The 72089-nt window shown below is 33.4% G+C and overlaps 6 protein-coding genes and 2 long non-coding RNA genes across 8 annotated transcripts in view; 5 read left to right on the top strand and 3 right to left on the bottom strand.

Moving 5' to 3' along the window:
* The first annotated feature begins 9689 nt into the window (after positions 1-9689).
* On the top strand, positions 9690-10616 carry LOC108472369 (uncharacterized). The gene has a single exon (XM_017773851.2). The coding sequence runs from the start codon at positions 9774-9776 to the stop codon at positions 10455-10457; it is 684 nt and encodes a 227-aa protein (XP_017629340.1). The 5' UTR covers positions 9690-9773; the 3' UTR covers positions 10458-10616.
* Positions 10617-14461: 3845 nt separating this feature from the next.
* On the bottom strand, positions 14462-16734 carry LOC108473824 (beta-carotene isomerase D27, chloroplastic). The gene is made up of 8 exons (XM_017775604.2): positions 16308-16734; positions 16144-16230; positions 15935-16039; positions 15755-15854; positions 15553-15644; positions 15389-15469; positions 15222-15290; positions 14462-14857 (listed from the first exon to the last, which is right to left on the bottom strand). The coding sequence occupies exons 1-8, from the start codon at positions 16449-16451 to the stop codon at positions 14720-14722; spliced, it is 816 nt and encodes a 271-aa protein (XP_017631093.1). The 5' UTR covers positions 16452-16734; the 3' UTR covers positions 14462-14719.
* A 160-nt stretch (positions 16735-16894) lies between these two features.
* Positions 16895-21474, bottom strand: LOC108473825 (peptidyl-prolyl cis-trans isomerase CYP21-4-like). Its single transcript, XM_017775605.2, has 8 exons — positions 21181-21474; positions 20435-20618; positions 20187-20226; positions 19857-19907; positions 19048-19133; positions 18225-18362; positions 17945-18095; positions 16895-17754 (listed from the first exon to the last, which is right to left on the bottom strand). The coding sequence occupies exons 2-8, from the start codon at positions 20584-20586 to the stop codon at positions 17668-17670; spliced, it is 705 nt and encodes a 234-aa protein (XP_017631094.1). The 5' UTR covers positions 20587-20618; positions 21181-21474; the 3' UTR covers positions 16895-17667.
* Positions 21475-22723: 1249 nt separating this feature from the next.
* LOC108470921 (ribonucleases P/MRP protein subunit POP1) lies at positions 22724-27514 on the bottom strand. Its single transcript, XM_017772448.2, has 10 exons — positions 26801-27514; positions 26609-26705; positions 26386-26493; positions 26070-26300; positions 25771-25889; positions 25166-25687; positions 24516-24624; positions 23847-24433; positions 23330-23497; positions 22724-23205 (listed from the first exon to the last, which is right to left on the bottom strand). Exons 1-10 carry the CDS (start codon positions 27256-27258, stop codon positions 23004-23006), a joined length of 2601 nt encoding a protein of 866 aa, XP_017627937.1. The 5' UTR covers positions 27259-27514; the 3' UTR covers positions 22724-23003.
* An 18154-nt stretch (positions 27515-45668) lies between these two features.
* On the top strand, positions 45669-46600 carry LOC128283774 (uncharacterized). Its single transcript, XR_008274186.1, has 2 exons — positions 45669-45728; positions 46351-46600. It is a non-coding gene; the product is annotated as an uncharacterized LOC128283774 (long non-coding RNA).
* A 6448-nt stretch (positions 46601-53048) lies between these two features.
* LOC108472413 (pentatricopeptide repeat-containing protein GUN1, chloroplastic-like) lies at positions 53049-56961 on the top strand. Its single transcript, XM_017773925.2, has 4 exons — positions 53049-55355; positions 55919-56135; positions 56266-56450; positions 56526-56961. Exons 1-4 carry the CDS (start codon positions 53434-53436, stop codon positions 56788-56790), a joined length of 2589 nt encoding a protein of 862 aa, XP_017629414.1. The 5' UTR covers positions 53049-53433; the 3' UTR covers positions 56791-56961.
* Positions 56962-57817: 856 nt separating this feature from the next.
* LOC128284052 (uncharacterized) lies at positions 57818-59507 on the top strand. Its single transcript, XR_008274354.1, has 2 exons — positions 57818-58675; positions 58871-59507. It is a non-coding gene; the product is annotated as an uncharacterized LOC128284052 (long non-coding RNA).
* Positions 59508-71480: 11973 nt separating this feature from the next.
* The window catches only part of LOC108472416 (WRKY transcription factor 23-like), a 1910-nt gene continuing 1301 nt past the window's right edge, over positions 71481-72089 (top strand). Inside the window, exon 1 of the mRNA XM_017773929.2 lies at positions 71481-72089. This exon is cut by the window's right edge and continues 168 nt beyond it. Coding sequence (XP_017629418.1) covers positions 71869-72089 — 221 coding nt within the window. The 5' untranslated portion in view covers positions 71481-71868.

Raw genomic sequence — 72089 nt, 5'->3', positions numbered from 1 at the left:
TGTTGTTAATGTTGGTTGGATAATGATATTGAAATTTTAGTTTGTTGGATTTTGAAATTATTATGTCTTGGATTTGTTAGATATTGATTATGTTTTAAGCTTGTTAGATATTGAATTTATTATGTTTTAAGCTTGTTGGATATTGAATTTATTATATTTTAAACTTGTTGGATATTGAAATGATTGACAATAACAATTATTAATGTAGAATGGGTAAGGGCAACAAAAAAGGGACCTCCAAGCAATTCAGGTGGACAAAACTGATGCAACGTCTTTTTCTTGAAATTCTAGCAGAGGAGACCCAGAGAGGAAATAAGCTTTCTAATACTTTCAAAGCAGTTTTTATTAATCGAGTTGCCGAAGCTATTTCTGAAAGATTTCAAGTCCAATGCGATGCAAAGCATGTGGAAAATCATTTGAGGACTGTAAAAAACTAGTGGCAGATTATATGCACAATTCGGAGTGAAAGTGGTTTTGGATAGGATGATAACATGAAAATGATCGCATGTGATAGAGCGACATATGATGCAGCAGTAATGGTAACATATGTATATATATGTATGTTAAGTATATTTCAATTATTTTTTACTTGTTATTCTAATTGTGTATAATATCCAATAGGCACACAAGAAGTATGAACCATTTTTGAATAAAAGCATTGATCATTATGATGAAATAGCTTTGGTTGTTGGCAAAGATATGGCAATAGGGAGTTTTGCCAGAACATTTGCTGACATAGATTTGGATTATGGTAACCAAGATTCAGTGTCTATAGACTGCGACAATGAAAAGACTGAAGAGATAAGAACAAAAGTATATTCATCTGGCACAGCCAAACTCTTCGTTGTTATTATCTGCTATTTTTGCTGTCATATTGTTGTTGCTGCTGTTTTGTGCTCGTTTCTGCCCATTTATTTTAAGAATATCCTGCCGCTTTTCATGCCCAAGATTTTACCAGGAATTGCCTACTGTTTGACCTACAAGCATGATTCTTACCTTCTAAGGAAGTTATGATTTTTCCCATAATTGATGCCATCTCCATTGTTTTATTTTTATTAGGCTAAAAATAATTGTGATTAATAGGGTTAATTCTATCTTGCTTTTCGTAAAATTGATCAAGTTTAATATAAAGTGAACACTTAAAATGATTGCATGCTTAATTAATGTTCATGGCTATTAGGTGATTATTGAAACTTATTTTGACACTTAAATTTTTTTCTTTCCGAGTTCTCAAGAATTTTAAATATCGTTTAATTTTTAATAAATGTTTTCCATGGTTATGAGTCTGACTTAGATCGTGGTTGATCGAGTAACCGGTAGGGTGCTTGGGTTGTCATTCTACTTGGCGTCAAAAGGTTGTGTGACGTGACAAGTAAAACTCCGCTAGTCGAGGTTATGAGTATGGCTCAAATCGTGACTGACTGAGTAACCGGGGTAGGGTGCTTGGGTTGTCATTCTACTTCGCGTCAAAAGGTTGTGTGACGTGTTGGGTAAAACTCCGCTAACCGAAAATAAATAATTTTAGGAGTATGTTGGGCTGAGTAACCGAGATGGGGTGCTTGGGTTGTCATCTCTCTTCGCGTCAAAAGGTTTAATATATTCCTAAGTAAATAAATAATAATAAATTTAAAAAAAAAAAAGAAAAAAAAAAGAAAAAAAATAAGTACTAATAAAGTTGCACTTCGGGGACTAAAGAAGGAAATAATTAAGGTGTCTTAGTAGGTTTGGTAATTTACCTAAATGGCATAACTCAAGTCGATCTTAATTTTTGTGTGAAATAATTGGAATACTTTTTCTGTTTTACTTAAAGCAAGCTTAGGGGTCTCTTTATTTTTCATATGCTTTTTAACTAATTTTATGAAACTTTGGAGTGGTATTTCTTTTATGGCGAATCTAGCTTTCACGATCGATAGGAACCATACTTGAGGGCAAGCATGGGCTAAGTAGGGGAATTTGATAATACTCTAAAATGACGTATTTTATATATTAATCATATGTTTATTTTGAGCTTGAGCCTACTAATTTGAGCTATTTATGTCTTTTTATCTTTTAGGGACTAAATTGGAAGCGAAAAGTAAATTCAAGGGAAAAAGCATCAATTCGGAGATTAAATGGGCCAATATGCAACGTGGGACAAATATGGTGCCAAAAGTGCGAACATGGAAGGCACAAGGACTTAAAAGTAAATAGAAGAGATTTTATTTTGGAAGACTCTATTTTATTTTATTCTATTAGGATAATTAATATTAAGATAATTATTAGGATTATTCAAATTTAGGATTTTATTTTAATTATCTTTGTTTATCTTTAATAAAATGTATTTATCTTTTTAGAATTTAAGTTCAATTAGACTATCTCTCTAGCACTATAAATACGGGGTGAAGTGACTCTATTTGGGAGGATCCTTTTCTGTAAACACTCTCCTCCAAAAGTCTTTTGTTCTTTCATATTTCTTTTCAATAAAATTTCTTTTTCCATATTTTTATTTATTTGCTTTCCCTCTATTATCATGAGGCACTAAAAGACCCTTCTAGCCAAAAGTTGTCAATATTTCCCCAAAAAGGGTTCTTGAGGGTTAGAATCCGCACTTAGCCTTCTCGTCAAGTATTCATCGTTTCTCACTTTTCTGGTGGCGCTTAGTCCATGGCCCTTAAGTAAGTTTTTCAGCATATGCAAAGGCGGCCGCTTTGTATGTTTTGGAAGGATCGCATAGTCGGTTCGTTAACTTCTCACGTCGAGGTTGGCGAGCCAAAGAGACAAAATGGCATGGGATTCGCCATTGAGAAGCGTTGATCTAGCATAGATTCTTGGCTAGATTCAGGTTCCCTAAAAATCGTAAATCTAATCTTTGGAGCTGGTGGTCGTGGCGTCCTCTTCCACTATAAGCTGGCTTACTTGAGTCGAGAAGGATCATCCAAAAGCCAAGGATTGAGCCCAAGCGAATGAGACAAGCTGGAGGCTGGAACTTTCCCATAAGAATTTCTTTTCTCTTAAAACTCTCTTTATTATTTTATTATTTTCGTAATCATAATTTCATAAACTTTAAATTCTGTTTTATTTTATTTTCGCTTCCAAAATCAATTCTTAAATTACATTTTTATTTTTTTTTCGAGAACGCAGTTTTCTTGGGCACGATTCGCCTGAGATTTGAGACAAGCATTCGTATAATCCGGTCCACGAGGATTTGACCCTACTTCCCTTTACTATTTCTTTTCATTATTTTATAGGAATAGGATATTTTGGTGCTCTCAACGACCGCATCAAATTTTGAAAGGAAAGCGCAATTTAATTTGATCCTCGATTACCCCTTGAGGTTTCATACTCAAACAAACCATATGGAATTCTTTTAAATGCTTGTGGGGTTTTCATTTTGTAACCCACGGAAAGTTGGCGATGTTGAATCAAGCGACTTTAATTCAAAATCAAGATCCATAGTAGGATACGCAATGCATAGTGGCGGTTGTTCATCGGCGCTTGACCGATTGCGAATTGTCGAGCCATAAGTTGAGGTGTTAAATTAGGGTTTTCGTCAACCCTAGTGTTCAGACTTCTTCGTGGAATCGACTTTTTCTTCTTTACTTTCTAACGTTTGAGTAGGGTTTTCGTTAACCCTAGATTCTACTTAAATCGTCGATTCTAATTTCGGCGGTGGATTGCTTTGAGTTCCAACCACCACCGACGCTTTTCCTTAGTTTTGTTTCCTTTCGATTAGCTTTCGCAGATCTTTTCAATTTCTGAGTCGAACGCAAGAGTACCTGGAGCAGATCTGGTCATAGAAAACAAAGAAAAACAAGATTAGTATGTTGCCGATCCCCGACAACGGCGCCAAAATTTGATGCGGTCGTTGAGAGCACCAAAAATATCCTATTCCCTGTAAAATAATGAAAAAGAAATAGTAAAGGGGAAGTAGGGTCGAATCCTCAGGGACCGGATTATACGAATGCTTGTCTCTCAAATCTCAGGCGAATCGTGCCCAAGAAAACCTGCGTTCTGGAAAAAAATAAAAACAAAATTTAAGAATTGATTTTGGAAGTGAAAATAAAATAAAACAAATTTAAAGTTTATCAAATTATGATTACGAAAATAATAAAAATAATAAAGAGAGTTTTAAGAGAAAAGAAATTCTTATGGGAAAGTTCCACCTCCGGTTGTCTCATTCCGCCTTGGGCTCAATCCTTGGCTTTTGGATGATCCTTCTCGACTCAAGTAAGCCGCTTATAGTGGAAGAGGACGCCTACGACCACCAGCTCCAAAGATTAGATTTACGATTTTTAGGGAACCTGGCTCTAGCCAGTAATCTATGCTAGATCAACGCTTCTCAATGGCGAATCCCACGCCATTTTGTCTCTTTGGCTCGCCAACCTCTGACGCAGTAAGTTAACGAACCGACTATGCAGTCCTTCCAAAACATACAAAGCGGCCGCCTTTGCATATGCTGAAAAATTTACTTCTTAAGGGCCATGGACGGAAGCGTCAGCCCGTAGTGCAGAGAAACGATGAATACTTGACGAGAAGGCTAAGTGCGGATTCTAAGCCTCAAGAACCCTTTTTGGGGAAATATTGACAACTTTTGACTAGAAGGGTCTTTTAGTGCCTCATGATAATAGAGGGAAAGCAAATAAATAAAAATATGGAAAAAGAAATTTTATTGAAAAGAAATATGAAAGAACAAAAGACTTTTGGAGGAGAGTGTTTACGAAAAGGATCCTCCCAAATAGAGTCACTTCACCCCTATTTATAGTGCTAGGGAGATAGTCTAATTGAACTTAAATTCTAAAAGATAAATACATTTTATTAAAGATAAACAAAGATAATTAAAATAAAATCCTAAATTTGAATAATCCTAATAATTATCTTAATATTAATTATCCTAATAGAATAAAATAAAATAGAGTCTTCCAAAATAAAATCTCTTCTATTTACTTTTAAGTCCTTGTGCCTTCCATGTTCGCACTTTTGGCACCATATTTGTCCCACGTTGCATATTGGCCCATTTAATCTCCGAATTGATGCTTTTTCCCTTGAATTTACTTTTCGCTTCCAATTTAGTCCCTAAAAGATAAAAAGACATAAATAGCTCAAATTAGTAGGCTCAAGCTCAAAATAAACACATGATTAATATATAAAAACACGTCATTTTAGAGTATTATCACAAACGTAAAAAAAAATATTCAAGAAAGTGTCGTTGATGAACAAATTAAATTTGTGGGTGAACAACTTGGCGAAATTGCTAATGCTTTGGAACAATTTACTGCGGATAAGACACCACATCTTTACGAAGAAGTGATGTCGGTGGAGGAAAAAGGATTTGATGATGACTTCCTGTGTTCTGTGTTTGATTATCTAGTGAGTCATGAATCCGAGGCCAAAGCTTTTTTAGTTAAAAGTAAGAAGCATAGAAAAATTTGGCTTCAAAAATTTTCTCAAGGTTGAAGATATTGACACTTTTAATGTGGTGTAATATTAGTTATGCACTTGGACAATGTCTAATATTAGTTATGCACTTGGACAATGTTGTTGTTATTGTGTGATGTACTACTAATTATGTATTTGGATAATATTATTAATTTCTAGTATTAATTGTGGTTTGGAAGCTAATTTATAATTATCCAATCCTTGTTCTTTATTTTTTATAACACAATTACACAATTTATTTCACTTTGGTTGTTTTCAATTTATGATGGTTAATATTCTAGCTTAATAATTGAGTATTATTATATATTTTATTTATTTTATTTATAAATAAATCATTGCAATATATATAAAAACAGTTTAAAATATAAATTTATTTATATATGTAAAAGCAGTTTTTCGAAAATTATTTTCAAGAAATCTGCCAAATAATAGAAAATATTTTACACAGATTCATCCAAACAGCAGAAAAGTAAATCATTTCCAGAAAAGTAAATCATTTTCAGAAAAGTAAATCATTTTGCAAAAATTATTTTCAGGAAAATATTTTACTGGCAAACAAATAGAGCCTTAGTCATTTTCTTTATTTAATTTTCCATTGATGAATCATCATACTTATCTACTAACTCTTCTTAATGGTCTATCTGCCATATAAGGGCCTCCAATTTTAAATTCCATAGCTATTTGATACCTATAACTACTAGAACTCAAATTTTGCATTTCATGCAATTTGGTCCTTTTATCAATTAAACATGTAATCGGTAAAATTTTCTTAACGAAATTTCTATATGATATTCCTATCATAATGCAGATCATGAAATAATATTAAAATATTTTTTCTTCAGGATAAGAATTTGTAATCCTGAAACCACTGTTCTAATTTCACTAAAAACGGGTTATTACAGTTGTTTATTGGAACAGTGCAATTACATTGCTATTTTTTAAGCTGCGAGAGTTTAAAGTTTTTTTTTGAGAAAAAGTTAGAAAATGTAAAAATAAAGTTTGAAAAGCGAAAAGTAGCCGCAAAAGCTTTGGAGCATTAAGAATTGATCGAATTCAATATGAATATTTGATTTCTATTTCTCTTTTTTCATTGTTTTTATTTTCATTTTTCTTCTAAACTTTTAATTAATTAAGTTTCTTTCCTAAAATTGCAGTCTATTCGATGTTTAGTTAATTAAAATTTTCTATTTCCAATCCTTTTTATTAGTAATAGAGATTTGATTATTTATTGGCATAATAATAGAATTTGCCTTAACATTTACATCTTTGTCAATTTGATTTTTATTTAGTTAAATTTGATTCTCAACATTTTAAAAACAGTTAAATTTAATCATCAATATTTAAAAAAGTAAAATTACTATTTTTATTGGAAATAAAGACTAAAACGCTAAATTTTTAAACATATCAATCTGCATCACAATCCACATCTACTTCATGCTAATTGTTTTTTTTTTTTTGACTTTTATATATTTTTTGAATTTCAATTTTTTAGTATCATGTCAGTATGAAGTACACGTGAATTGTCATGTAGGTTTCCACACCAAAATCGTTAAAAAATAATATTTTAGTTAGCATTTTCTTTTAAAAAACGATTTGACTCTTTTTGAAAAGTTAATAATCAGATTTAGTTCAAAAAATTTTGTTAAATTGATAAAAAAATAGATGTTGAAAGTTAAATTTATCATCATACCTTATAAATACCTAAAAGTATATCTCAAAACAACACCTCTATATCTCACATTCATCCTATAATATCTCTAAAAATTTGGGGTAAAACAATTCATTAACAAAATGAGCTGATCATTTGATTATTTTTTATCAAGTATTTAAAAATATATTTTAATAATCAAAGTATTTTCATTAATTCTATCGAACTAATCTAGGGCCGAATTTAGGGGGCTAGCAGGAGCCTTGGTCCCCTAAAATGGAAAAATTTTAATTTTGGTCCTTTAAAATTTAAAAATTTTAAATTAGTAAAGATAAAATTATATTTTAGTCCCCTAAAAATGATAAAATTTTAATTTAATCATTTAATAATTATATTTTTACTAAGCATGATTTTCTAAGCACAGCGTATTTGTTTTAAAACCTCATCTACAATACGTTTTATCTCTAAGCAATTAAAAGAAAGAGTTCTAAAATTGATAATAGCGATAGGGGCTAATGAACTGGTATGATTTTCAACCCCATTTCATGTGACACTACCGGATTCGGTCATAACGTGTAGGCCGGGTTTGGAGTGTTACAAGAAAGATGTTCATCTTCCTCTCTTTTTATGTATTATAATATTAATTAATAAAATATTATTACTTATTAAAATATTATTATTTAATAAAATATAATTTAAAAATCATCACACTATTGATTTTTTAAGTAATGGTAAAATTGACATAAGTCCTTTCCATCAAAATAAAAATGAAATACTTGCATTTTAATTTCTATACTTTCTCAATTTATTCAATTTAATCCCTAAACTTGAAACTAAATTTTAACTTAACCACATACTCCTACTAATAATTCTCTATGTTTTCATAACTGACAATTTTCTCTATAATTTCTTATATTACCATTGATTTATAAATTACTTATTCAAAAATTTTACCATAAATATATATATTTTTAAAGTGGGGATGTTACCTGTTAAGTTTACACATAGAAATATATATTATATTTTGTACTTATGATAATTTTTAATTATTTTTAATATCCAATCAGATTAACTTTGATTCACAAATTGACGTTTTGTAAGATTGTATTTCTTAAACATGATAAGTTTTTTTTTTTGTTCTGGCATGTGTTAGCATATCATTTTGATGATAATTACCTATACATTTAAAAAAATTTCAAAAATAACCTTGTGGTCAAACTGCTAATTACCTATAGCATGTCCCTTATTATGGAGTAGCTATGGGAAAGGGCACAGCAAAAAGAAAAAGAAAGTATGGGACCAAAATAGAGTTACAAATATAATTTTACCTATAGATTTTTTATTTTTGGAGGGTTAGAGTTGAATTTTAAAATTTTAAGGGTGAAAAGTGCATTTTTTTCCTTTATATTGATTAAAAAAAATTAATTTTAAAGAGTCTAAAACCAAATTTTCCATTTGAGGGGATTTGTTTCATTCTAGTGTTGTTCCTACCTGTAGGTGTTTGTACCTGGTTCTTAGGCTGCTTGACTATTTACTGTTGGTTTGCCTCATTGCCAGTAGCTAACTCTCGGCTCAATGAGCTTGACTATTAAGGGCTAGTTTGGTAATACTTTTAAAAAGTATTTTTGAGAAGTGTTTTAAAAAAGTGTTTTTGAAAAGTTTAGTTTAAAATTTGAGTGTTTAGCATTGCTGTTAAAAGGTACTTTTGAGAAATAAAATGTCAATTTTAGATATGTTATTATAAAGTAACAAATATGCATTTAAATAATATTTAAATTAGTTAATGTTATTATATTTTAGTAAGAATATAAAAAATTATTATAACTTCTTGTTAATATTTTAATATATAAAATATAAATTTTAACTATTTTAAGCAATAAATATTAATTATTTATAAAATTTAATTAGAATATATAAACTATATTTTAAATATTTAAATATAACTATTAAATATTTGTAATTAGTATTTTAAAAATATTTTTTATTTTTAATTAATGATTTTAACACATTTGTAATTAAGTACCAAGAAAAAAAAAGAAAAAGTACTATGTTATTGGAGGGGTGAAAAAGTAATTAAGCATGAAAAGTGATTTTGGGAAGGATTTCTGAAAAGCTAAAAATTTCAACTAAAAGCGAAACATTACTGCTCATGACTTTTCTTCCAAAAGTGCTTTTGGAGTTAGAAGTGCTTTTGAAAAGCAATGCAGAACTGGCCCTAAGTATACCGTGTCAAATTATTAAAAACAATATTTATCATATTATTTTGATATAATAATTGTCAATCATATAAGCCATAACTTGCATTGAACAAACACAACAAAGCGATGCAAATTTAGGTAATTACTTTGGAATTTTTATTTTATTTATTTTATTTACTAATTTCAACATTTCTATATTTAAAGATAGTCTCATTTTCTTAAAGATATAGGCTTACATATTTACCATTAATTTATATTTTTCTTTTTTTAAAATTTTCGATTTCTCCTCTAATTTATGTCAAGGAAAATTGAGGGAATGAACTTCAACCATTATAATAGGTGTAGAACTAACTATATGCTAAAATTAAATTGTATGGACAATTACCATGCACAATACATGCCTAGAAAACACTATTAAATTTGCACTAATTCCAATTCCCTAACACACAAACCCCTTACCTTCTGTCACTTATTGTATCACTTTCGTCCAAGAGCAGAGAAGAGGAGAGACTATGGGAATCAACCATTTCATCCTTACGCTTATCTCCCTCACTTGTCTCTTCTCCTTCTCAACCTCTACCGATGCACCTCCACCCCTTTCTGATGCTTCTGGCTCCGCTTCTTTGAAACTTTATGATATGATTGAGATCATGTCAGAATCACCATCTCCATTTGCATTCGATGGTACAATATTGGAAAGTATTGAGGATGTGTTAAGCATACTACCTGGAGGTGTTGACCCTGCCCTTCAGGAAATTTGTGGGAACACTGACCACCCCATCGAATGTATAAAAGCAACTATGCCATTCCTAGATGAGAAAGCTCCTATTAAGCCTCTTTCTGTCCTTAAAGCTGGGGTTGAAGCAATGGATAACCAGACCAAAAATGCATTGGCTGAGGTTACAAAGCTCTCAATGAACCCTACTACCCTTAAAAATGTTGTTCCCATCCTTCAAACATGCATCGATGTCTACAATAATATTCTTAACAATGACCAAAAATCCCTTGAAGCCATCACTAATCATAACCTTGTCAAGTTGAGCACAGAGTTAGGCGCTAATGTGGAAAACGTACTCGGTTGTGAAAATGCATTCAAACAAGCTAAGCTTGAATCACCGATGAAAGAGATGGATGCAAAGCTTGCAAAGATCATTAGCAACACCTTGACCATTGGTGTCGACATGGTCCACTTTTAAAAGAGCAACTTATTAATAGTTTGGTATTAGGCCAATAAACAAAAATGCTATGTCAACATTCTTCTAATGATTTAACGGAAGAACGATAAAAGAAATCAAATGTTGAAAATATTAATGATGAAATTGAAAATTTGTCTTTACTTGGTGATCAAAATAAAATATTCCAATAATTAAATTACAGTTTTATAATTTACCTTATATAAATATTGATACTAAAATTATAACAGTTGTTATAATATATATGTAATCAAATTTAACCCATTATTGACAAAAAACCATAATTAAGTTTAAAACATAATTGGTTAACTTTATTAAATTTTGAGAAACTCTCTAATTTTATTTTAAGAAGATACTATAGTAAATTAAAACAAATGAAATAAATCTAACTGCCTAAAAATAGTTGAAAGAATTAATTTAAAATTACTAATAATATTAAAAATGTAAATATTATAATTGTTGATTTTTTTTCAATCAATCAACTTTGTCATCATTTCCAATCAACAAGGATGTATGTTTGTCAAGTTGTTTAACTTGTAATGCAACAATAAATTAACTTTTTTTATCATATCAAATTGTTATTTTATGATTTTTATATATAATTAATTATTTCAAAATAAATGAAGTTGAACATAACACGTTTAAAGAACAATATCAAAAGAAAACCGATTAAAATTTTGACTAAGATAAATCTACCTATCAATTAATAGTATAACTATGGCGATTACAGATATTGTTCCCACGAAGATTAAAATTACTAGTAATTATCGTCTTTCTACTATTTAGCTAATAAATTCAAATGATCGATTAAAAATTAAAATTAACTTAATTAATTAATTAATGAACACAACAAAGAACAAAACAGGAAAATAATTGATTAACAATCAAAAATCAAAACAATACCCAGTAAAGAATTCATCTAGACTTCATCTGTCAATATCAATCTAAATTACGCAATATTTTTACTTTGTATCTTGATCCGTAAAAATCTCTAATAATTATGCTAATATCTCTTTTGAGAGTAAGAGCAATTGGTTCTAGGTTAATTAATTGAAATTTCTTTCTAATCAAAATCTCTATTATCGCATTAACTCAACCTATGGATTCCCCTATTAGATTTGACTCTAACTGGTAGATTTATGTCGTCTTATTTCTAGGATTGCATGTAACACCACTCAATTATGTTAGATCTACTCTTAAACATTGTTTATTCCTCCTCTGGTTTAAACACATCAAACATGGATCAAGATCTAAGTATGTATTGCGTAAAATAAAAATCAAAAAACAAAATTCATCATAGGGTTCATCTCCCGTAGGTATTTAGAAAAGTGTTAAATATAAGATTGGTATCCGAACTTATCCTCTTCTCCTAGATTGGTACTCATGGTTTTTTTTGTCCAAGAGTGGCACCTGAACTTTTTTTTCCATCCACTATATTATTACCTGAGACTAACAACGTTAATTTTTTGCTAATGTAGCAGCGATGGCCAATCACATGCCTAAAAAAATGGAAAATTTGGTTTTAGTTTCTTTAAAAATGAAATTTTTTTTAATCAATTCAACGGTAAAAAAGCACTTTTCACCCTTCAAATTTTATAATTCAATTCTATCACTCCAAAAATAGAAAATTTATAATTTAATCCTTTTATAAATTGAAAAAAAAAAGATAAATTAATATAATGATAAAATTATATTTATAATTCAATTTTGGTCCCATAAAAATTTTTTAACTTTGTCCTTGCGCATAGGTACTCCAGAAAAAGGGGCATCTCTTTCATCTCTAACTCCTTGTTCTTATATTTTCCTATCCCTTATTCATTATAATAATTTAAGCAACAAAAAGCATTTACGTGTAGCAGAGACTTCGATGCCCCCTAGCACTTCATCGTATTGCAAGAGGCCTAGAATATTTAAGTCCATCCTACCTTCATCAAAGATCATTCTCCTACATGATCTTTAAAAAAAATTGCACCAACACTTAGCATTGTTCATTGGGAATGAGCAAAAACCCATGGCTCAACTCTTGATGTGTCTTAGTTTAACCGAAATGAGGTATACTCCACACCATGCAACATATAATGACATCTACCCAAACATTAGATATCCCCTTCCAGAGTATTAACCAATTGATTCCCTATTTTTCACGAGAAAAGAATGGTTAAGCTTACCCATCCTTCTGAGATCCAGGTTTGATTATTTATGGATCATAAAAATTCACTTTTCGAAGATCTCTTCCCTCTCTTTGAGATCGAACATCAATTACAACTATTTGATGAAATGCTCATTAGGATAGATATAGTTAAATAATACTCTCTGGAAACGTATAAGAAATTTTCTCCTCGCACGACTCGAGAAAAAAAATTGATTAATTAAAAGTAATGTCTATGTATAGAATTATAATGTACAGAATTAAAATGTTAAAAGATCCATAAACCAACAAATCAATTAGATATTTAACTCCATCTTCTTCTTTTTCGAAAAACAAAAAGAAGAATAAAACATTCTTACTCCCATAATTCAAGTCAAATAATTCTCAAGATGCTCAAAAACCTTCTGAAGTTGGTTTGCAGACAATACATCCTTCCACTTAACCAAATCAATAGCGCTCTGAGTATTCGAGTATCCCCAAATGAAGCTTCTAATAATCTTTTCCAGCAGACAGCTGCGGGTATAACTGCTGTTGGCATAGTATAAGTGGGGATCGAAGCCAATACAGACATGATTAAAATGAAGGCCATGAAAACGATGAGAGCAACTTAATTGATGCTTGACGAAGCTAGTCGAATGTTTGACCTTCAGCAAATAAGGTCCTATTGATGATATTACCCAGGTTGTTCATGTAATTCCGAGAAGTTACCCTGGCTTGTAGAGAAGCTACCCGGTACTATTGATGAGGGTGATGTTTTGCTTCCATTCCAAGAAAGCTTGTGTTGTTGAGATTGAATCACGGCTCTCTCACAAGGGTTTTTAGGTTGCCGCCTTTATCAGGCTTCACTAATGGAAATTCTACAAAAGTTTAAATATGGCATCTTCCATGTTCTTGTAGCGACTGATGTTGCTGCCCGTCATATTGACATCAACTCAATTGTGAACTTTGATATTGCAAAAGAGACCCATTGGTGGGACAGGTCGTGCTGGTGATAAAGATGGCACTGCATATACTCTGATAACTCAAAAGGAGGCGCGGTTAACAGTTTGATTGCCGCTGGTCAGAAGTCCCAATGGATGGATCTTGCTATGAAGCTAATTCAATTACTTCATTTAATATTTGTTTTGTAGTCAATGGCATTCATTAAAGTTGTTGAAAAACAAAATGAGATACGCTTTTTGCTCTTCATTTCTAGATTGCTTGCCAACAACAATACCTGTGATTGATGGAACTCTCTTAATTAATTCCCTAGCTTTCCTTTCTTGAAATTGTGGCCACTGGATATGATTTACATGCACTTTAAAGTTGTCGCGTTTGCCGTGTCCATAAATAGGATAGGATGCAAGAAAAGGAGGTATGATTCTATTATGACATGCCAATGCAACTGTATACATATGCTTGTTTATATGCAGCTACAGTTCTGTTGAAGCTTTTGTGAAATGAAATGTAAAGCAACTAAGAAAAAGTTTCGATAACCAGTTTGTTTTATATGTTTTCCCTAAAAAACTTATGGCTGATGCTATTTACATGAACAAGAAATTTTCTGTTCAAATCTTGAATTAGCCTTGTCTGTATAATTATCAAGCTTAGTTAGTCCCCTTGTTGCTTTCTGTTTAATCATAAATTCAGTTAAATTTCATATTTATGGTCTTGAATTTTCACTTTCTGCATTTTTATTTGCTCTCTATCTTTCCTTGGTCGTGTGTTCCTATTTGAGGAGAATCTTTAGTTTGCTGATAGAGGCAACAAATAATTTTTAAGAGCAGCAAAATGTTTTAGGGAAAAAGGTCAAATGGTGCGTCATTCACTGCGGTAAACTACGAGAACCATTCCATTACACATAGCAAACAAGAAGCAATGGCTGGGAAATGCTCAATTCATCTTTGCTTCAATTGTAAAGGTACAGCACACTGGTCAGGCTCGTTATCGGCTGTCAAATAAGCCGGCAAATATTGATAAGTACATGGTAACTTGTACTAGCAATAAGATTTTGATTTTATCCCATAAACGATAAGGGAGAGATAGTTCCAGGGGAGTTCAGCTATAGAGAAATCTTTATATATCAACAATTCGTACACATCCACATTTGGGTAGGTTGGAAGCCTAAATCAAGATGTTATGCCTTTGGACATTTCATCACATCCACGTTTCTTTGAATTTCATGTCGTTTATTAGCAATTGGGCATACATCCAGGCAGGGCTCTTTTAGGGTGTCATCATCCTCCGGCAATGGTGGGCTAACCCCAAATTTGAACTGCCATAGCAAAGTTAAAACAACTTAAAACAGGCAATTGGTGACCCTTGAAATCAGCAGTTGCAGAGATAACAAGAATATAATAGTGCATCATTAGAGGTACTTTCGCTTTGCAAATGAAAACCTAGCCACTTTTTTGAGGTAAAAATCTAGTTAATAGATTTTTACTTCTTCTGCAGAAAAGGAGGCTTGCCGATGATAAACAAGTGAAAGTGAACGGGTGAAATTACATGTCACCGGCTCAATCTGATTTTGCTGACAATGTTACTCCCCATAACCAAAATGTGTTTCAGAAGATTGAAACGCACTTCAATGTACCAAAATTTTATGAAGAAAGAGATGGGGCTCGAGTCCTTGGAGTTACCTGACAGCTATAATCGCTGAAGTTAGGCTCCATCAGCAGAGGGACCCCCATGTAGTCCTTGAAGAAACTCTGCAAAACCAGTAATGCAACAACTCTCAAGGTAAAAGTCCACTTAGATTGCAGGTACGCTGAACAATTTCATGCATATAAATATAACAATTACTAACCTGTGTTGGAAGCTTACAAGTATTGATACAAATCCCCACGCACTTACTTTCCTCTAAGTACTTGCATCTCTCTACAAAAACCTGCAAGAAATTGAAGTGCTCCGATCATGAAAATGAACCTCATTTTGTTCATATTATCATGTGAATCTTAAATCAAAGTTTACCCCGCTATTGCAAGAGGTTCCATCAGGAAGATCCACAGAATTAACCTTGCAAGTGCCCATAAGCCACTGACAGGTAAACACAGTCACCCTTGCTTAACAACACACACAAAGAGAAGAAAATTGAAGTCATAGCCATTTAATTTAACATCAAGTACGATCTGAGAGAAAACTGTCCTATGTTATGAATGAAGATTCAACTCACCAACCATCATTGCAGCGACCTTCCCTCCATCTATAGGAGCTATAAGGATTTTGTAAAGCTCTAACAATAATGGCGGAAACAGTGACTTCAATATTCGAACCTGTCATGTCCAAAGCAACCACCACCAATAAGATATATAATGAGCAAAACAGGGAGAAGAAAGAGTTCAGATTGGAACACCGCAGCATCTTTGGTGTGATAATTGCTTCTGCTGTTCATCATGAGGGCTTTCGCCAATTCAATAAGTCCATCATATCCAGGCTTCTCCGAATCCCATCCAACTTCCTGTAACAGCCCTTAAAACAAAAAACACTGAATAAATGTTTCTTATTTGACTTGTCATACACCAAATTGAGTAGCTGGATTGAAACAATTTCCCCCAAACTTACCTTTACCAATTTGTCACGAAAGGAATTCAGGAAAAAATGGTCCAAGTTTCCTGGCTTGTACTCAGCCTTTGAAGCTTCACTGTGTATCTGAAAAACAAATAGGAGAAGTAGTAAATAAAAGAATTCAAATTACAGAGTAGAGTAGGAGATGAATGGAAACCCACCGTTTCGGGAGAGACAGAGGAGCAAAAGGCGCGGAAAGATGTTCGATTATGCAGTGAAGATGTTGGAAGAAGGTAAATAGGAGATGAAGATACCATCACAGTTTGCGGAGCATGAAGAGTCAGGGCCAGAGGCATCATTTTCATTTCACTTGCCAAACTAATTATCACTCTTTTCCCCTTTATTTTGGGGTTTTAAACTTGAGATAGATAGAGACGAGTGTGAAGGCAAATAAAAGATTGCCGGTACAGTGAGTCATTAGAGCTCTCGTTTCTGCATCACCAACTATAAATTTTACATTTCCTCCTAATTGGATAAAATAAGACATCACTGATCAATATAGGTAGTTCCTCATTCTGGGTTATGGCTATGGAATTCAACTCAATCAATTTTTTTCTTAAGAATATTTTTGTATATACAAGAATTCTTGGCGGTGCCTTCATTATTTAATCATGTAGAATATTTTGTATTTTGTTATGGCTATCATCTTATTCTTATTATTATAATTATTCCACTCTCATAGTTTAATAACATTTTTTACCCTCATTTGTGATCAATAGCAATTAATAAAGTACACTTTTAAATAATCTTTACCTGCAAAATATCACTTAATTATTAAGTTGTATAAAATAAAATCCAACATCAAATGTTATAAAAAATTGTTTGATCATTCTTCGGATCTCGCCAAATGTTTCCAAATCCCCACAACCGACTAACACGTGCATGTTTTGGAGTGTCCATTTCTTAATTCTTACCGTAGTTTTGTTTTACCCGAAAATACAAAAGCTACAGCATTTAAGTATTTCTGCTGTAATGCTTTAGCTGCTTCACTAATGTTCCAACTTCCAAATAGCTCTCTATGAATGGATCAACTTTGGGATACGATTGTGAAAGAGGCAACGAAAGTTCTGCACACACACTCACGGACCTAAAACTTGCATATCAAAATCAAGTCTAAAAGGAACACTAATGATATCACTCTCCGAAATTACAGACACCTTTCTCAATTTATCTATTCGGAGTTGGACTTGTAAAGTACATCTCATCCAATTTTATTAAACTACAAATACAGTGTCCATATCGAAACAGACTTGCAAACCCCACCACCGCAAAAAAAAAAAAAAAAAAAACAAAGAAAATGCTAGAAGGTTAGTAAAACAAAAAAGGATAACCCAAAAAAGAGCCAGAACAATACCAAGGACACTGACCTATAGACATTGACTTTGAGTAAATACCACTACCAGCCCCCATGAAGTATGAAGTTCAAAAAAGGATGCACCATTGATTCTTATGATGGTGCTGAAACTTTGTTTGGAATAACAGAACATACATTTAGAATACTTATTTGCTTATGTTTTGATTTTAGATGCTTTGTTTCAGATTCACACTGCGGATCCCTATAGAAGATTTAGGTCGATAATGCTCATCTGTGTCCACCTCTTCAATTTCCTGGGCAAAATATTGTACCAACACATTAGATATAACTTTAACCGCAGCTTCTAGGTTTATGAAGCATATGGTATCTGAAAATGATAACCATATGAAAGAAATCTGGAAACATTTTAAATGCCTCCAACCAATTTTGAAAAAAGTAATGCACAAACAATTCAATGGAAATAAACAATAGCTTGCTTGTTACCTGAACAATGTCTTCTCCCTTAATGACCTTCCCAAAGACAATAAGCTTCTCATTTAGATCTGGGATTGGTGCAGTTGTGATGAAAAGCTCAAATTCTTTCTTATCATGCTTTACCTTAGAAGTTCCAAGCATGAATGCTTCATGCTTCAAACTGGTTGAACATCAGAGGATGTAAGTTACAACAAGAAGTATGCACGTCTAGCCTTAGTCAGGATGGTCGATCAACGAAGAAGTAAAGAGGACAGTATGAGTGATTGAGTTCAATCATCAATGTACTAACCTTGTATCAAGTTGGCTGTATTGCTTTCCTTTCAAAGTCCAGTCCTCTACAGCTCCCAGCTTATCACTATCGGCAGCCTGAATCACATAGTGCTTTATCACATGGCGAAAAAGCATTCCATTGAAGTGTCCTCTCTGACTGCATATCAATCGCATGATTTGTGAGGATGACTTTGGAAGACACAGGTCTTCCTTTGAACCGGCTAATGAAATTCAGTAGCGCACCATGTTCAACAGGAAAAAAGGGAAAATAATATATTTTTAAACATAAAAAGAAAGAAATTCTTGCACTGCACTTCCTAGAAGTGTTTGGCTGCCTGCCTATCCCATGATTCAACAAACCATGCATTTGCACATCCCACCTAGACCAACTACTTGAAAGTACAAAAGAAATGGGTCTGTTTTTTTTCCAAAAGATGCTAGATTAGAAGATAAAAATATGGCTAAACATGATTTAGCACTAAACCTAAATTAGATGGAACTTACATCAATTCCATTAAACAAATTTGCCAGTTTAAACCAAACTCTGAGAATGAATCTTAAGAATTAAAACTATAGTGATGAATTCCATGCATTCATGATAGATAGACATATGCATAACGCTCAACCAACAAAAACAACACCATGATGCCCAAATAGACGGCAATGCTACAAGATTAGAGCCTAACAACTTAAAAAATAAAACTGAAATTTGATCTAGAAAAATAATTTAAAACTATTACCGACTGTTCCACAAGCAAGTATGAACTGCTCAGCTCTACCAACATCATTTTTTTTTCAATTCAAATATTGATCACATAGACTTTACTGATTCCAGTACTTACCATAAATCAAGGAATTGATCAACAACTTCAGGAGAAATGTCCTTGAAGAGCTCCACTGTAATAGAGCCTTTCGCAGTATCTAAAATCTAGTCATAAGAAGGGGTAAAACAGAGTTAATTCAGTGGATAAAACTCATTCTGAATAAGATTTCGATATAAAAGCCTAAAAGTAAAACAAAGTAATAAATGAACAACTCAGCTAAATTTCATTCATCACAAAAAGCCAACCTGTCAAGATTGTAGGATACAATTGAAAAACCTCGAAGGAATACCAAAAAAAGATGCTTTATTGAGAGACATGCTAATGAAATGTTTTCTTAATAGGTGATGCTACCGAGAACATGATAAAAGAATTTCTTTTGTAATGTCTTTAGATGAATTCATGTACACACAAGACACGTGCCTGCAAGATGAAGGAAAAATTTACTTGCAGAAAGCTGGTTAAATAGATAAAAGAAATGCCTTATTGAGAGACGTACTAAGGAAATATATGTTTCCTTAATAGGTGACGCAACCAAGAACATGATAAAAGAATTTCTTCTGTAATGTCTTTTGATGAATTCAAGTGCTCACAAGACACATGTGCAAACTGAAAAAAATATTAGTAGCACAAAGCTGGTTAAATAGATAAATCTATATAGATATATATGCATTGGATAAAAAAACACATTGTAAGTTAATCACCTAGGTCAATATTGTTTCTCAGAACTAGGCACAGCAAGTTGCAGACCAGTATTACAAGAAAATAGACATTATTCACACAGGCACCAAATATTAATTAGGAAAGAGCTTAGCAAGTAAGGAACCTACAGCATATCCTGGAAGATCAGATTTCTTTGAATCCATGAAAGAGTTGTCACCCTACCAAATGCAAGCCACAATCATTAGAGAGGATATAAAGTTAGACACAATAATAACAAACGGGCAAAATGCCTCATCATAGAAAGCCTCATAAACTAGGATACATTCACAAAAGAACAGAGAAAAATTGCCTTCAAAAATCCTGAAAAGATGATACGTTGATACAGGGCACTGAGTAAAGAGTTCTACTGTAATTGATGAAACAAAGACTAAAACAAATATGAGACCATGAGGATCAAGAAAACCATTTAGAATAAGTAAGGTTCTTAAAGAGTGTACCTCAATAACTGATTCCCTGTTTTCAATATGAATTCTTGACCTAAAGACAAGAAAATTGAGTCAAATTCCACTGACTACTAAATAAAAACCATAATTTATTCTCCAAAAGCAGTTTTACTTTTAAATGCACTGCTCTGCAATTTGCAAGTCATACAGTAAATTACATGAATAAACAAAGCATGCACACAATCAAGTTTAAAAGCATTGCCGCACTAAATCTCATGGCCAACAGCCGAATTGCAACGAACCTTTGAGTCCAGTGTCTGTAGGTGGCATACACAAAAAACAGAATCAAAACGACAATCAAAGTCAACATTATAATTGTTGTAAGACTTATTCGAGCTGGGCCTTTCTTCCTTTTGCTCTGTTGTAGCAAAGCTTGTGGTTTGATCCTCGCCATCACCTTAAAACTTCAGTTCCAACAATAAAATCCTGAATTTAGAAACAAAAATTCGTGTCAAATCCTGGAGGTTATAAATGCATTACTAGCTATGAAGCAGTAAATAAACCACGAACTCTTTTAGTTCAAAAATGTACCGGAAAAAAGATTTATTGAGCGTAGGAAAAATAAACTCATAATTGGCCAGTGTGCCATATACTTCGGATATAAGTGCAGGTCATGATCTTCCAAATATATAAAAAGGCTTAGGAAAATTATAGTATTCTCGCGAAACTCATCCTCCGGTCCTCATAACATAGATTAAAACTAATTTTTTTAAAGCTACAATAATTTTTCAAAGTTTACAGTATCAAGAATCAAGGGTGAAGTTGAACATCCTAAGATCTAAGAGTTGAAAATTGAAATATATGGAAACTTAGGAAAGGAAAATATATAAAATAATAACTCCTGACTTGAATTTTTGATCCAGTTGGAAATAAAAACCCTAGAAAAGAGAATCTTCTGGGACGAAAAAGCAGAAATTGGAGGAAAACAATTATAAGACATCAAAGTTCAAATCGGTTAACTTCAAATCAATGGAGAGAGAGAAAGTACCTGTAATTTAGAGTTAGTCCCGTCGAAATGAAAAGGGAAAAAGTGAGAGTATTTGTTACTTTTTTCTGGTGTCTGGAGTTGTTGATCCCTTCGTATGGGCACCGCGACGAGAAGATCCAGCCAAAGCGTTTTACGATTCTTCCAGTTTTCTACCAGTTAATCCTCATTATTCACAAAAATAGATAACGGGAATTTTAGAGTTGGGTCCGTAACCTTTTCTGTTAATGGACCTTTTATCCTTTTTTTTCTTTTCTTAACTTCACAATATATTCTCTCTCTTTTTAACTTTACGCTTTTAAGTCACCATTTACCCTCTAATTATTTTGATACTTAATTTTTTAGGGTGACCTTTTTGGCCGAAAAATTATTCTTTTAATTTTTCATTTAAGTTTTTTAGTTTTTTACTTCTTTAACTTACATTTTCTATTAAATCACCCAAAATTAATAGAAATTTTAATCTTTGTTAACTTTCCTAACTTAGTATACCCACAAATTGTTATGTAGACGGACACCTTATTATTTAATTAATTTTTGATCTTTTAAAATATTTAAAAATATTTTTATGATTTTAAAATTTTAAATAATTTTAATGACTTCTAATTTTTAAAAATAGTTTTTATATTTTTAAATTTTAAATTTTAAAATTAATTAAATGATGACATGATATCCATGTAATAATTCACATGCATGTAATATCAACAAAATTTAAAAAAATTAACTTTTACATTTATTTTAAGTGATTTGACAAAAAACGTAAATTTAAAGGCTAAAAAATAAAAATTAAATAAAAGGTTAAAATCAACCTTTTGTTTTTGTAAAATTAGAGGCAAAATAAATTATCATACTTAAAGTTTTTTTTTATTTCACTTTAATAACCTAACTATCATTTTTGTTCTATTTTACAAAAAAAAAATACTGATAAGAACATAACACGTGGCACACCATTGGTATATTGGGGGGAGGGGTTAAAATAAGGTATAAACATATTTTTTCAAAGTTTTGGCTAAAATAAGAAAAAATTTGGTCATTTGTAGTACAAGAAAGAAGAAAACAAAACATAATTTGTAAAAATAACGATGGACCACCATCCAAAATGGTTCAACTCTCAGTGCACCAAGAGCATACTGGTAAATCAACAATGCCAAGGAATAAGGATTGAAGTGGATGAGGAAAATCAATGGTGAGTAAAGAAGAGTTGAACTAGCTAAGGATTGAAGTAAAGCTGAAAGATGTAAGAATAAGCAGGTACAGTCCCTTAGACAAATATGAGGGAGGCACAAGGTTTCAAAAACTTTGCAGCAATAGTAGAAGCCAAAACCATGTCCTCCCCAACCCGAAGTTGAGTAAGGATCGTCCTACTCTTTGGTCATGTTATGGGTGATGTAAAGCACACTGTACCCCCCATGGATTTCTTCAATGCCAACTTGGCTTTCATTAAGTAGTTCTCTCCACAAAACGGTTAAAATTAGTAACACCTTTAAAAAGATATCTCCAATCTAGCATTGTCTTTGCAGCTTTACCTCTCCGTAACTTCACTGAAATCTTTGTAGAAAATTAATTTTCGAGAACCATTAAGACTAAAAATAATTAATAAACAAACCATTCACCCAACGAAGCTTCTTCTTATCATTATTTCAACAAAAATGATTTTCATACTAAATAATTTACCGAGAAAAATGAAAAATGATTCCTCATCGCCAGGTTGAGTAGGAAGCAAGACGTATATATGTCTTCATATAATCTCCCAATGGCTTTTCCCACCATTTAGAAAGGAAAAACATGTTTTCTGAAATAATGCATTGGTCAAGCAAAGAGAAACAATGTCATAAGAATCTGACATCTTCTTCTTCTTCTTCTTCCAGGATAATGGTGGCAAGAGCAAGTCTATATGCTGAAGACCTAAGGTTCCTAACAAGGACATATATCTCCTTCCTCCTACGATTCACTGTCATCTCCTTCCACTGCTCTTCTCTCAGACTAGCAAGCAAGACAGCCTCACAGAAAGCCTCTGCCGTTGGCTTTTTGCTGCGTATATAAAAAGGATAATCACTATATGCAAAGCCACATAGGTTTTAATAAAAGTAATATACTGGATACTGAATAGAATCCAAGTTTTGTGGTGCTGATATTGGAAAAAGCCGGTACTAACCTCCCTCGAACAAATCCAGTTGTGACAAAACCAACTGGCCACCGATGATATTCTCTAGAAGCAGGGTCATCTGGTACATTGAGTTCCCACTTACCAGAAGGTTGTTCCTTGAAGTATGACCCCACAGCAGAATTAGGCATTTCGAGTCTACCTTCAATGCTGCCTGTGCTGCAATATATCCAAATTCAACACATTAATCTCACAAATAAAAAAAATTTATCAACCATACGCAAAGAAGTGTCAAGGACAAAGCAAAAAGTAAATCTTATTAGATTAAAAATGGGTGATACTTTCACCCAGAAAAAGGGATCAGAGCATGAACTTATATTTTCCTTGCAATGGCGCTCTAGATGTACCAAGCATGTTGGAGTGAATACATTTCAGGTAGATAACTCCATTAGCAAAGCCCCAATAATTAGAAGACATACATGCAGGTTTACCCATTCACAACCAAGCAAGATAGCAGATTTCAAATTAAGTATCACTTGGAATATATACAGTGTAATCGAATCACTACCTGCAAGTCCACATTGATATATCAGTGAGAGATGGAGCACATATAACAGCTCCGTCTTCAAAAACACCCTCCTTGTATGCATGAAGATGAACCCTTACAAAACATAACTTATGGTTATAGCTAATTTGAGTAATCCCATTTTGGCCTTTTTCCATCATGTTTTTGTCCTTCATAACCTTAACAAGACTTGATTTTCTATTTTGCAATTGAGGAAATAGAAGTAAATGTTCACCCTGAATGCCATTCAAGAATTCAGTCAGCAAACTAGATGTCCTTGCAACAATGCCACCAAATGAATCACGATATCTCAATGATGTAACATCACTTCTTTCACAACTTGAATTACCCATCGAGTATTTCCGAACTATATTTTCTCCACTTGAAACTTGAGCTTCTTTAACCCTCCTGGACAGCTTGTCAAAAGCAGTATGGACAACATTCCAAGGTGATGGAATAGGAATTCTAAAAGGTCTTACAGCAGGAGGATGCTGCTCTGCATTTTTCCTAGAGGCAGTGGCTTCAATTTCATTTAAGGTCAAGTATGAATTGCAATCGGGGAAATCAGAAGGAAAATAAGGCAATCCAATCTGCAATAAAGAAAAAAAAATTAACATGCAGCGCTGGATAAGTGGGTATTCCAAGAGAGGATTCTTAGGACCAAACACTTACTTCACAAGCAATCCAGTGTTTTTCTCTCAGCCCAATCACATGGGCCCCTTTGGAGACAAGAAAATTCCAGAAGACCCTAGCCCAACTTATAGGTACTACAATAGACCATCTGCAACAAAGAATGAGGGAAAAAATTATTCATGAGTTGACATTTCTGAATCAAGATTTTTCAAAGAAAATTGCCTCCATAGTGGCAGGCAAAACGAGATAATGTTCCTGCTGGATCTATCCTAAAGCAGCATAGAAAACTGTTGCGTTAAACATCCAAGCTCCAATTCTCATGCCTAAACTTAAAACAAAATAAGGCACAAGTGAGCTGAGCTTAGAGCTCTTGTCCTTGTGTGCACTAGACCTTTTGTCTCCATTGTGCTTGTGTCTAAAGGCCTCCCCTCTCTCTCTTTTGTGGCACTGCTGCCTTTGGCACGAGATAATTTTTTTTGTGAAATAGAAGACATAGCACAACACTACATCAAAATGTTATGTAATGTAAGAATGAACTCAAACACTTTTATCCTTATTCAAATTGGTATGATATATGGTTCTTAAATGCAAGAATAATGCTGAAACAAATTCTTGTGCATCAAAATTCTCGTGATCAACTTATTTCTAGAGATAATTAATATTTGGGGGGAAAGGAACAAAGTAGTTACCCCATAGGAGAGCCCTTCTTGTTATTATTTTTTAGAAGCAAAATAGGGCAAGAACACGAGCACTGCACCTTGTTCGAAGTCTTTGGAGGCCCTGGTTTTGGTTCATCAAGGCAAAAGAAACCCATCCGCTGCTGATGCTTTTCCATGCAAAGTTCGTTTTCTTCCTCTGGAGGATCTATTCTACTGCTAGAATCCCACAAATTCCTCCCACCAGATAAATTTTCAATTCCTTCAGGTTTTGGACATGAGGGTGAGGCTACCTTTTTGTTCTTATCTAAATTTCCAGTTAAAGTAATATGGTCACTGGCTCCAACTTCTTGCATATCAATGATAGAATCTGGCTCATGAAAATCTTTGGTCTCTTTTGTGGGCAATAGACGAGGATCCTTGACGGTAAAAGATAAAATAGCACAAGAAGGACTACATTCCTCATCTTCAAGTGTAAAAGAGTTTTTATTTTGAAAGTCATCCCTATCCCTCTGAAATGAACACTTTTGTAGTCGCCAAGAATTCTCCACGATGCTGCAAGGGCAATAAAGTCAGTCAGCTCATTTTAAAGTCTTATCTTAGTACAAAATGACCAGAATCTATACTAAATAACTAACCAAGAGACAGGATGAACAGTCTTCTGAAGAAGTTGAAATGCCTTGGACCCAATTAATTCCAATCTTGCAAGTTGACCCTCATGTGAAAAACAATTAATGGTGATGCCTCTCTCAATCATCTGGAAAATAATTAGATGCAGAACTGAGCATCTAACCCAATAACGGCTTGTGATATATACAACTCTTTCTGTTTAATGTCTATGTAAGACCAAATGAAAGAGCTTGCTCACATTCATGAGTTCCATGAAATTGTACTATAATTTAAACATTCTCATAAAGTTCAAAGATGGATGATTTACCAGTTTCTGACAAGCACATTTTAGAGCATCATATCCCTCATTAAAAGCTGAGGCATGGATCCAAACCCAAAGTTGGCGAAAGCAAGAACCATAGTTGGTTCTACATTGCTCCTTAGTTCCAACCACATCAAGGCAATTATTGTTGTCATCTTTTTTACTCCCCTGATGAGGACGCCACATATAAGTCACAGGTGCAATTGGCTGTGAAAGAGGTGCTCCAACATGATGAAGCTGAAAAAAAAAAAAATCAAATAGCAAGTAAACGATTTAGTATTATTATTTCTTAATAATAAGAAAGGGTGCAAGAATGACCTACCATAGCAGTCCCATAAGTAGCACCGGAAAGAACAGAGTCAGAAACACCTTCAGATTTAACAGATGTAAAAGGAACTAAAACCATCTCTAATGTTGCCACTAAATAATCCTGGAAGCAAACAAAAATATTAAAGTAAAATGTGTGATCCAATTATTACTAAAATCTACTAAAAGAAACACAAAGAGGAGTAAATTAGACTCAAAAAGAAAAGGGAAGCGCCTGCCTCTGGACCTTCCAGTTGAACAGCAATGTTATAGCTCGCATCATGGAGAAGCACTCCCTGTTTGAACCACCTCAAAACCGCCCTCGACCCCCCTCCTCTATATCATATAAACACGGGAATTTCGAATAAGGAATTCTAAAGATTCGGGCTTTTTCTAGACTATCAAAACGCTTAAACGATAAATTTAAGTACCTGCCATGCAATCCTAAGGGAAGGTAAAACCCCCACCGTTTAGCCATTGTAAACCGCTTCGCGTGCCAAACGTGCGTTCTCAATCGCTTGGTACCATCCCCTGAAGTAACGAAACCGCTTTGGGGATTGTTTTTAAGCTCCAATCTCCGACGAAGGCGACGTGGAAGGGGAGATTCATTCTTCTTCTGCTCCGTCTCTAAACCTGAAACATTGCTTTTAGCAACCTTAATTAATCTCTGCCTCTTTCTGTTTCTCTTCTTGGAAGCTTCATTGTCGAATGCTGTGGTCCTCCTCCTCTTGTTTCTACGAGACCTAAAATCGTTATTGAGTCGAGCGGACACAGTTGAGTGAAGCGACTCGAGCTCGGCAGCTCTGGATTCAGCGAATTTTTGTAAGTTGATTTTGCGCGGGGGTTGAGACGCTGAAGCTTGAGGTTTTTTACTTCCTTCAACAGCCATTGTAGGAAAGTTTTAAAAGATATAAATCATTGCGCAAGGATCTAGCCAAGAAATCAACACTGTCTTTTACTCTTTGGGGAACAGCCAGTAAATAAAGCAGAGCAGCTTTCGAGAAAGAAAAAAAAAACCCCAAGGGGTTTAGGGTTTTTGCTTTTGGAGCGAATGTTTAGAGCGACTCCTTTCTATAGCAACGGCAGTGCCAAACTAAGACACTTTTTTGTTTTTGTTTTTTTTAAATTACATTTTGTTTTAGTCCTTCTTTCATTAGTTCTCCTTGGACGAGTGATAGAAAACTAACTTGAGATTTTTTTATTGATTTAATAATACATTTAGTTTTATAATTTTACATATTTTATTAATTTGACTTTAAATGTAAAAATTTAATAAATTTAGCTCTTAATATTTACAAAATTTGTTATTTTAGTTTAAGTTCTAAAAATTAATAAATTTAACACTCAACATTTATAAAATTTGTCAATTTAATTATAATTTTAAAATTTTCAAAAATAAATAAATATATTTTAAAAAAATATTTTTAGTCCTTTAGTTCACCTTTTGATTTAGCTCACTAGCAATGAAGATTTTCTTTTTCTCCTAATTCAAACATAAACATGTCCCAACTAGTTTGGGAATGATAATTCGAAAGTGTGTCTCAATTTTCGTATCAAAATCAATGCAATTTTCAAGCTCGCTTGTCACTCGGTCAATTGCATGTAAGTGTTATTAAGCCTGTTTTTAACGATTTTTATATTTTTGTGATCAGTTTATCATGAATGAATTGGAAGTATTTGTGAATTTAATTGATAGATTATTAAGTTTGGTAATTAAATATAAGTATTTTGTTAAGTGATTTTTATGATTTTAGTGTTTAGGGATTTATTTGTGAAAATAGTAAAATTTCATGAAAATAGTGTGAAATGATGAGAAAATGGACTATAATGGACCCTAGGAAAAATCGGCTAGCTTGGTTTTTCATTGATTGTGGTTAATTTGTGAGTTTCGGGTTTAGGGACTATATTGCATAAAAGGTAAAACATTGGGAGTAATTTTGAAATTTTCTTATTGATAAGGGTTATAAGTTGAATTGATTATATTAAGTTATTTGAATGGTTTAATTGAATGAAAATTATTATTTAGATCAAGAAACGAACCAAACGGATCTAAACCGATGAAAAGCTAAAGTGTCGGATTAGTCGTCAGCTTCATTTTTACAACAGTTTTTGTTGAGGTAAGTTTGTATAATGGTAAAATGGTTAATTTCTATTTTGGATAAACAACTAATTAAGGTTATACTTTGTTTAACTTTTATTGAATATAAATTGTTAACTAGTAATTTAGAGTAAATCGTAATGTTTATTCAATTGATGCATATTTATGAAGAATGTGGAAATTTACGAATGTGTGTATTAGAAATATTATAATTGAAAGAAGTTAAAAGTTGGATATGGAAAATGTCTCGTTTGAACCTTATGAATACTTATAATACAAATGACATGTCATTAGGAATTATACGGTTTCGGGGGTTGGTCCTAGATGTCCTACAGATGGTTGAGGTCCTACATTTGTTGCAGATTCTCCACAACTCCTATGAGTAGCATAGTGTAGCTAACATCTCGACCCATAGCTTGTGTAAGCAAGCCCATTTCATAGCTCGTGTGAGCATTATAGATGATGCTTACGGTTACATGTAATGACACACTTTATGTAAGTATTTCCCGAGTATCCAATGTTATTCTATTTGGTTCAACGGACAATTAAGGTTTAAAATGAAAAGGTATGCATATAAATGAGCTATGTATTGAGAATAGAAAATGGAAAATGTAATGTAAGTATTTGGATTGAAAATGTAACAATTGAATTATATGAATGAATAATTTATATAGTGAAATTCTTTCCATGATATGTGTCATGTTTCATTGGTTGGTATGTTCTCAAATGTATCTACTAATATTATGGTGTTGTGATCAGGAAAGGAAAGTATGCTTAAGTATATAAGAAATACTTTAATGATTTAATCATTTATGTTCAGTAAGTTAAGTTCATTTATACGAGCTTATTAAGCATTAGTTGCTTATTTAGTTGTTTTCTTTGTTTTGTAAATCATCAAAAGCTTGATCGATTGGAATCTTGTAGAAGCTTTATCACACTATCCGTCGACCATTTTGGTAGTTCTTGATTATTTTGGCTTATGGTTATAAATGGCATGTATAAAGCTTGAATGTAATCTTGATTCCATTAATGTTTTGAGTTTGTGATAAGCTTATTATGAAAAAGTGTTTAGTTGGTGTTGTGTTGTAAATGATGATGTAAATAGGTGAAGTTGTTCTTATGCATGTTCTATCTTATATTAGGCAAGTCATGATTGAATGGTATGCTTTTGAACTGTTGTTGGTATGTTTGATCTAAGTTTATTGGATGAACTTGTAATATTGAATGGGATTATGTTTGGTTTGTGATTGTGGTACCTGTTGTTGGTACATTGGTTAGTCTTATAGATTGATGGAACTAGTATGTTTTAAGTGTATTTAAAATGTGTTTTGGTCATGTGAATATGGTGTGCAAGAACTTGATTTGAAATGACTTGTTTTGGGGATAATTTATGAAGCACAAGAGCTGTCACACGACTGTGTGTCACACATGGCCATGTGTCATTATTGTTTTAGGTGCAGGTTTCACACGTTCTGAGACATGACCTATGATACGGCTGTGTGACACAACATTGAATGCACAACAGTTTGGCATACGACCTATGACACGATCGTGTGGCCTTATTCCAAATACCCACACTGACAAACACACAGGCTCGGACATGGCCATGTGTCCATACTTCGAATGTCCACACGGTCTGGGCTATGTCACATGGCCTAGCCACATAGCAGTGTGACCCTTGTCTCCAAAATTTCAAGTTTTTCTAAAATTTTCTGTTTTGTTTCAAATTGATCCCTGAATATTCTCAAACTATTTTTAGGGCCTCGTAGACTCAATTTAAGGCCCATACGTGTATTTACTATAATTGAATTGAGATAGTAAATGATAATATTTAAATTGCGTAATTGTTTCTATTTTGAAGTTGAATGTTTAGTTTTGTACAATAATACTCCGTAACCCTAATGTGGCGACGGAGACGGGTTAGGGGTATTACAAGTTTCACAGACATGTCAAATGAAAATGCCTTCTATATGGAGAGTTTTCCCTCTAGTTATTTCTACCTCTCATGTAACACCCCAAACCCGGCCCAGACGTTATGGCCGAATTCGACGTGCCACTTTGAAGTTAAAAATCCACGTTTCGTTTTAGTATTTTAAATAATCGACTTTTGTTGAGCTAACAAAGTGAATGGAAGCTGTGCACCAGGTAGGTATTCGAAACAGAGGAGGTGAGCCATAAAGGCTGCTTAAGTACCAAGCTCTTCGATTGGATCCAATCCTAGACATGCCCACAACCATTGCCACACTTGGTTATAACGAGTTGAAATTTATTTGAGCGGATATCTTTGATAAACTGAATAATCGTGACGTTGTGTTATTTTGAAAACAAGTATCATTTTGAAAACGCGCCCTAAGTCTAGCCCCTTTGAATTGTTATCAGAAAGTTTAAAGTTATTAAAAATAAAATAATCTCAGAAAAGAAAAAAAAATAAAGTTAAAATGGCCTTATTACAACCCAAAAATAAATAGTAAATAAGGTAAACTAAAGGAAACCAGTTACTTATTTTAAAGTCCAAAAAGTGATCACCGTGGTCACTCCGAATCCCCTTCGGCTCCAAGTCCCCACATCAAGGTTCACCTGCATGGTTAAGGAAGGGGGTGAGTTGGAAAATCAGTGTGCAACAAGCCCCTTTCAGAGCCCAAAACAATATCAGCATACTGGGCCTAAGCCCAAAACCAGTCTCAACATATACTGGGCCGAAGCCTTTCATTAAACGATTACTGGGCCGAAGCCTTTTCATAATTCATATCACTTGGCCGAAGCCTTTACTGTAAACGGTATGGCTCATAGGCCCATTTCATTATCATATGTAACATCAAAGAATGCATGCAAGCCCATTTGGGGAGACTACTCAACCCACCATCCACTACTCTCCACCCGTACGAACCATGTGACAGCTCTAATTTGACCCTAGTCGGAAAGTGGTTTCGGGACCACAAAATCGAGTCGCAAAAATAATTAACCGTCATATTCGATGCTTATTATATGTGAACATGCATGTGTGAAAGATTCAATCTTTGATTTGGTTATTTGCATGTGAATTTATTTAATAGGACTTATGTGAGACACTTTTGAAATGTGATAGGTTAATTTTAAAAAGGGCTATTAATGCATATGTTGAAAAGGATGGTTTTGCATGTTAAATTACCCATTTTAGATAGTGGCCGGCCATGTTACTAGTTAAAATATAATATATGAATTTTATATTAACATTATTTTAGTTAAATGGCTTAATATCATGGAATTATAATAATTAAAAGTAGAAAGTGGGTGAAAAAAAAAAGGTGTTCATCTTGTTCTTTCTAGCCGAATGTAAAGAAGAGTTAAGGAGAAGAACCATTCGGCCACCTTAGGTTTTCATTAAGCTCAAGAGCAAGGGGAAACAAAGTTGGATAGGGGAAAAGAGAAAGCAATAGAGTAGTCAATCCATAACCGTTCCAATATACCGAGGTAAGTTCGGATAGTCACATTTAGTACATCTTGATAATGTCTTGACATGTGAATAATAATTGTACCATGCTTAATTGAATTCTTTGTAAATAAATATATAATGTGCTCAGTAAAAGAAGAAATCCGGACTTAAAGTCCGCAAGCTATATGCTGGAATAAATCCGGACTTAAAGTCCGCAGCTATATCTTTGGAATAAATCCGGACTTAAAGTCCGCAGCTAAGTCTTTGGAAAAATATCCGGTTAAGGACCCGCAAGCTCATGCTAGTAATGTATTTGAGCCTTAAGATTTGATGAATCGATGCCAAGAATGTAAGTAAGATTGTAAGCTCGAACGTCCGTGGTAAAACTCGTTGCATAGGTACAATGTATTTTATATGTTAATGTTCAGAGTTGAATTGATTTCTATGTGAATTATTAGTATCAAAGTACGGTATACATATATATGTGAGTGAATGAAATTCGGTATTTAAGGATAAGACAATGATATAATTGGTGAATGTAAGTTATCATATGAAAGAATGTGGTTAAAGGTAATAGTATAAGCCTTATAAATAATGGAATATGTACTAGAAGTTTTTCCTATGTGTATATATATACATACATATTCGGCCAAGTGATAATTAATTAGAATATTAAATGTGAATTTATGTACTCGATTTTAATAACAAGTTGTAAATTGTTTGCATTACTTAAAACTTATTAAGCATCAATATGCTTACTCTGTTGTCTTAGTTATTTGTTTTATAGATCCTTCTCGTTAGCTATCGGATTCGGGAGTTTTCAAAGTCAAAGTCGTCCACACTATCTAAGCCCTTTCGGTACTTTTGTAGCTGAACTTTGTTAATAGCATGTATAGGATTGACTTTTGATGTTAATTAAGTATCTTTTTATAATGTATATATGTATTGCCATGCGAAAATGGCTTGTTAAATTATTATATGTATTCCATATAGTTAATGTGTATGTGTGGTTGATATTCGATTAATGTTTTAAATGTTTTGATGTGAATTAAACTTAGGAATTATTGGTATAGTGTTAAATGAAATTTCGTGCTTATTTTGTAACACTCATTAATCCCTCCGGCAACGGGTACGGGTTAGGGGTGTTACATTTTATTGGTATCAGAGCTACGGTTTAGTCGATTCTAGGACTAACGTAGAGTGTTTGAGTCTAGCTATACATGCCATTATGTGTTAATATGATAGTGTGGTGATTTCTGACGGTTAAAAACGTGTTTTCGTATAGTAATGGATCCCGATCCCAATCGAGCGGTAGCTGATGATGTTGAGAGTGTAGCGCCTACTCCCGCGCATGGAACAGTGCTGGTGGATTCTCAACCTATTGCAAGTAATCAGAATGATGAGGCTAGACAGGCTTTCTATAGTGTAATGAATGATTGGTTCAATCAATACATTCGAACCAATACGGCTGTTCCACAACCCCCACTCCCGAATAATACACCTCCTGCACCTATGATACCTCCGGTAACTGATCAGACGAGGTTAAATAAGCCCCCGGTTGATAGAATCCGAAAGCACGGGGCTACTGAATTTAAGGCTACAGATAGCGATGATGCTGAACAAGCTGAATTTTGGTTGGATAACACTATCCGAGTGTTTGATGAACTGTCCTGCACACCCGATGAATGTTTAAAATGTGCTATATCTTTGCTATGTGATTCTGCCTATTATTGGTGGAATACGTTGATTTCTGTTGTGCCTAGAGAGTGAGTGACTTGGGAGTTCTTTCAAATCGAGTTTCAAAAAAAGTATATCAGCCAGATATTCATTGATCAGAAACGGAAAGAATTTCTTGAACTTAAACAAGGTTCCATGTCCGTTACAGATTATGAACGAAAATTTGTGAGGCTTAGCCGGTATGCCCGAGAATGTGTTTCTTCAGAATCTATAATGTGTAAACTTTTCGAAGATGGATTGAACGAAGATATAAAATTGTATGTTAGAATTCTCGAAATCAGAGAATTTGTAATACTTGTCAAGCAAGCTTGCAAGGACGAAGAGCTTAGTAAAGAGAAAAGAAAAGCTGAGTTGGGAGCAAGAGAGTTCCGTAAAAGATCTTCGGAAAAGCCCTTTCAGCAGTCATCAAAGAAATTTAAAGAGGATTCAGGTCGATCTAAAGACACTTCGGGCTTTTCCAGATAAGACCATAATCGACCCCCAGTGAGTACGTGAGCCACTTCGGTTGCCAGTGTTGGAAACGATTGTCGGGACAGAACAGAGTGCAAGTATTATGGAAAATGGCATTTGGGGAGTTGTAGATTTCATGACCGCTCCTGTTATAAATGCGGGGCAGCCGACCACTTTATCAAAGATTGCCCGACGTTATCCGAACAAAATATGAATCAGAGTGGGAAACCGAGTAATACTGCAGCACGAAGTAGACCACCCAAGAATACCGGAAATGCCAGCGGCGGTCAAAGAGGGTCTAAAGATGCTACCACCAGATCCGAGGCTCGTGCTCCTGCTAGAGCTTATGCTATACGTGCACGCGAGGATGCTTCTTCGCCTGATGTTATTACCGGTACTTTCACTCTCTTTGATACTGATATGATTGCTTTGGTTGACCCTGGTTCTACTCATTCTTATGTATGTGAGACTTTAGCATCCAGTAAGACTTTACCTGTTGAGTCTACTGAGTTCGTTTTTAGAGTGTCGAATCCCTTGGGTCGATATGTGCTTATCGACAAGGTGTGTAAGAAATGCCCCTTAATAATTCGAGGCTCCTGTTTTCCGGCTGACTTGATGCTTTTACCGTTTGATGAATTTGATGTTATTCTCGGTATGGATTGGTTGACTGTACATGATGTAGTTGTGAATTGCAAAAATAAGACCATTGATTTGAGATGTGCAAATAATGAGATAATCCGAGTTGAGTCTACTGATTTGAGCGGATTGTCAGCAATAATAATATCCTCGATGTTAGCTCAAAAATATGTAAGAAAGGGGTGTGAAGTGTATCTTGCATACGTACTTGATAGTAAAAAATCAGAAAAGAAGTTTGAAACAGTGCTAGTGGTTTGTGAATATCCATCCAGATGTTTTTCCCGAAGAATTACCGGGATTACCGCCTGTTCGAGAGTTAGAGTTTGGCATTGAACTTGTACCTGGGACTACACCAAATTAAATAGCTCCGTATCGTATGGCACCATCGGAATTGAAAGAATTGAAAACTCAGTTACAAGAGTTGACGGATAGAGGTTTCGCCCGACCAAGTTTCTCACCTTGGGGTGCACCAGTATTGTTTGTGAAAAAGAAAGACAGAACTATGAGAATGTGCATCGACTATCGTCAATTAAATAAAGTGACAATAAAGAAAAAATATCCGTTACCACGTATTGATGATTTGTTTGATCAGCTGAAGGGAGCCTTAGTGTTTTCGAAGATAGATTTGAATCGGGTTATTATTAGTTGCGAGTTAAAGACTCAGATGTGCCTAAAACTGCTTTCAGAATGAGATACGGTCACTACGAGTTCTTAGTGATGCCGTTTGGGCTCACTAATGCCCCTGCGGTATTTATGGACTTGATGAATCGAATCTTCAGACAGTATTTGCACCGGTTTGTAGTCGTGTTCATAGACGACATTTTGATCTATTCGCGAGATGAAACCGAACATGCCGAGCACCTGAGATTAGTGTTGCAGATTTTACGGGACAAGCAGTTATATGCTAAGTTCAGTAAGTGTGAGTTCTGGTTGAAAGAAGTTAGCTTTTTGGGGCACGTGGTATCCGCATCGGGTATTAGGGTTGATCCAAGTAAAATATTAACCATACTTGATTGGAAGCCTTCTAGAAATTTTACTGAAGTTCGGAGCTTTTTGGGACTTACCGGTTACTACAGACGGTTTGTAAAAGGTTTTTCGATGATAGCTACACCAATGACGAAGCTACTTCAGAAAGATGTTAAGTTCGAATGGTCAAAGAAGTGCCAAAAAAGTTTCGACCAACTAAAAACCTATTTGACTGAAGCTCCAGTGTTAGTGCAGCCTGAATCCGGTAAAGAGTTTGTCGTTTACAGTGATGCATCTATAAATAGGCTGGGTTGTGTATTGATGCAAGAAGGTCGAGCTGTAGCTTACACTTTGAGACAATTGAAACCACATGAGAAAAATTATCCGACCCATTATCTCGAATTAGTTGCCATTGTATTTGCTTTGAAAATTTGGCGACACTACTTGTTTGGAGAGAGGTGTCATGTATATTCGGATCACAAAAGTCTCAAATATTTGATGACTCAAAGAGATTTGAATATGAGACAAAGACGTTGGCTTGAATTGTTAAAAGATTACGAGCTTGTCATTGACTATCATCCGGGAAAGGCTAATGTGGTTGCCGATGCTTTGAGTCGCAAGGCACTGTTTGCTTTGCGAGTGATGAATGTACATTTGTCTGTTTCATCTGATAATGTATTAGTAGCAGAATTAAAAGCCAAATGATTATTGATTCAACGAATATGTGAAACTCAGAAAGTCGATGATGAATTGGTTGCTAAACGAGCTGAATGTGTTTTGAATGTGAACTCAGAGTTTTAAATTGACAACAATGATTGTTTGAGGTTCAGAAGTCGATTGTGTGTTCCAAGAAATTCGAAACTTATTTTGATAATTTTGAGCAAGGCTCATAGTAGCCGAATGTCAGTCCACCCGGGAAGTACGAAAATGTACAATGATCTGAAACGTTAGTTTTGGTGGCCTGGTATGAAACGAGACATTTCTGATTTTGTTTCGAAGTGTTTGATATGTCAACAAGTGAAAGCAGAACATCAAGTACCTTCGGGATTACTTCAGCTGATTTTGATACCTGAATGGAAATGGTACCGAATTACAATGGATTTTGTATCTGGGTTGCCATTATCGCCAAGTAAGAAAGATGCGATTTGGGTCGTTGTTGATAGATTGACAAAGTCGGCTCATTTCATTCCTGTACGTATGGATTATTCCCTTGACAAGCTAGCTGAATTATATGTTTCTCAGATTGTAAGGTTACACGGAGTACCTATTTCTATTGTGTCAGATAGAGATCCGAGATTCACATCATGATTTTGGAAGAAATTGCAAGATGTATTGGGTACCAAGCTACATTTTAGCACCGCTTTTCATCCCCAGACAGATGGTCAATCCGAGCGGATAATTCAGATACTCGAGGATATGTTGAGATGTTGCATCCTTGAGTTTAGTGGTTCATGGGAGCGGTATTTACCTTTTATTGAATTCACCTACAATAATAGTTTTCAATCAAGCGTTAAAATGACACCTTACGAGGCATTGTATGGTCGTAAATGTCGTACACTGTTGTTTTGGACTGAGCTTAGTGAAGGTAAAATCTTCGGGGTTGATTTGGTTAAAGATGCTGAGCAGAAAGTAAAAGTAATCGGTGAAAGTCTAAAAGTAGCTTCAGATCGTCAGAAGTCGTACGCGGATTTAAAGCGAAAAGACATTGAATATTAAGTAGGAGACAAAGTGTTTCTTAAAGTTTCACCTTGGAAAAATGTGCTTAGATTTGGCCGTAAATGCAAATTGAGTCTGAGATTCATTGGACCGTATGAGATATCCGAACGAATTGGGCCAGTCGCATACAGATTGATTTTACCCCCTGAACTTGAAAAGATTCACAACGTTTTTCATGTCTCGATGCTTCAACGTTATAGATCTGATTCATCGCACAAGATTAATCCATCTAAGGTTGAAATTCAAACTGATTTAAGTTACGAAGAAGAACCGGTTCGTATTTTGGCTCGTGAAGTAAAAGAATTACGAAATAAGAAAATCTCATTAGTGAAAGTACTGTGGCTCAAACACGGGGTTGAAGAAGCTACATGGGAACTTGAAGACACTATAAAGGATCGATATCCTAACTTATTCACTGGTAAGATTTTCGGAGACGAAAATTCCTTTAGTGGGGGAGAGTTGTGACAGCCCTAATTTGACCCTAGTCGGAAAGTGGTTTCGAGACCACAAAACCGAGTCGAAAAAATAATTAACCGTCATATTCGATGCTTATTATATGTGAACATGCATGTGTGAAAGATTCAAGCTTTGATTTGGTCATTTGCATGTGAATTTATTTAATAGGACTTATGTGAGACACTTTTGAAATGTGATAGGTTAATTTTAAAATGGGCTATTAATGCATGTGTTGAAAAGGATGGTTTTGCATGTTAAATTACCCATTTTAGATAGTGGCCGACCATGTTACTAGTTACAATATAATATATGAATTTTATATTAACATTATTTTAGTTAAATGGCTTAATATCATGGAATTATAATAATTAAAAGTAGAAAGTGGGTGAAAAAAAAAAGGTGTTCATCTTGTTCTTTCTAGCCGAATGTAAAGAAAAGTTGGGGAGAAGAACCATTCGGCCACCTTAGGTTTTCATTAAGCTCAAGAGCAAGGGGAAACAAAGTTGGATAGGGGAAAAGAGAAAGCAATAGAGTAGTCAATCCACAACCGTTCCAATATACCGAGGTAAGTTCGGATAGTCACATTTAATACATCTTGATAATGTCTTGACATGTGAATAATAATTGTACCATGCTTAATTGAATTCTTTGTAAATAAATATATAAGGTGCTCAGTAAAAGAAGAAATCCGGACTTAAAGTCCGCAAGCTATATGCTGGAATAAGTCCGGACTTAAAGTCCGCAGGCTATATGCTGGAATAAATCCGGGCTTAAAGTCCGCAGGCTAAGTGCTGGAAAAATATCCGGGTTAAGGACCCGCAGGCTCATGCTAGTAATGTATTCCGAGCCTTAAGATTTGACAGAATCGATGCCAGCAATGTAAGTAAGATTGTAAGCTCGAACGTCCGTGGTAAAACTCGTTGCATAGGTACAATGTATTTTATATGTTAATGTTCAGCATTCATGCACTCGATTTGAATTGATTTCTATGTGAATTATTAGTATCAAAGTACGGTATACATATATATATGAGTGAATGAAATTCGGTATTTGAGGATAAACAATGATATAATTGGTGAATGTAAGTTATCATATGAAAGAATGTGGTTAAAGGTAATAGTATAAGCCTTATAAATAATGGAATATGTACTAGAAGTTTTTCCTATGTGTATATATATACATACATATTCGCCAAGTGATGATTAATTAGAATATTAAATGTGAATTTATGTACTCGATTTTAATAACAAGTTGTAAATTGTTTGCATTACTTAAAACTTATTAAGCATCAATATGCTTACTCGTTGTCTTAGTTATTTGTTTTATAGACCACCTTTCGTTAGCTATCGGATTCGGGAGTTTTCAAAGTCAAAGTCGTCCACACTATCTAAGCCCTTTCGGTACTTTTGTAGCTGAACTTTGTTAATGGCATGTATAGGATTGACTTTTGATGTTAATTAAGTATCTTTTTATAATGTATATATGTATTGCCATGCGAAAATGGCTTGTTAAATTATTATATGTATTCCATATAGTTAATGTGTATGTGTGGTTGATATTCGATTAATGTTTTAAATGTTTTGATGTGAATTAAACTTAGGAATTATTGGTATAGTGTTAAATGAAATTTTGTGCTTATTTTGTAACACTCCTTAATCCCTCCGGCGACGGGTACGGTTAGGGGTGTTACAAACCAACACACCATGTGGGGAATGATTCGACCCACCCAACCAACACACCACTGGCAGTATAGCTGCTTTGTCATATAACTGGAGGCCTAGCCTCTTTTAATAACTGGGGCAAAGCCCTTTTTGATAAACTGGGGCAAAGCCCTTTTCGGTAAACTGGGGAAAAGCCCTTTTGCACTTCCTCAATTCATAACAAAAAACCCAACCCATGCATAAATGGATACATCATGTGCATATCATACATATCATGTGCAAATCATATCAAATCATGTATATCAAAATCTCATGCATCAAACTCATAATTCAACCCTAGGGGTGAAATAGTCATTTTCATATTATAAGGGTAATTTCATAATTTTACCAAAAAATCAGGGTTCCCACATTCATTAACAATTATCAATAACTCCAAGTGTTTAAACAATTATTTTAACGCACTTTATCAAATTCGGGCCTTTTGGGCCCAAAACCCTTAATGGGCTCTATATAGCCGATTTAGTCATCTAGGCCCATTTAGCCTATATTTCATAGCGGTATTAACAGTCTTAACGCGCAATTTAACAGGATTTCATTTTTTTACCAACTTTACCCAAATGGGCCCGGGAGCCCATTAGGCTCGATTTTAGCCCCTCGAGGCCCAACTTACCATCGTGCACCAAACTGTGCCCTTACCTGTTCCAACGATCCCGATCATCGAACTTAGAGAATCTAACTAACCTATGAGCGTTCGTATGCTCAAGAGTCCTCGAAATGCCAGAATTTCGGCATTTCGGCTTTCCGGCGAATATCGGGTTAAGCTATGAAAGAAGGTTCGTTACACACCTGATTTACGATATTCCTTGACGAGATCTCCTACGCGATTTCTCCTATAATCAATCGCTTATAGATTAGGTCATGATAACATTTAAACCAAATCGAAAACTATCTATTATCATCGCTTACATATTCGGCCACCATCCACAATGGCCCTAGGGTTCATACCTTTGCCGAAATTGATGACTAGATCTAGATTTAGTCACTCCGATGATCCAAGCTTATCTGAATCGATACCCCACGCCTTGCTGCTCCTCCAACATATCTACTCTACTATATAAACCATAAAAATCAATTTCAAAAAACCCAATAAGGCCTACATCACAAATCGGTAACCACCCTCAACTATAGAGGTTTCGGCTTTTGTCAACAATTACTACTGAATCAACTTAGAGTACGAACACTTACCACAGTCTCCCTCCTTGAACCGTTTAACGCCTAGAAGATAACGGGATTGGCCACCAAAACGTGAAGGGAAAAAAAGGTTGCTGGTCAATAAAGAATCGGCACCACCAAGCTTCACAGGTTCGGCTCTTGCGGCTTTTCGGCAGAAGTGGAGGTGAGGAAAGAAGTAGTTAACTGGTTTTGGAAAGAGAAAAAGAAAGAAAAATGATGGATGGAAGGGTGGTAGGTTCGGCTAGAGAATAAGAAAGAAAAAGAAAAGACTAATCCTATAGTTTACAAAGAAGAAAATGGCACAACAAGCTCCCCAAATGCCGAAATACTAACCTAATACCCCTCTGCCGAAATCCCTTTTCTAATCCCCTCTATTCGGCTAACTCTATCCCTTTTTCCAGTCCCTAAAATCTCTCCCCTTATCACTCCTTAATCCATGCGTTTGACTGATTCAAACTCTCTCCTACAGAGTTCCATTCGGCTACAACTCCTGCGTGCTCAAAGCATAAAAATAACATCACTTTTGCCATCACAGGGGATCGAACCCAGGTTTTCCCCCAACCACTTACACGCCACCTTTTTAGCACCCTAGTGGCATCACTTAGCCACTCTGCCAGAGGCTCTTTTTGTGATATTTTTTACCCACAATTTTTAATAAAGCCACCTATCCAAAGCCCCTAACTTCTTAAGTCCAAAATTCAAAAATTCTACTGGGTTTTGGCCATCACGTGGGCCATCCATACGCCCATTACTCACTCCAATTATGAATTTCACACCCAAATACCAAATTTTAAAAACTTTATCAACTCGAGAAACATGAAAATCCCGAAAATCAGGATGTTACATCTCAGCTAACTTGATTGATTTTGCCTCTGAACCCATGCAACTTAGGATTCACAGGATAATAAAAAAAAATATTCTCTTTTTACTCCGCATCATCCCCTATATAAATGCACGTTCCCATCCCTTTAATTCAATATCCTAAATTGTTTTTTTTTTCTTGTGTTTTGAAATTTTTGAATTTAAAGATTTATTTCTCTCTCGCATTGAATGAGACATAGTCATAGTTTTAAGTTGCGTTTAGGTTTAGGGTAATGTCATGGAGCTCGATAACCTACAAATTTCATTTGTCATATGAGTATGGCGTCATCACCTGAAAAACCGAGATTACTTTGTAACTGAGATCCAAGTTGGCAATGATTATACCATCTCAAGTTGAAGTGTAACCAGGGCTTCAACGTTATAAAAGTTATGCTGTCAAAGGACGGAGTATAACTGGGGCCTAGTTGACGGTGGTTATGCGGGCACGACAACCAGTTTGTTTTCATCGAATGAGCATGCCTTATAAAACCCATATGGAAGTGCGAAGAAGAAAAACGGAAAGGCCTTCCATGTCCATGTACACTAAAGGCACTAACCCTATTAGAAAAACCTGTTACACCTCAATTGTGTCATAGGTTTTAATCTTTTGTTAGATCTGGATAAAATGAAATACTTGATTATACTAAAAGACCATTGCATTTTTCTTCTTCGTATGTTTGTTTGGGTTTTATAAAGCATCCTCTTCTGACGAGGAAACTTGGTTGTCGTGCTCACATAATCACCGTCAACTAGGGCACTAATTATGATCCATCATTTGTCAGTATAACCTTTGTAACCTTGAAGCCCTAGTTACACTTCAACCCCAAATCGTATAATCACCATCAATTCGGACATTGAGTTACTGTAACACCCCTAACTCTTATCCGTCGCCAGAATAGGTACGGAGCATTACTAAAATTTGTGAATTAAATACGAATATTTCACAATCTTTGTTACACATATTAAAAATCAATCATATAAAACTCATATTGTCCCTTAGATAAGCCCTCGAGGCCCAATATACATATTAGAAGTGAATCGGGACTAAATCGGATACTCAGGGAATTTTTCCCAAAATCTCAAAAAATTTCTTAGGAGCAGGGAACACACGCCCGTATGGCTCAAATGGTTGGGAGACACATCCATGTCTTAGGCCGTGTGGGCATTTGATATGAGGCACACGGCCGTGTCTCAGCTCATGTCCTTCCCCGTGTAACTCTCTGACTTGGGTCACACGGCCAACTACACGCTCGTGTGTAAAACCCTGGGCATTCTGTTTTGAAATTTTAAAGTGCAAGAGACACACAACCAGACTACATGCCCATGTGTCAGACCGTGTGTCACACACAACTGAGACACACGCCCGTGTTTTTACCCGTGTGAACGAAAATAGGCTATTTTAATACCACTTTCTCACCCTTCTTGATATCAACCTTTACACAATATTTTAATACATCAAATAGATCCAATCAAACAATCAACACAAGCTAAAAATCATGCTTTAAGCATAATATATCATCACAAAACTCAATTGCCTAAACTTACCAAAATAACTCCATTCATTGATTTACCAAAATCTACTACTAAATACATTCATACTAACATATAAATATAAATGTCATTCACAACCATACTTCAAATTTAGCTCTTTTTCAATCCAGCCCTATACATGTCATATAAACCATAAAATGTATAACAAAACCTACCGGAGCAAACTAGATAGTGTGGCTCGATGTGTTGATCTGATCCTCTGAACTTCTTGAAAATCTACAAAGAACATTAAATGACACAATAAGCTTAATGAAGCTTAGTAAGTTCATTGGCTTTAAATATAAATCTTATCGAACATACTATAATAATTCAATTAGGTAAATCATTTCACAAACATTTCCTGCCAATCACAACTTCAATTGATGAATTCACTTATTTGAGCTTAATATCAATAATAATTTAAATTATTCCATGTTAATTCCATATGGCACTTACCAATCCTTGTCAAATCAAAGAAAGTTTTACGGATTTGAGTATATCATAAACAGAAGCCCGAAGGCTGTACAGAAGCACATAAGTGCTAAACGGAAACCCGTAAGGGTTAAACAGAAGCTTATAAGAGTTGAACGAAAATCTATAAGGGTTAAATAGAAGCTCAAAAGAGCTAAACGGAAACCCATTGGGGTTAAACTGAAACTCATGAGAGCTAAACGTAAAGTAAACATGAGAGCTTGCAACAAATGCTGAACCCTGGTTTACTTGGGAAATTTACCGTCAATTCCTCTTTACCCTGAACGACTGTACTCAATCCTGCATTCCGTTCACTTTGAACACTTGATTCAATTTTGTAAATTTAATAATAATTTTATTTACAAAAAAATTGTACAAACAAATACAAAATACCATTTATCAATTAACATATAACATTAAAATTTAACCATACGAACTTACCTGGGCTAAATTGTAAGTTTGTAATAGTTAGGGACTATGCTGCTAATTTCCCTTTTTCTCGTTAATCTATGAGCTCTTGATCTAAAATATAAAATTATTCATTCATTAGCATAATTCTCAATTCTAATTCACTTCACAATTAATACCTTTCAATTTTTAAAATTACACAATTACCCTAACTTTTACACTTTTTACAATTTAGTCTCTCACCAATTATCCTATCAATTGAGTAATTTTTTCTCAATTGACAATTTATCTAACTATTCTAGGCTATCTCACAGCTTTTGATAAACTGAATCTGTAACACCCCTAACCCGTATCGGCTGTCAGAATAGGGTTTCGGAGCATTACTACCATTTGCAGATCACTTAAAAAAATTAAAATACTTACCGATTCAATGCATCATATAAAATAAATATATTACCATTCAATCAACAGTTTGGCACTTGTATAAGCATCAAACAAGAACATTGTTAGTGTAACATCCCGAAATAAGGCCTAAACGGAACAGTGGTTGCGAAACCACAAATCCGAGGTAGAATGTAACGGCCTAATTTTCAGTGGTGTCAAAAATGGTGATTTGAGATCACTAAATTGGACAAATAAGATTGAACAAGATAGTAACTTAATATTTATGAGTCAAGTAAGAATTTAGAAGAATTTGTGAAATGGTGAAATTAGTGAATTAAAATAATTTATTAGGTCAGACGGGTCAAAAACGAGGTATCAAGACCTCGAATTTAAAAATCAAGCTATAAATATTTTTATAAATATTTATGAAGTGTCATTGAGTTAGTATTAAAGTTTCGTTAGAAAATTTTGATGTTTGGATAGCTAATTAATTAAAAGGACTAAATCGAAAATAGCTCAAAATTTGTTAAATTGTGAGTAAATAGCTTAAGTATTTAAAAAGATGGATTTAAAGAGCAATTAGACCCAAAGGTTAATGGCTGGACGGTTTGGGTATGAAATAAGCAAGAAAACAATGTGAACAATGGACAAAATTGGAATTAGCATAAAAGTTAATAGTTAAAAAAATGATGTAATTGAAAATCTAGACATTTCTTCATCTTTCTCAGCCTGAAACGCCGTAGCAGGTCTCCTATGCTGGTTTTTCATATTTTTGCACCATGTAAGTTCAATTTTACTATTTCTTAGTAATTTTTATGTTTTGTGACTTTTACAATTAGGTCCAATCATCTAATTCATTAGTTTTTGATTTGGTGGGTGAAATTGGAAGTTACCTTGGCTGAGTAAGGGTAGTTTATGATGAATTATTATGAAATTGAAGTTCTAATTTCATATTAAGGTTGTTTTATTAAGTCATTTTGATAGAAAATGGTATTTAGGACCTAATTGTGAGCAAAATTGTGAATTAGATGTTGGTGTTGAAATTCAGAATATCAAAGGCTGTGAAATAGTTTATAATGATAAAATAAAAGTGTTAATTTAGAAAAAATTAGTTCAATTGATGGGTGAATTGAGCAGAGACTAAATTGTAAAAACTGTAAATTTTGGGGTAAAAGTGCAATTTTGAATTTTGAACAGCATAAATTGTGAAGTGAAATAGAAATCAAATAAATGCTAATGAGTATAAATATTTTATATTATAGATCAAGAATCCAAAGAAGAACGAGGAAAAGAAAAAGTAAATGACTAAATTGTAAGGTTTAGTCACATTTTGTATCAAGGTAAGTTTACAAGAAATAAATGCAATATTCTTTTATTTTACATTATTATTGTCAATTTCAGCATTTATATATTTATGTTATGAAAATATTTAAAGTCGAATTTAAGGTGAAGTGACAGAGGAAAAGTATTAGAAAGCCCTGGTTGAACCCTAGGAATGTTAGGATATTAGGGTTGACAGAATGAAACGAAATGAGCCATGTAAGTCCATATTAGAAATATGGCTTTGGAGACAGGATTGAGCCATGTAAGTCCATATTATATATGGCATTGGAGACAAGAATAATTCATGTAAGTCCATGTCAAAGACATGGCATTGGCGAGATATTGATAGACAGAAGCGACCTAGTATCCTTAGTATTCCGAGTGGTTCAACGGGTCGAGGATACGAGTTAAATTACAGTGAATTAACAGCAAAGGAAAAGTAGATTATACTTATGAAAAGGAAAGGTCGTAAGAAAGAAGGTAAGGGAATAAAGAAGAAGATAGAAATTGAGAAGTAAAGAAATTTATGATGTTAGATGATATTATGCATAATTATCCATTATGTTGAATGTTGTGATTTATTTGCTTGTAAGCTTACTAAGCCTAGCGCTTAATCTCTTTATTTTCTTCTTCTTATAGTACTTATCTAGTCACTCGGGGATCGAAGGAAATGTCGGAGGCCGATCACGCTATCAAAGAAATAACTCGGTATAACTAGACGTTTTGTTTTGGGTATGGCATGTATAGAAACTTAGCTACTTTTGGTATAATATGAATAATGAATGATGTGTAAATACTTGCTAGTGATTAGCTAAGAAAATAGCTGATGATATACATGTTTATTAATATGTATGATTGAATGATGATTATCACATGAAAATTATGAAAATGTGAAAGTAACCTAAAAATGAGATTCAAGTAATGAAATGATGTAACTTTGAAAAATCACTAAAAATTGTAGAAACATAGTTTGAAGATGAATAATATATGAAATTAAAGCTTATTATGTATATTTTCTTATGGAATAAGCAAAACAGTAAAAGTATTATATTTTATGATATATCGAGTTTTAATAAAACAGGTCGAGCGATTTCGGATCCCCTGTTTCAACTTTGGAAATTCACCATAAATTGTACAAAACTAATCTAGTTTTGAGAGAAACAAACGACTTAGTCATATGAATTTTGTACAGGAAGAAAAATGGTTCGTAGTAAGAAGAGGTCAGATCGAGTTTTGAAACAGGGAAACTTTAACTAATAAACTGTACTAATTGGCTAAGTCAAAAATTCTAGAAAAAAATTAGTAGATATATATATGAGTCTAGTTTCATGAAAAATTTACGGATATTAATTTCGAGTTTTGAAACTCGAGAAATGAATTTTTAAGTAACCATGACGCAGAAAAACAGTTTATTCCGAAAATTAAAATAAGTGATTTAGAGTTGTTTAAAAGGTAAGATAAGTTTAGTAACACCTCAAGCTTGACTCCGGTGATGGTTTCGGGCGTGGGGGCGTTACAGTTAGTATACTTGCACATATCTCATATAAATTCAACATTGATATATCTATTTTCTCGACATGTCACACTTGAGTTTAATAATAGTCTCAATTACATAATTTCCTTGTATCAACATATCAAAGATAATCATATATGTACATGTCATGAAACATATCATGCTCTTACCATTTCTTCACAAGCATATATCATTCATTTCATTGTATCAATATTTTATGCTTCATCATTTCCATATATTTTATGTATATTTATTCGGTAATAGCTTATATCAAACTTAACATAAATTATATTCCATGTACTTATACTTATTTCGTTTATCCATTTTCATAATTATTTCATACAACACTTTTGTACATATATTTCCATATGACCAGTTCTTGTAAACATTTCACACAACCATTTCATATAACCATTCGTCATCGATACATTTTACCGAATATCAATTGTTCAACAGATATTATAGCGTCTCCTTCCACGGTCTTATTTATCTTTGACGTGATGCCATAGTGTCTTTCAACTATGGTCTTACTCATTTTCATCATGTTGCCATGGTATCTTTCAACCATGGTCTTATTCTTTTCATGTCACGTTGCCATGGTATCTTTCAACCATGGTCTTACACATCTCATATCAGTTGCCATGGTATCTTTCAACCATGGTCTTACACATTTCATATCGGTTGCCATGGTATCTTTCAACCATGGTCTTACACATTTCATATCGAGAGCACACTCGTGAACCTCATCCTTACAAAGGGATTACCACCAAGGCTAAATCCTTGTAATATAAACTCATAGAGTATTGTCGATTACTGTCCGTGCTAAATCCCCGCAACGACAATTACTCTAATGAGCTTGGATCTGAATTACCAGTCAAAGCTAAATTCAGACCTAATTGGATTACCCGTCCGCTAAATCCGTTTTACACATATTCTTCGAGAGGGCTATATCAGGATAGGATCACCCGTCCGGGCTAGATCCTTTTTACTTTCAATTCCTTTTCAGAGATACATCGAATTTTCATACCCGATAGCAATAGCCAATGTCGGAGTCGGAAGAGGAGCCGTTCCTTTCATTCAACCAGGATTTCTTCTCCTTTTATCAAATTTATCAATGTTTCATAAATTTTCATACAATGAACATTCAAATCATATTCACATAAATAACATACAATATCAAGCATTTAAGAATATAATTCAAGTTACACGAACTTACCTCATTGCTTGTTTGTGTTTATAATTTAATTAATCTGATATCTTTTCTTTTCCACGATCAAGTCTCATATTTGAGTCGTCCGGATCTTTATAAATAAATTTGATCATCATTTTCATTCATTTCATATTCTAATGCATTTAATTAATGCTCTAGGCAAAATTACCATTTTGCCCCTAAACTTTTAATTAATGACGATTTCATCCTTAGGGTCAGGAAAATAAAATTCTTGCAATTTAATCCTTATTTCCAGCTATTATTCTCATATATATTGATAATAATCCTGTAGGAGTAGTGCTATAGTTTACTTTTATTGGTTGTTGACCAACGGAAAGCATGGGAGTCTTTGGGCATTTCTTCTTCTCTTACGATATTTCTAATTACCTAATAGAATAAATACTTTAGTTCGAACTAGTTTTTTTTAATTTAATCCCTAAAACATGTTTTCCCCCGATCTTGAACTAAATTAATAATTTCATTCAATTTTTTAATTTAAATAATAAAATAATCCATTTCATGCAATTTGGTCATTTCTGACATGTTTATAAAATTGCCCATAAAGTTTTACTTTTATTCAATTTAGTCCCTGAGCCTAAAATATGCAAATTAGCCATGCTAGATGAATATTCATACATATTTTTCCTCCTCCTCCTCTCCATTCCAAATCCTTAATGTAGATAACACACTTGTAAGTAACATTATCCATAATTTTTATTATTTACTTTTATAAATATTCAAGCTGTCTATCTGCATCATAGTGACTAAATTATTTATATCTGGATCTATAGAACTCAAAATTAATATCCGATAATTTTTCCTGAATCTAGACTCATATATATTCTTACCATAAAAATTTCAGAATTTTTGGTTTAGCCAATAAGTACAGTTTATTCTTTAAAGTTACCCCTGTTCTGCTGTCTGACAGTTCTGACCCCTCTTCATCAAAAATTAATTATCCCCTCATACAGGATTCAAATGATGTTATTGTTTATTTCTATTAAAAATAGACTCATTCAGGATTTTAGAAATATAAATTTAAGCCCCTAATTATTTTTATTCAATTTTTTATGATTTTTCAAAGTCAGAACAGGGGAACCCAAATTCATTCTGACCTTGTCTCACAAAATTCATTATATCTCAAAATTTACAAATCCATTGCTTACACTATTTCTTCTATGAGAAACTATACGCAATAAGCTTTAATTCCATATTTTTTTCATCTTCTAATTCGATTTCTACAATTTATGGTGATTTTTCAAAGTTAGTCTACTGCTGCTGTCCAAACTGTTTTTGTGCAAGCTATTAATTACCATGTGATAACACCCTTATTTTCTTTTTCTACACCATTTCTTATCACTTTCTCTTATTTTCTCTTCACTAACATATCAAAAACATAGGACCTTATGTAAGAAAACTCTACTATAACATTATTTCCATGCTTTGTCAATAATAACAAACTTAAAAACATATTGAAATCTTGATATACTTACCTTGTTCTATTGATACTAATCTTTAACTTGATTTTCTCTCTCCTCCAGCTTCTATTTCTTGAATCCAACTTGATATTCTAACTCCCCATGCTCTCCTTAACATTTTTATCTCTTGGTAGCTATGGAAATTCATTTGATTTTTGGGTGAAAATGGTAAATTTTTGGTAAAAAGACCAAATTGTAAAGAAAGAAAAACTTTCATTCTTCCTCTCTTTCTCTCACGTTAGTGCATGGGAAAATATGGATGAGAATTTCTCATCTTTCTTTCTTTATATAATAATAAAATAATAATAAAATATCTTATTAAAGTATTAATAAAATAATATTTATCTAATTAAATAATTATAAAATATCAAAATATCTCTAGCATCATTATTACTTTCTAGATTTCTCTCTCTTCCAATTGACCATTTTGCCCTTCATTATCTTTTAAAATTCCATCCTTGAGTCATCATTTAATTTGGTAAAATTGCAATTTAGTCCCTCATAGTTCTTCATCTATTCAATTTGGTCCTAATTCATCCATTCTCCTTAGTTTCTAGATCATTCCACTCTTAAATTATTTACACTATTGGTCTTTCAACTTTTTCATATTTACACTTTAACCCCTCAAATTATGAATATTTACTCTTGTGCAACAAAACTTTTCTCACTTTTACAATTTAGTCCTTTCTTGAATTAATATATCATAATATACTTCTCAATATTGACATAACTCAAAATTTCCCTTTTTGTCACTTTATTTCCTTATTTTACTATATTAAGGATAATATCTTCTGTAAAAATTTTCGTGGTATTACGAATCTAATATCAAACCCTAAGATTTAATCTTTTCACAAATTAGTCCTAAAATCAATTTCTATTAAAATTACTTGATAAAATCATCATATAACAAAATTAAAACTTCAATTCCATATTAATTCATCATAAAAATCCAACACTCATCATTGGTAACTTTCAAAATTACCCATAAAATAAAAAAAACTAATGAATTAGATAGTTGGACCTAATTGCAAAAGTCTTAAAAATACAAAAATTTCAAGAAAAGAGCAAGAATTGAACTCACATGTAGCAAAATATGAAAACCAGCTTCTTAAGGGTTCTTCAATGGTGTTTTTGGTTGAGGATTATGAAGAAATTCTCTAGAATTCTCTTTTTATTTCAATTTATAAACTAAAATTTTCAATTTTTCCAAATTTGCCCTTATTTCACCTGATTCTTTGATTTTTCTCTGCCTATGCTGCCCAAGCCATCATCTTTGGGCTAATTTGGCTTTTAAGTCCTCCCTCATATAACACTTGAGCTATTTAATCATTTTAGAAAGTTTTGCACCTTTTTTAATTTAGTCTTTTTTATTAATTAACTATCAAAATATTAAAATTTTCTAACTAAACTTTAATACTAATGCAATGACACTTCATAAATACTTATAAATATATTTACAACTCGGTTTATGAAATTGAGGTCTCAATTCATCATTTTTGAAACCATTTTACCTAATAACTCCTTCTAAAACATAAATCACCAATTCAAAAATATTTCTAAAATCACATTTGACTCATAAATAATAATTAATAAAATTTTCGAATTCATTCGTCAGATTTAGTGATCTCAAATCACTGTTTCCGAGACCACTGAAAATTGGGCTATTATAGTTGCAAAACAATCCGATTTCTCAGGTGATGCACCATACTCACATGGCAAATGACATTTGTAAGTCACCCAGCTCCACAACATGACCGCAAATTCAAACATTCCTTAAAACTATATCTCAAATCTAGGCAAAAGTAAATTTACAAACTTTTAATTTCTAATCGCAAGAAAAAAAAACAATTTTTTCCAAAGTGAAAACGTGACTAATAGGATGTGTTTTCCTTTTATCTTTCCAAAAACAACGTACATTAGTAAATTTTAAAATTTTCAGCATACTTTCTCAAAATTTTTTTTAGCATATTTCAATAAATTAACCAGTTTAAATTCTTGTAGAATAATTAAATAAAACAATTAAATTCTATAAAAAAAACTCTTTTTTTTTTTGAGTAATTGACACTATGAAGAGGGGTCATGCTTTTTTGAAGAAAAGTTGCTTTCCGACCCAATTCAATTGAAGAGAAGAAGCCAATAATTGTTTCTAAAGTCGCCTTTCGATCCAATTAATTGAAGGTGGTCCAAATCTATTTCAAGAACAAGTCAAGAGCATGTCAACATGACCTTTAAAACAATTCACATCCATTCAAGATCAAGTTAGACGACCATTAGATCAAAGTCAAACTAAAAAAGAAATTTCTTTGTAAAGAAAATTTTAAAAATTGTAACTTTCTTTTAAATTGTCAATAAAATTGATTTTAAATTTTCAAATAAACTTTCAACTCGAAATTTGTGTCTACACCATGCACTACAAATGTAAGAAAACTAAGTTTTTTTTATATTTTAAATATTTTTATAATTATCTAAAAAATCATTACGAGGATGAATTTAGATAAATTATTGTTTGAATTTCTAGATTTAATTTTTAAATTTTTAAAAACATTTATTTATTAGTTTTTAATATTTACTAATGCCACATTTTATCGCATCAGGATAATATACATGTGACAGTCACTTGTTGCCTCTCCATTAATCTATCAACCACATATTTAAAGATTAAAAGAAATTTAATTTATTTAAAATTCAATTAACTGGAAATTCATTAGGCTAAATTGATTTTTTTTTCAGCTATTCATATTTACTTTAAAATTTGCCAGTTCCAGTGCCAGCCGTGTGCTTTACGTGCTCACCACTCCAGTTTACAAACAAAAAGGGGTAGCAAAAAGTTCGTGAGACGTAGCTGGAGTCCATGCAAATCCCTCATTACCTTTTAGCCAAAGTCATTGACGTAAGCAAAGGGCAGAGTCAAACTCCGCCCTCTCTCTATTATCTGTTCCGAATCTATTATTGGTTGAAAATCATCACCTACCCTGCTCCCTCAATTCAACCACTTGGATTCCGACACGAATCAGATTCAGACATGGTCGTCCGTATCAGCAAATGGACCCACTAAATCCAACCAATCTAATGAAAAAGAAAAAGATATTGTGATTGGATCAAATTCTCCGATATTTTAGCCAAACACCAATTGATTCATTCATCTATTTTTTTTGTCCGAACCAAATAGGTTAAACAAACCCCTAAACCGAAAATATCTATCGTTGAAAGGCCTAAAACTAGAAACAAAACTACAAAGTGGAGTAGAGCTCAAACAGTACTGACACGAGTGGGCGTAGATATCAATGTCTGAAGTCGATAGATACATAACCCACTTCGGCTATCTCATAGGGTAAAACGAAAACACCCTACTTTCTCCTTCACTCTCCTCCATTCCTCAGTGGCATCCCACTCTCATTTGCCCCCCCCCCCCTTCTTTCATTATCGAATCCCTTATAGCTAGCTAATCTCTCCTCCACCCTCTCTTTCCAGTATACCACTTAAGTCTTCTTTTTTGGTCTCATAAAATTGAAAATCATTGAATGGCGTCAACGCCACCGCACTGTTCAATCACAGCTTCAACAAAGTCCTACAAGAACCATCAATACCCAAAAAATCATTTCAAAAACCACCAGAATAACCACCGCAATCATCCTCTTCCCCGAAAGTTTTCCCTTTCCAACCCGCTTCCTTCACCTTGCAATGCAGCGAAACACACCGCCACCGCAGCATCCGCCTCCACCGTCCGTGCTCCCCTCTCGCAGGTCTCCACCCCTTTCCCTTCCCTCGATCCCGATTTCTCTGGCCGCCGGTCGACTCGGTTTGTCTCAAAAATGCACTTGGGCCGTCCCAAAACCAGTATCAACACTCGCCACACCTCTATAGCTGAAGAAGTCCTTCAACTCGCCTTACATAACGCTCTAGCTGGCCTTGAAAGCATTCTCGTCTCCTTTGAATCTAAGCTTAGCGGCTCCGATGACTACACTTTCTTGCTTCGAGAGCTTGGAAACAGAAGTGAGTATGAAAAAGCCATTAAATGTTTTAACTTCGCGGTTAGAAGGGAGACCAGGAGAACTGAACAAGGGAAATTAGCTACTGCCATGATTAGTATTCTTGGTAGATTAGGAAAAGTGGAACTTGCCAGGGGCATCTTCCATACTGCTTTAAATGAGGGTTATGGAAAGACTGTTTATGCTTTCTCTGCTCTAATTAGTGCTTTCGGAAGAAGTGGGTATTGTGATGAGGCCTTAAAGGTTTTCGATTCCATGAAAAACTATGGGTTGAAGCCTAATCTAGTTATTTATAATGCTGTGATTGATGCTTGTGGGAAAGGAGGATTGGAGTTTAAAAGAGTCGTGGAGATTTTTGATGAGATGTTAAGGAGCGGTGTGCAGCCAGATCGAATCACTTTTAATTCCTTGCTTGCGGTTTGTAGTAGAGGGGGTTTATGGGAGGCTGCTAGGAATTTGTTTAGTGAGATGGTTGATAGAGGGATTGATCGAGATATTTTCACTTATAATACATTTTTGGATGCAGTTTGTAAAGGTGGACAAATGGATTTGGCTTTTGAGATTATGGCAGAAATGCCTGCTAAAAACATTTTCCCTAATGTTATTACCTATAGTACTATGGTTGATGGGTATGCAAAGGCTGGTAGATTTGATGATGCACTCAATTTGTTCAATGAAATGAAATTTTTGGGTATTGGTTTGGATAGAGTTTCATATAATACTTTGCTTTCTATTTATGCAAAGCTTGGTAGGTTTGAGGAGGCTCTAGATATTTGCAGGGAGATGGAGGATTCAGGGATGAGGAGGGATGTTGTTACTTACAATGCACTTTTGGGTGGATACGGGAAACAAGGAAAGTATGATGAAGTTAGAGCACTGTTTGATGAAATGAAAGCTCAAAAGGTGTCACCTAATTTATTAACTTACTCCACAATGATTGATGTGTATTCGAAGGGTGGTTTGTATGACGAGGCTATGGATGTTTTTAGGGAGTTTAAGTGGGCAGGATTGAAGGCTGATGTTGTACTATACAGTGCATTAATTGATGCTTTATGCAAGAATGGGTTGGTGGAATCTGCTGTATCCTTGCTTGATGAGATGACAAAGGAAGGAATTAGGCCTAATGTTGTTACATACAATTCTATCATTGATGCTTTTGGTCGGTCTGCAACTTCAGAACATGCGTTTGATGCTGGTGGGATCCCTGAGTCACAAGCTGACTCTTCTTCTTCATTGGTCATCAAGCAATGTATTCATGGCAAGGCAGTAGATAGGGAGGATAACCGGATTGTAAAAATTTTTGGGCAGCTGGCTGCTGAAAAAGGAGGCCAAGCAAAGAAGGATTGTGGTGGCAAGCGGGAAATCTTGTGCATCTTGGGAATTTTTCAGAGGATGCATGAGCTAGAAATTAGACCAAATGTTGTCACCTTCTCAGCCATCCTAAACGCATGCAGGTATAATTATTTGCTTTTTCCTTTGCCTGTCAGTTTATTTGTTCCTTTCCATATCTTGTTCAGTGAAAAATCTGGACTTAGTGCAACAGTCCCAGTGTCCTGTTTCTTTCTAGCTCCATTGAGCATTTTTGGCAATTTCATGTGTATGTTTAAATCTGTTTGATGCCGTGACTTGAAAGGTTCATTATTTTTTTTATACTTGTGCTTAAAATTTTCTCAGCTATGTATGAGCACGGCAATTGCTTGTTATTAAAGTCTAGAGCCTGACTTGTAATTGCCTAATGCAGGAATGATATATGTACACTATGATTACTGACTATGTTCTAGCTGTTCAAGAAAAATAACATTATCTGAAACTTGATTTTCGTTCCATTAGCTTACTCATTATCGACTTGCATTGAACAAATCAAGTGGCCTCGAGATTTACTTGATTTTTCAGGTTTATTTTGTTTGCGAACAGTGGGAGTTTATTTTTGAATTTTCCTCTTTTCTTGTTGTACGTATTAAATAATATTGATCTGGAAAACATGGTTGATCATTTGAATTTATTGCCTTGGATGCAGTCGCTGTGATTCCTTCGAGGATGCTTCAATGTTGTTGGAAGAGCTCCGGTTGTTTGATAATCAGGTCTATGGTGTTGCCTATGGTCTTCTTATGGGCTATAGGGAGAATGTTTGGATCCAGGCTCAGTCCCTATTTGATGAAGTGAAGTTGATGGACTCTTCAACTGCTTCTGCCTTTTATAATGCTCTGACTGACATGCTGTGGCACTTTGGTCAGGTTAGCTTTTTGTAATGCTGTTGCTCCGCTAGTTTGATACACTTGTAGCTCACTTCTATTCCGCTATTTTTATGATTTCTGAAACTTGTATAATTTAATAGCTTGACACTATTAGTATTTTGCCGTACAGAAACGGGGAGCCCAGCTGGTTGTGCTTGAAGGAAAACGCCGGCAAGTGTGGGACAATGTATGGTCTAATTCTTGCTTAGATTTGCATCTTATGTCCTCTGGTGCGGCTAGAGCAATGGTGCATTCATGGTTGTTAAACATACATTCTACTGTTTTTGAAGGTCATGAATTGCCAAAGCTGTTAAGGTAACCAAAGTGGTTTTGCATTTAATGAACTGATTAACTTGTTTCAAAAATGAATTTGTTTCCTTGTTTTTCCAGCATTTTGACAGGTTGGGGCAAACATAGCAAAGTAGTCGGTGATAGTGCACTAAGGCGAGCTGTTGAGGCACTCCTCACTGGCATGGGTGCACCCTTTCAGCTTGCTAAGTGTAACTTAGGTAGATTCGTCTCGACAGGTCCTGTAGTTACAGCCTGGTTAAGAGAATCTGGCACCAAAAACTTGCTTGTTCTTCATGATAATAGAACACAGCCTGAAAACACAAGGTTTGAAGAAATCTCAAATTTACAGACACTTACTTTATAGTAGTATGTATAATATAATGAACCCTTTATTTAAAACTTAAAAGAGAGTTTTACTAATGTAAATTGTACAAATTATCAAAGAATTGACGTTCGTGTCTCGATCTCGCTTGCTATCTCCTTTCGCCTGTTAATGCAGGCACTAATGCATCGTTTGCTCTTTCTTAGTTTTGAACTGGGTATTTGTTGTGCTGTTTCGAGTTAGCTTGGTCAAATCCAAGGTTCATGAAAGAACCAATGTTTCAACTTCATGTGCCATGCATGTTTAATCACGTGTAACTAAAGAATTAAAATAAAACCCCGAGGGTTAGGTGTACTGATAAAATACATTATTTTTAAGAAGATATATAAATTGAAACTTTGAAAATAACAGTATTAACTCTAAATAAAACATGAAAAATGTTGTTTCATGGCTTGGCTCCTATAATACAGCACGCTTGATGGTTCAGTAATAACTAATTATTGGAGGACTGATCTTTCTAGCTAATCTCAAATTCAGCTTCCTTCGAACTTAATCAGAAAAAAATGAAGTTTAGCATTATTAGATTTGTTGATGAGCCACTATGAGTTGGTAGTCCAAAAATATTTTATACGAATTAAACACGGCCCGACTGTCTGTACTGAATCTCCATTGTCTGGGGTTTCAAGTTTTTCATGATGTATTTATTTTTAATAATAAATCAGGCAGGATATACGAAAATAATAACATGTACCTTTATAAATTAATGCATACAGAAACATATCAAATTCTTTATTTTACTTCTAAAAATATAAATAAAATTGAGGATGAAATGAAAATATAAAAATAACAACTTATATTTATAAGTTTAAATTAATAATTTTACAGTACAATATTTTCAATTTTGTCTCTTCTTTTTCCTCTCTTTCCCTTCTATCCATAATCTGTCACATCTCTACGGTGCTACTGCCACCCTTATATAGTTGTTATAGATTTAATAAATTATAGAATCGAGCCTAGAATGAAAAGCATCTTATCTAAGGCCTGGCCCATGTGCGCTTGGTTCAACTGATGAGGATCATAGAAGGCCCAGGTGGGTTCAGTCAGCTAGCCCCAAAGCAATAAGTTTAAGTGGAGTGTTGTCAAATTACAGGGAATCGTCTTAGCGGCGGGAGGGAGCAGTACTTTTCCCGGCTCTTACTTCTCACCTCACCTCACCTCACCTCACCAACTGTAAAATAATTCACTCAAATTCACTAAACGATACGAAGATGGATATTGCTGGCGTGGCGTGGCGTCACATTCAAAACCCTTAGGGTTCATCACACCCCCCTTTCTAAACAATACACTGTTATATAAAGGCATAAACCTTTCCAGCTTTCCCTTGTCACACAAAGCAAAACACACACACGCAAAAAGAGGAGGCATATTTCAGGTTTGTGCATGAATCTAATAAAACCATAAGCTAGAAAAAGAAGATGGAAAGGTGGATTTGTTTCATGTTAGATTCACGCACAAACTCGTAATCTGTCTTTTCATTTCACTGCCTCATCGTTTCTTCAAGTTGTTATCTGTCAACATCCTTTTTCTTTTTACCCCTCTTCCACGAATTGCCAATTTTAACTCTTTAATTGTGGAGAACAAACAGATAGTTGATGCAAGTCTGCATGTTGAGTTAAAAGAGGCGTCGACTCTCTAAAATTTCAGGGTAATGTTGTCTAATTTTACTACTTTTATTTAATAATTAATGGTTGTTTTTGGGAATTATTGTAGGATTTGATTTTTTTTTATATCTCAGTTTGGTGGAGTGACTTGAATCAAACAATAATAGGAAAAAAGGTAAAAAATGGTGATTGGAAACGAGATTACTGATTCGACTTTTCCAGTAGTTGTGTCAAGCAAAACACCATACTCTTTCAATGCAAATTAGGTAGATGAAGTTGAAAAATTTTGATATCTTATTTTCATCCTCTTTTGATCTTGCATCATCAATTAGATATCGCTATGAATTTCCTTTTCAACCTGATTAAAAAAACGACTTTTCTTTGAAAGCTGGCACGAATTGAAGAAACCATTGCTTTCTATTCATTTTCGCTATGTAATTCCTTAAAATTTTGTTGACCAGCATGTGTAAATCCTCTGCCACGAAATCTTAAAGAATTTCATGCCCTTTTGAGTATAGCAGTCGTGGTGAAGTAGTTTTCGATGAATATTTGTATTGGCTTGACCTTTGGGATTGCGATAGGGTGAAATATATAGCCCATTGCATTCCAGCTTCATTGAAGTAGTTCTGGGCATCCAAAACTAAACCCTGAACAGAAACCCGTTCTTTGGATACCATTTGTTGCTTGTTCCTTTGGGACTGCGATTGAGGGGAACTATATGGGAATGGTGCAAACCAGCTTCATTGAAGTAGGGCTTGGGAGTTGGGATTCAAAACTAACTCTGAAGGGAAACTGGTATTTGTGTCATGGGCCGTAGATCAAAGCCCTTGACGAGTGCATATGGAATTCATTGCATGGAACCTCTGATGAAGGTCAACAATGATACTCATTTAATCTACGTGAAATGATCCAATTCGTGTAATATATAAAAAATTCATCAGTAGCTCTATCATAGTAATTGTTGTAAATCTTAAAAGATAAAAGATGTATAGACTTTAAATTCTTTGGGACTCTCATCTTGTAAATAAATATTAATATTAGTTATAAATGTAATTTGATCTGTACCGTTAAATCTAAGGAAGTTCAATTTTAAATAAAGACTTTCTACTCATATGTAATCACGTGAGCATTTACTCAAACACTTAGTGTGTATTATTTTTTTTATAGTTTTACTATTCATTTGAAAGTAAAATTTATTTAGGTCACACCGATTATTAGACTAAAGTTTTAGTCCCATGATGTATGTGTTTAAAAACCAACCTCGTATTATTAAACAATTCCAGGAGGAAGATATATATCTAAGTAGAAGGACCATATTGATAAGGGATGTCATCAAGAGCCCCTAACAGAAGTAGAATTCTGGGACACTTGTATTCAGTGTTCTCCGTTCTATTTTTGTCCTTCTCACCAGATGGCTACTAATTGCCAAGTTCTGTAAATTGATTTAGCCATCCTTTGGTGGGTCTTTGGTAATATCAGGGTTTCTTTTAGATCTTTCAATCCATATTCTGTCTCTTCAACTTTCTTTGCCTTCCGTTAAGTGTAATTAGGAATTAATGTTCGATCGAATCAAATGAAAAAATTTTAAGTTAATCGAGTTGACGAATTCTATTTTATTATCTTAAATCGATTTGAAATTTTCTTGAATCGAGTTGAGCAAGATGGGATTCGAATCGAATTGAATATATTTTTTCAAGCTAGATTTAAAAAATGACTTTGGGTCTTTGTAACCATTGTCACACCCACCATAATCAAATTTGTTATTAGCTTTCATCCCCTTGTAATTTATTTATTTATCACCATGATTTTGAAACTAGAAAATATATTAAATATAAAAATGTGATTTTTTAATAAAAGTACTTTAAAAATAAAATGTAAAATTGATACAAATAGACAATTTTAACATGGATATTTTAAGGCATCATTAATAAGTTTTTGGTGTTTGAAGGAAAGTTTTGGGGGAAAAACAAAAGGGAAGCACATTGGTTTGATATTTAGTTTATATAAATTATTCGAGTTATTCAAATTCGAAAAGTCTCGATTCGAAGTCGAAATTTAAAAAAAAAATCGAATTGATTCGATTAACTCAATCAATTTAATTCGAATAATTTAAAATTTAATTTTTTTTAATTTTTTCAAATTGAATTAAATTTTACTCGGCGATGATTCATCAGCATTCACAAATAAGTTTTTGCATTGAATTAATTGTTCTGATTTTTAATAGTAATACCAATAGAAAACTCAATTTTATGTTACAACCTGATTGAATTTGGTCAGTTTGCAGTCTTTTCCTTGGTTTGAACTTTGAAGAGTCATCTTTGATAGAAATATGGCATTTTGACTCCTAGGTACCAAAGGAAAAGACTTGCTAACTTATTCTTGTCGTATTTGAAATCCTTTTCCTCATAAGGAGTAATCAATAGCATAAACTAACTACTCTGTTTTTTCTATTTTGGATTGTTTTCACCCTTTTACGGCATTACTGGTTTTTACTCTTGTATCACCTATGCTATGGGTAGCCATCTAAGACAGATTTATTGTAAGCTCTGTCGATGTTTCATTAATTATAGCTTCTTTTCCAAGCTTAGTGCAATTGCAATGTGCCACTAATTAATGGTTCTGCAAACGACGTTGAGAAATTTTCTTCTATAAATTGCTTAAACATGAACTTTTAGTAAGATTTCCAAAAAAAAGAGCTGACACTTGCTTTTTGGTTTCTATAGTTTGCTTCCACCAGGATTTGCTCCTTGCCTTAATTTGATGAAGGAAGCAGAAAGTTGAACATATCTTGTGGTGGGTGATTTTTTGCAAACATTGAGCACCACATGATTCTGTATCGTTGATACTTGAACCTGACATATGAAAAAGGAGAGCTATGAATCTTTGGTTGCAGCAGAAATGGCTTCTATAATCTAGGGTGTTAGGGTAACCTTTTCAGGTTCTCTCTCTCTCCTCATTCATAAAGTTTGTTTTACATTTCGGTATTAGGGAGCTTCCGAACAGAATAGGTGATATAAATTGAATGCTATTACTTTTGTCAATATAAGTAAAGGATATATAACCTAAAAACATCTAGTTTTGAACATGTCAATTATGTCATATACTGATACTGGCAACTAGTGTGAGCATTCTTATAATCCTATTTACGATCTCTTGACTAGAGGGGGACTCACTTTTATAATTTTCTCCTCTTACAGTTCAGCAGTAAGACTGAGCTTGGTACAGCTCTTCCAACTTAAGGGGTTTCAATGCAATGCAGAAAGATTGAACTATGGACATGGTGTGTAAATTTCTATCTGCCCTTGTGTGTGCCTGTTTGGATGGTTAGTAACATCGACCACCCAACTCTTAAGCTGGTCACCATGGTATCGCTCAGACGAGGATCCAGGTAGGATTTGAGAACCTTCGGTTATCCAAGTGCACATGAGCCGGAGGAAAGTTGTCTTTGATCTCTGTGAAATGATGACAATTTGGTAGGGATTTTCGTTTTTCTTTTTTTGGAGGGAGTGATATGTGGATGCATTTTGAAACAAAGTTTAAGTTTAAGAAAAGATTTGCATGGCCCGGCAAAGTAGAATGAAAGGGTAAAGGCTTAGACAGGACAGGATCTTTCCCTCGTGATATCAGGCAGTGTTTCAAGATTTGGAACCTTTCCAATGCCGTATCAACGCATCATTGTGGGAGCATTCACCTTGCTAAGCTTTTAATACGCAACAATATCAAGTAATTTTAAACTTGTTAACCTTTTGCCTCTGGACGAAGTGTGTGATAAAGTTGAAACTTCGCATAAAACTGGAATTCGAAGCTAACAGAATAGTTGGCAAACTCTATGATGTTGTTGATGACGAACGCCAACACGTTTTAGTTGAGAAACAAAACTGGATGTGGAAAGAATCAAACAAGACCGACATTCTGGTCAGTCGTCATAGCCGAAATTTCCAATGAAGAAGCAATCGTGCAAAATGCGTCGGCACCTACCAAATTACAAACAAGGTAATCATATCGGACCAGCTAATAGATTTTCAACTTCACCCATCTCGTATTATTTTTTAAAAATATTTTTATATTATTTAAATAAAAAACCTCCTGTAAAGTATATCACAAGTGACTCATTTATTGTCCTATTTTATTTTTGTTACTGAATTATTAATTTTTTTAACTTGTTCACCCAACTAATCTAAATTATTATTTATTCATTTTTAATAAGTGTCTTTAAATATCTTATGGGTGATGTGACAATTAAGAAATAGGTATAATAATAAATTTAATTTTGATTTTTATATATTATATCGATTTTATCATAATTTTTAAAATTAACCCAAAAAAATTTTCTCATCTCTTCACCGAACTGTCATCACCACCTGAGGACAATGCCCTTCTCTCAATTTCCTGGCTACGCAGATTCATCGATGTTTTCCTTTATTGCGAAGCTGAATTCGAGGCTATTCTCATTATGGATTGTGACCCTTCCCAGCTCTCTAAGCCTCCTTTTGATCGCTTGATCCCTGAATTCCTAGAACGCGTCGTCAAGGCTTTGGACATTAGTAATGCCGTTGCCAACGGGGTTGACTCCTTTAGGTATTGCCAAAAATTGGTTGAGATTGCTATTTAAGCTTTGGACCAAACACCTAAAGGGATCGCCATGCCAAGCGAACAAAAAGGCCCTACTTATGCTTCTCTCTTCAATGAACTTGAACGATAAAGAAGGCACCCATGTTAAAGGCACAAAAAGAGTTGATCCTTTGGTCACCGAGGTGTTAACAAAGAGCAGGTTGTCGGAAATTTTAGGTCGCTTTCTTGGCAAGTGGTTGCTTGTTCGGTGAGGCAAAGCTCATGATGATGATGGGTGGATGGATGTGTCCCATAAGTTGATATGATCATCAACAGAAATCAACTAAAAAGCAGATTGAGTGATAGAAATTAAAAAGATTGATAGTTTGGTAAAAAAAATAGTGGAGTGACCAAATTTAAAAAAAATTGATAATTAAATGATAAAAAATTAAAAGTAATAATTGAGTGACCTGTAGTGTAATTTACCCATAAAGTTATTGCTTTATTTTTCTCTCCATATGTTCAATCTTCACTTTCTTTCTTCAGTTCACAACCTCGTTGAAATCTAATAAAAACTCTATATACTGTGATAGTTGCAGATCCATTCTTTTTAATCTTTCAGTTGAAATTTATTATAATACTCATTAAACATGTGACTTTGGAATTCAATAATTAATTTATGACCTATATTATTTTTATGAATTTAAATAAAAAAAAAAAAGCACCGATCTCTATGACAAAAGTTTCAGATTTTGGGATTCCATTCTAAAATTTCCAAGACAGCAGCATCAAACTACAAAGACAATGTTTACTGTGTTTGTCGGTAAAGGTAAATTTGTATTTATTTTGGTTGTCAGAAAAGTAAATGGATACTGTCTTGTAAGTGGTAAAAGGTGATAGTAACATGTTTTTGTTTTTGGTTGAAATAAAACATAGAAACATGTTGGTGCATGGCTGCTTGTAGCGTCACATTTAAACTCACCATTATTATTCATTACCTCGTCTAAATTTGTGGGAATCAATTTAGGTCAAAGTCAAATAGAGACATCCTCCGACTCTGAACAGTCTTATCTCTCTGGTAAAGACGTTAGACGCACACTTGCAGACAGTAGAAAGGAAAGCAGATCATAGGATCCCAATCCCATCAACCAGATTTCTGCCACCCCACAATAAATTTTCGACATTTTGTCTCTTTCCCTTTGTCTCCTTCTCTCTCTTACATACAGATTTTACTATGAATACATTTTATTATTCGAAGATCATGTTGAACATGCCAAAATCCTTTTCGGCTTTGACTTGCCCATGCCCATGCCATTGCCATGTGCAACTCTCCTGCTCTTGAAATGGGTCAACAATCAATAAATGATTCACAAAAAGATGAAACTGAAAAATGTTCAACTCTCATTCACGAGCTATATAACATGGTAACGAAAAAGGATAAGTTCACGGCTTCCTTTCCAAGTTGGTGAGTTTTTTAATGATATAGTTATCAAATCTGTTTATATAAACACTTTATGGTTTTAGCTCTTGGCCTGCCGATAATGAAGGCTAATTGCCAACTTATTTATCATTTTATGGATATTTATACTTAATTTATTATCACATGAGTACAAAAATGAGTTACACAAATCATATTTTAATTTGAATCTTGCCTAACTTTTTAATTTAAAACGTTGTCCATATTCATCCTCTCAATTAACAAATAGTCAACTGTATATTAAATGCTTAAATATCCTCCTTACAAGTTCCTCATATTTATATTGAATATTTTTATTAGAATTAAAATTTGAAAAATCATATATATTATACTTTTTTTTGTTATACCTCTCTTACTTGATCTTTCGTTTTGATTAAAGTAGCATCAATCTCTTGCGTTGTTGATCCTTCACTCTTCTCAAAAAGGGTTAGGCACCTACCTTTTTAAGTGTGAACCGTCCTCAAGGTCATAGAGACCTACTTAAGCGTAACAACTTCGTAATGATTGAATGAATGGCGAAATAGGCCCATGATGCATGCCTTTCATGGATTGGATGAGGATAACTTTTTTCATAACAATTTACTACGTCACACTAATGGACAAGATAACCTCTCCTATAAATGCCCTAATCAACAATTAAGAAGGGATTGACTCTTAAATTAAAGTCATTGTGAGCAAATACTCCCTCCACAATCAACCTATCATTTTATTCTTGTTTTGATCAACCGACCTACACAAGGACACTTTGATTTCTTCCTTGCTCCTTATCCTTTATCCTTATTGAACACTCTATTAGCACTTTTAAATTATTAACCAGACAAACAATTTCATTGACGTTGAATCACAAATTTTGTACCAATTCTTGATCATCTTCTCATGACGTCTCATTAATTATTTTATTTGTACAGTATCTTTAGAGAGCCATTAATATATATATATATATATATATATATATAAAATTAAGAAGAAGAAGGGGAAATAAATAGCTTAAATTCAAGCCAGCAATTCTTTTTCTTAATTGTAACTCATTAACATCTTTAAAACCAACCAAAAGAAGAATTAATATTCAAAGATTTGAAAGGAACAAAAGTGTAATATCAATTAATTAGATGGATATGTATTGATCATTGTAATTCAGATGTAAGATTTAGTAATTAATTATGAAAATCATTTATAAAACCCTGTTTAGTCTATTGGCTTCCAAGGTAATAGACGATGATGAGTTGGCAAAAGAAGGAATAAAATAAGGAAAAGAAAACTTTAATAAATTTAAAAAAAATTGCAAGAGTTAATAAATATTTTAAAAACAATATTTTTCTCTAAAACATTTAAATTATTTTTACCATTTTAAATATTTTATATCTTAAAAAATTAAAATTAATAATATATTAAATAAAAATAGAATTCAATTCGATTTCAAGTAATCGCGATTTTTTAAAATTACATTCCATAAAACGTGTAAATATATTGGGTTGGAGTAATTTTTGGTCTGGTCAATTTTTTTTCGGCCATAATTATAATAGAAATATGTAAAAGGATTAATTTAAGAAATACCCAAAATAGTTAATCATACAGTGCACTGTACACCACCCATAGATCATGAAAAACATAAATTAAGTTGTTTATATAGCGTGTATGGTTTAATTTGGTAAATTGTGAATAATTTAAATAATGAATATGGATGTGAATGTGTTGCAAAAACAAAACAAAGCAGCCTGGCAAAGAATATTCGAATGCCGCGTATAAACTTGACTTCCCTTGTCGTTCCAAATCTGTATAGAGGCTGCACTACTTGTATTTCCCAACCACTTGTTCTTTTTATTCAAGTCCAAAAAGAAGTACAATTATACGTCAAATCTTTTTAACATGTTTTCCAGAAATTAAGAGTTCCAGAGTAGATGCATTAATCAGTACTATTTAGAATCGAGAAAATTATTACAAACAATTGGAAATGTATTATGAAAAGGATTAAAGCAAACACAGTAAAAGAAATGGTGAATTGTAAGGTGGAAAAGGATTAAGTATAATTGAAAATAAGGCTGAGCTAAAGTATATGTTGAGAGAGTTTTAGGATTCATAATCACAAAATGTCAAACCTCCTTCGCATCACTCTTGCTTAATACAAATTATAAATTTAAACATTAAATATGATATATGAATAATATTATAAATTACTTACATTGTTTTTATTCTATTTTAAATAGTATGTTGAATACAACGGTAAGATATATCGTATATTCTCAATAATAAAACGTAAGTTTCAACCTTGTAGATGATATTGTTAGGAAAGTTAGTCACAAAACTTGAATTAAACTGTAAAACGAACATGGATGATAAAAAAAAAAAGAAAAAAGGATCAAATGTTTTGTTAACACTTGTGAAAAAATAAAAAATAAATGTTTTGTTACAACTAGAAATCCTATCACATATGTATGCATGTAGAAACCATAGCTTCAGAAGATTGATATGTGTTTAAAATAACATATCATTGTTAAGTGATGAAAGTAATAGAATATGTATAACAAAATTAAAATGTATAAATAAGTCAATATAAAGACTTGGTTGAGTAGAGTTTTTCAATGTAATAGACATGAGTTGAAACACCCTATGCATATTTTTATTATTTTTTTAAAATTAAAAGATTAAAATATCATTGCATTATAACATCAATTTAATTAAAGATTTTATTAATTGTATATATTACAAGATGCAATTAATATGGTTGAACCCAATAAAATATATATTTAATTTATATACTATTCTAACAAAAGATGTTGACAAAATTATAATTTTGATCGTCACTATGATTATCCATTTTCTTTAATTAATTATTATTGGTATTACCATATTGAACTCTTAGGGCTAGAATGTCAATAATTACGTTCTTAAAAAAGTAAGTTCAAGTTCCCATTTAAAGAAGAATAAAAACTTAGATTAAACTTCTCCCAAAGTTCATCAACTTCGTGATCCTATTAGATTAGTCTATCAAGTTTTCCTCCTCTTGCACTGTAGCCTACTATTTTAGTTTTCTGTTTATTGTCACCTACATTTTCTTTCTTTCAATTTTACTAAGAAAGATATTAGTGCATGCCTTAGTTTGGGGTTTTTTTTTATTTAAATAATTTACAAATTTTAGACGAAAAAAGTATTTACAAAAATTGATTGAAATAAACAATAAAAGGTGATATCGGTTACATGTCAAGCGACATCACATATAAAAATAATATTTTAATTAAAAGGGTTGGCACCCACCTTCTTGTTGTTTTTAATTTTATATTTTATAGTTTCCATAGTTTAATTTTATTCAATAAACATGGTTGAATTGTTTTTTTTTATAATTTTAATTTTTAATATTTTATAATTATAAATTTTGAATATTTATAACAATAATTGAGTTGATAATGTGTAAACCTTGAAGGTAAAATGTATTGAATTTTTTAGAAATAGAATCAACATGATATAATGTGCAAAATATTAGGAGCTAATTTTGTTATTATACCAATCAAAAGAAGGTCACATTGGCATTTTATTTGATGACCAAGTACATTTTAATGGTGGAGTGACTAGAATTAGAAATTCACCTAATGGGAGTGACTAATTATTAACAAAAAGAATTGACGACCAAAATAAAAACTCGTTAAAAACTTGAGTGACTATTTAAGGAATTTATCCTAATGATTTTATGTTAATTTTATAAAAATTAATTAACTTAATCATTATTCTAAATATTCAAAAATTTATAATTATAAAATAGTAAAAATTATAAAAATAAAACAACTCAACTATTTTTTATTAAATAAAATAAAATTATAAAACTAAAAATTACAATAAAATTTATTTAAAAAGTATGAAATTTTAAAAAAATAAGAAGGTGGGTTAAAAAAGGGTGTTGCTGGACTTCCTTTTAATTAAAATATTATTATTTATTATTTTATTTATTCTATTAAAATATTAATTTTTATAGGTGATGTTTCTTTATATGTATGCAATGCCACCTTTTACTTTTCATTTCAATTCTCTTAAAATTTTTTATTATTTAAATAAAAAGTCCCTTGATTTTGCTATTAAAGGTCTTTCTCATATTTTTCAGATTTCTATGAATTCATTTTTAACTAATACAAATTGAGAGAGTTGATAAAATTTTAAAATAAATCATATGAGCTCTAATTTTATGAAAAAATATTTAAGTTTTATATTTTATTTTTCGTCTTTTTAATTATTGAATTTTTATTTTTTTATCAAATTATCCAAAAATGACTGGAAAAATAACATATTTAACTTTATTAACGTTGCATACACGTGGATTGCCACGTGGATAACACATCAACATTTAATTTTTTAAATTTTAAACATTTGAAAAAATTTATAAAACCATCATTAATAATTAAAAATCATTAAAAATATAAAAAATATAAAAAGTATTTTTAAATTTAAAAAGTTAATTAAATGGCAACATGTCATCTATGTGGCAATCTATGTGGATGCCATGTCAACAAAATTAGTAAACATTAACTTTTTCATCTATTTTAGAAAGATTTGACAAAAAAATACAAGTTCAAAAGTTAAAAGAGGTAAAAAATTAAATAAATAATTAAAATGACTTTAAACTTGAAAGGCTAAAAAGCCATGATGCTAATTTTAAATTCATGTCAGTTGGGTTTCAAATAATAATTTTAATTATTGTTTTAAACAAGTTTTGAATACTGAACAATTTAATATCACCAAGGACTTTAATCTTTCTATAAATTATAAAATTAAAATTATTATGTAATTTTTATCAAAGAAAAATTATTGTATAATAAAATTACACTTTAGTCTTTTAAAAATAAAAGTATTTTATTTAGTTGTTTCAAAAGGGATGAAGTTATAAATTAATAAAAGATAAAATTTCTGGATTGAGATTGGATTCTGGATTGAGATTGGATTTTCGTATTAACATGAAGTTAGTATTATTGTTATTATCATATCAAGAGAAATAAAATGAAAAAAAAAAAAACCTGAGAAATAAATTTCCAAAACAAGGCTTTGAATTTTTGGAAAAAGGCAAGAACGGTCCAATTAAAATGAATGATCCCAAATCTTGTAACGTGATAGGAGAGGAGAAGGCATGAAATGTAACATATACATTCTCGGCCAAAAAGCCAAAGTCACGGCACAATCAAGGCCACGTGCTTCCTGATGTCATCATCTCCACGAAAATCTCACCCGTTGGATCAACCACGTGGAAGTTAGCGGTGACCTCCCACAAAAAATAAAAGGAAAATAAGGAGGTCCGGTCCCACAAAAGCAAAGTCCTTAGGCAAAGGCAAAGACCACGTGTGCGATCGAGAAAGGTGGCGAAAGGCTCCAACGGTCGCATGCTATCGGTGTGCGGTCCTCTATGGGCACAGACAGCCAGGCCGGCCTTTATCATCATGATTCATGGCCGCCGCTTTGGTTTTTGAATTTCACGTAATACAACAAAACAAGAAAAAGAGTTCTCGGCTTCTAGTCTTTAAGCTTGGATTTTACATACTTGTATTATTTCTATCCTTGTTGGATTCAGAAAGTTGATTATAATACGGAATCGTGCTGGATATGGTAGTAGATGAAAATTAATGCCGTATCTCTAGTGAAAGCTACGAGTGGATAAGACTGTCGTGTAGTTTGGGGTCTTAGAGGGAGAATTTCATGTGAAAATAAGTTAGTAATATTTTATTTGGAGAATGGATATAAAAGGTTTTCTTCATAGAATCATTTGTCTAGTTTGCGTTATACAAGCATAATTATATGGTCCTATTAGTACAGATCTCATTGGGCAAGCTAGGCGTCTTATGCTTCTCACGAGATGGTAGGTGGGAGTAGTTGACATGGAATCGATAATAACTCTCCTTTTCTTAACTTTTAATCGTCTCCATCTTAGAAAATCTTAGGGGCAGAAGAAGAAATTTGTATATTTATATTCAAAATTAGTTTTTTTAGTATGAATGTGGAAGAGCTAATTATTGATGGGATAATAAGATGTGTTTAGAGTATAATTAGTTTTAATTTAAAAATTTATTTTTATTTATCAGAAAAAAAAAAAAAAAACAGTCTCATCTCACGTTTATCCTTCCAACAAAAATAAACATGTTGATATGATGGGGGTGTTAGTAATTAAGATGTGTGGATGTGAGAATCAATGACTGAAAAAGGAAAAAGATAGAAATGATGTGTGAAAAGAAGCCTCTAAATGAATCCTTAATTTCCTTACCCAAAAGAGTTAGGAACCTAATAATGGAAGCATGCAAAGCTAAGTCCAGCTTACACGCAAATTATTACATATATCATATCACAGCTTCCCATTCCCATTTGGATTTTACATTTGCATTTGTAATTGATTAACGATTATAGTGTGCCTCTGCAATATGCTACACCACCCCCACGTGCATCTACTTTAGCTTTCTCATAATTTCTTTCCTCTCCAATCCCATACTCCAAACAAACAGATTTCCGATCTTCTTTTCCTTCTCTTTTCTGCCTTTATGTAGGATTTTCGCCGGGAAGAAGGCTACTATTTTTCCCATTACCTATGCAATTAAATAAACAATGGATCGTACATGTTGTCCCTACAATTACATCATCTTTATATATGTATAGGACGGATGAAAGTCCCCCTCACTAATTTTATATATTATTTAATTATCTAAGCATTACATTAATACATACGTTATCTTATCTTCTTAAACGAAATTCACAACCGTACACGTCCCCCTATATAATAATATAGACTAGAAGGGTACAAGCTAAAAAATATTTTTTTTTTCATTTAAAAGTGTGCTAAGAAGTCTGAAGAAAAAAGTATGAGTGTAATGCAAAAATTAAATGTAATTGTTGAATTGTATATAAATAAATTTCTTTTGTATTTCCGAAACTTATTTCTTCAATTTATTCCTGCTATCCAAAGTATTGTTTGATTCACATGCACAATAAAGATAGGTATAGTTTTATTTAATTTAAATAAACAAAAAAAACATAATTTTAATTATTTATACACCCAAACCAAAGCCAAGAGCTTTATCATTATGGTTTATGCCGTAAGAATATCACATGGGGGTGAACTCCGTTCACACTTGAACCAGATAAAAGACCGCCCAAAAATCTACGTATGAAAGCCTCCACCCCACTGTCCGACCAACAATGGGGCGCTCATGCCTCATGCAATGAATGACAACCGGCACTGTTCAATATCCGTACAAGTGTTTGACCTACAATTGCCCGTCGATCCTTTAATAACTCTCTCTCTCCCTTTCTCAGTTGCCAAAAATCTCACTTTCCTTTAGAACTCTCTTCCTTTCTTTCTCTCACTAAACAAAGCATTCTTCTTCTTCTTCTTCTTCTTCTTCTTCTTCTTTTTTTCTGTGGTGTGCAAGCTCTTTTTGATGAACAAGAACTGGAGTGTTTGATTGATACATGGAGAGAAAAGAGGGTGTAAAGGTGGAAGATGTATTGGGAAACTCATCGTGTTCGGTGAATGATTTCCCATTACAAAGTATATTTGATTTGAGCAGCAACGAAGAAGAGAAGATCCGGTCGTTAGGGTTCATGGACTTGCTGGGTGTTCAAGACTTGATCTGTAGTCCTGTATTGGAGATCATGGCAGCACAGCAGGTTCCCTCTCTAATGGCAACCCA

The sequence above is a fragment of the Gossypium arboreum genome, chromosome 11 (assembly GCF_025698485.1).
Source record: "Gossypium arboreum isolate Shixiya-1 chromosome 11, ASM2569848v2, whole genome shotgun sequence".
In the NCBI taxonomy this organism is placed as follows: domain Eukaryota; kingdom Viridiplantae; phylum Streptophyta; class Magnoliopsida; order Malvales; family Malvaceae; genus Gossypium; species Gossypium arboreum.
The sequence above is the reverse complement of the archived record's forward strand: the minus strand, read 5'-3'. Positions and strand labels throughout refer to the sequence as shown.

Excerpts from the sequence above, each read along its gene's own strand:
- LOC108473824 (XM_017775604.2), bottom strand. The coding sequence starts at position 16,451 with ATGAAAATGATGCCTCTGGCCCTGACTCTTCATGCTCCGCAAACTGTG. Across the intron at positions 15,855-15,934 it reads ATCACACCAAAGATGCTGCG|GTTCGAATATTGAAGTCACT; the intron begins GTGTTCCAATCT and ends TGGACATGACAG. Across the intron at positions 15,470-15,552 it reads GAACCTCTTGCAATAGCGGG|GTTTTTGTAGAGAGATGCAA; the intron begins GTAAACTTTGAT and ends AATTTCTTGCAG.
- LOC108472369 (XM_017773851.2), top strand. The coding sequence starts at position 9,774 with ATGGGAATCAACCATTTCATCCTTACGCTTATCTCCCTCACTTGTCTC.
- LOC108473825 (XM_017775605.2), bottom strand. The coding sequence starts at position 20,586 with ATGGCGAGGATCAAACCACAAGCTTTGCTACAACAGAGCAAAAGGAAG. Across the intron at positions 20,227-20,434 it reads TACAGACACTGGACTCAAAG|GTCAAGAATTCATATTGAAA; the intron begins GTTCGTTGCAAT and ends TCTTGTCTTTAG. Across the intron at positions 18,096-18,224 it reads TACAGCCAACTTGATACAAG|TTTGAAGCATGAAGCATTCA; the intron begins GTTAGTACATTG and ends ATGTTCAACCAG.
- LOC108472413 (XM_017773925.2), top strand. The coding sequence starts at position 53,434 with ATGGCGTCAACGCCACCGCACTGTTCAATCACAGCTTCAACAAAGTCC. Across the intron at positions 56,136-56,265 it reads TGCTGTGGCACTTTGGTCAG|AAACGGGGAGCCCAGCTGGT; the intron begins GTTAGCTTTTTG and ends TTTGCCGTACAG. Across the intron at positions 56,451-56,525 it reads GAATTGCCAAAGCTGTTAAG|CATTTTGACAGGTTGGGGCA; the intron begins GTAACCAAAGTG and ends TTGTTTTTCCAG.
- LOC108470921 (XM_017772448.2), bottom strand. The coding sequence starts at position 27,258 with ATGGCTGTTGAAGGAAGTAAAAAACCTCAAGCTTCAGCGTCTCAACCC. Across the intron at positions 26,706-26,800 it reads CCCTTAGGATTGCATGGCAG|AGGAGGGGGGTCGAGGGCGG; the intron begins GTACTTAAATTT and ends TATATGATATAG. Across the intron at positions 25,688-25,770 it reads ACTGTTCATCCTGTCTCTTG|CATCGTGGAGAATTCTTGGC; the intron begins GTTAGTTATTTA and ends TTGCCCTTGCAG.